The following is a 72,089-nucleotide window of genomic DNA, read 5'->3' as shown; positions in this document are numbered from 1 at the left end:
GAGCGCCCACAAAGGTCTTGTTCGTGAGGATGACGATCCAATCCCAGTGTTTCTACGTGAGGAAAATGTCAGCGACTGATGACTTCTGGGAACTTGGGAAGTGTGCGATGTTGGCCGGTGCCTTGTTCGACCAGCTAGGACTTCCGTCAGACTCACTTCCTCGCGTAATCACCTCATGTTTCATCAGAGCTTTCTACTGGGGACAAACGATCACTATAAAATACAAGGAAACAAATTAACCAGCGGTGTCAAGACTTTAATGGTTCCAATTAGTCAAAACTTCGGGGAATGCACATTATGAAGAACAACAGCGCGTCCCTTCCAATCTGCAGATTCGGCCTCGCTCTGCCGCAGTCCAAACAAACGTGTCTGACGGTCTTTACATTGGTCCATAGGGACACCATTACTGTAAATGGTGTTGATTAATCACACTGTGCCTGATGGGAGAGCTGGGTATTCAGTGGGACTGACAACGCGGCCCTAATGAACGAGCACACAGACACACACCATCAGCAACGTCACGAAGAAGTATCCTGTGTGCCTGCTGAAAGGGATAAAAGTTCACCGCCTTGCTGTCGAGTTTCTGTTTGTTGTTGAGTTGCAGTCAAACATTCCACATCAGGAAATAGGAATAAGGGATTTGTGCCCCTTAATCTGGTGCAACCGGTCACACAAGTCTCCAAGGAAGATCAAAACAATAACTGTGACTTGTTAACTAGCGTGTAAAGTAGGGTTTGGGGTTCTGATGCCAGTAGGTCCACTCCCGATCCAAATAACAGGAACACAGAGATCACCAGTGTTGTGCTGAGTTCGGGCTTCCTGCTGAGAAGTGCATCGTTATCACAGAAATGCCGAAACAACACAATGGAAACAACTGGAGTCAGACTGCCTGTTGGTGACGGTACTGGATAATGGATTGCCCATCAGGCCATCAACGCAGTGGGAACTCTCCCCGTGCACTTGATGGCCATTCTGAGCAGGACAATTGTTCCGACAGTGGGGCCAGTTGAAAGAGGCTGAGCAAATCAATGTGCTTAGTGCAGCTTCACAATGAAGCTACAGCAGACAAAAACCCTTGGGATCTCTGAGGTTATGAGTATTGTACTTCTTCCACTTATCTGAGCTTGGGTTGCAGAGGTACTGTAGCCGGCTACCTGGGGTATCCCGGACATCACTTTCCCCAGTCTGACCTTCTAGCCCTTCCGAGGGGACCCAAAGGCATTCCCAGACCAGATGGGATATGCAATCCCTCCAGTGAGGTCTAGGTCTCCTCCCAATTTGACGTGCCTCGTAAAAAAAACCCAATGGAAGGCTTGATTAGATGCTGGAACTCCCTCAACTATCCCCTTTGGACATGAAGGAGCAGCGGTTCAACTCGGAGCTCCACCCTCGGGTGTTTGAACTCCTCACCCTATCTCTTTAGCTTATCCTCTGTTCTGCACATGAATTTAATGGAATTCATCTTCTGAAGTCCGTGGATTTTAGTTTCATGGCAGTCCATCTGATAGTTACTGAGGTATCAAAATACATGAATGTCATCCTCTGTGAAGCAGGAATGCTAGAATCAAATAAAAGAAAACATAGTTCCACAACCAATGCAGGCATCTTTTGAGCCTTTTTTTTTTACAGAAAATTTAAGTGATATGTAAAAACAAGGGGAAAAATGGGCAAAAACAAATGAGTATGTTTGTAACAGTGAGGTAAACATTACTGATATCATGGTCTTACAAGAAATAACTGTAAATAGAGACAGAAGAAAGACGGAGACAAACTAAATGAGCCGCCAGAGCTAAACGACAACAAGCTTGCAACAAGGGGGAAATAAGTCATGATATGCATAAAGGAAAGGTGGGAGAGGGACATCCAATTAATTTATTGCGTTTGCCAAACTCGATTGATTAAAAAATATCTTTTGGGACCCGACTGCATGACATCGACTGAGCCTGCTAATTTAAATGTTCTGTGTTCTGTTGGATCTGCAGGAAATATGGTCACAATCTCTCCTGCTCCTGAGTTGTGGTGTTAAATAAAGACCAGTTTCTGGAGAACAGCGTCATGTCATAGTAAATTTGACCTTTATATATCAACATCATCACTATTATTTTATTCTGTTAGACAATGGTGTGAAAATGTTATAATAAGGAATGAGTTGTGGCCAAAGTGTGATTTCATGAAGTGACTTTGACATGTGACCTTCCCATCAGCTCATCTTTGAGTCCGAGTGAACATGTGTCACCAAATCAGCTTCCAACCAAACGTCAAATAGGTTCACAATGTTGAATAATGGTCAGGAGAGGGTTTTGCAGAATGTTAATAAGTCAGTGAAGTCGACCTTTTGACTTTTTGAGAATAAAATGTCATCATTTTATCATATCAGGCACTTTTAGGAATTTTCTGTCATCATTAGCATATAAATTCTTGATTCATGGCCAAAAAATGTGTCGTGAACGTCACTGTGTCCTCAACCTTGACGGATCAAAGTCTAATCAAGTCATCCTTATGTCTGTCAGTGGATGTTTGTGGCGGTTGTAATGAAATTCCCTTTGGGCATTACCGATAAATCTCATTCACCAAACATGAGGTCGCTGTGACCTTAACTTGTGAGATTAGGTCCCTAAAATCGAATAAATTCAGTTTTGAGTCTAGATGAAGGTTTGTGTGGAACTTGAAGAAACTCCCTAAAAGCAATCTTGAGATGAAAATTCACAATACTGTGAATACAAAATCTAATCAGTTAATCTAATTGAAATCTGAACCAAGGTTTATGTCTTTGTTACATTCTTTAAATTTGATCTGGGTAGTCTTGATTTCACATTGAAAGTCAGTGTTTGGACTAATTTGAAAGGTAAGAAGGTCCTGACTAAATAAGATCTTTGTGAATGCATCCTAATTGTACAAGTGAACTTTTGTACCAGAGTTAAAGGGCGGCCCTCAAGTTTGTGAGATATCACGTCATTAGGGACAAACATGTGCTTTGTGATTGACCTTTAACGACCTAAATCAATGGCGTTCATCCTTATGTCCCAGTGAACCTTTACACAAAACTTGAAGAGCTTCCCTCAGAGCATTCTTTAGATATCCTGATAACAAGCTCGGGACAAAAAGATGAATGGATGGACGACACGAAAACATAATACCTCTGCCCACAGCGGTCGCTGGCCCAGTGGCATAGAAATCAACACACATTCATCACACACACTTGGCCTGTGTTTGCACAAAGTAAGAAGCAGCAGCTGCTGTTTGGAGCAGATGCTACACACCACAGGCCCATTAGCCAAACGGCACCAGAGTGAAGTCCTTTGCTCCACAAAGCGTCAGCTGGACTCAAACGCCCCGAACATGACTGGACCTAGGAGAATCGGACTGAGCAGGCCCATTGGTTGTTGAAGAGATGTGCTCTTCCACATCTGGGTCTTAAGGCAAAGCCCCAGCTAAGAGGCCAACCTTGTCCCCCCCCCCCCCCCCGGCACGCCATAGCTTACAGAGCTCTGCGCTTCAGACAGCAGACGGCAGACGAGGGCTCCTCCCGGCCCTCCCTCTGCTCGTATTGATAAACAGCATTACCAACTTGCTGTGTCATACAGGGGATTCTAGAGGGCGGGGTAATACCCATTCACCCTGCCCACACCCCCAGCCCCATCCCAGCACCCCCCCCCCCCCTCCCCCACCCACCTCTGCTGCCTCCTCAGCTAAAATACCTTGAGGAAATCGGTGAAGGGCAGAGGAGACAGGCAGTTAAGCGAGTTTGTGTGTGTGTGTGTGTGTGTGTCTGTGCGGATGATAAGGAGGATGTGGGTCTGCATATTTGTGTGTGTGTGTGTGTGTGTGTGTGTTTGAGACGTATGCACCAGCTGGGAACATGCGTGAGAACTTGTGTTTGCGGCGGCGTGAAGCAGCAGGAGACTGTAAGTAAAAGCTGCAGAGAGACAGAAGCAGAGACTCAGATGCAAAGTGCCGCCGCGGCTGGAGACGCGCGTCCGTGTGTGTGAACGGTGAAAACACTTGTGTCGCTCATCGTCTTTCTGCTCACGGCACTGGTTAATTATTCACCGGGGTTGTGCTGCAGGGATGAACTGAGGGGCTCTGGGATAAAGGCACTGGAGGAGGAAGATGAAATTATAAAATCCTAATGACGGAACTCTGGCTGAATGGTAATTTCTTAAATAGATTTTGAAGAGGTGCCCAGACAGAACGGACAGGGAGAGACATTGAGAAAAGGGGGAGAGGGAGAAGACTCCTCCTTCGCTCTCTATCCTCTCCTCTCCACATTCTCTCCATCTCTCTCTCTCCCTCTCTGGACGTTTTCCAGCCCTTGTCACCTTTGGCCTAATCTTCCTTTTTATCTCACACTTAAGCTTCATTGCCACACATCTGTCCTTTTGTTTCGATCCACTGAACCTCAGCTTCACTCAAGTTATCTCCCCAGGTATCTGCACGATGTGAATATCTTATTAACCGTTCTCTCATTTTACTCCTCGATGATGTTTATTCGGTCTCAATCCTGTTTGAGATGAACTGCACAACTGCAGGTGAAAAACAGACCAAGAACAGAAAACAATGGATTTTTGACTACAAATATTTGCTGTAAAAGGGAAACGTTTTCGTACGAACTTCCAGGAATGGGAGGTTGTGGATCTCTGCAGGAAGACAGTTCCAGAGGGAGGAGTCTGCCACACTGAATACTCTGATGATGCCCACTGTAGCGAGCACACTTGTGTCCCAAGGACCACAGGCTCTGGGATGAACAAGCACGAAGGCATTTCAGACACAGGAAAATGAAAGTTGACGTCTGATGGCCAGCGGATCAAAACCCCAGAGCAACTCGGCTGTCATACTCGAGTTCAGATGTTTCATTAAACATTAACAACTGGTAAAGGACTGCAGACATCCATCATGTGCAGAAATCCAGTAAACTTCAAAACAGTTGTATCTATTCCATTAAGCAAATTATTACGAATATATAAGCCAGTATACACATTTTTAAAAGACAAATATGTTTTCAGTATAAAGCTTTGGCCTTTCTAACGACAATATCAGTCAGTAGAGCACATAACAAATAAATTACAAACACTCTTAGATGTCAGTTTTATTAAATATGCCTGACTTGTTTTTCCATCAAGACCCATGAATTATTCCCTGGGAGAATTTCAAAAAATAAAAATGCCCTATTTTGCAAAGTGTCAAAAACTCCCAAGGCCACATAGTTTTTACATCTTCCAACTGAGAATCAAACAACCAACCAAAATCAATCAAATGGACAGAACACAGGGGTAATTACAGCAATCACTGTCGGACTTGTAGCCAATCATCTTAAACTCTAAGCCAAAGCTAAATATAAAACATTTTATATCACCTGAAGTCCAACAGAACCTTTAAAACTAGCACATTCACTCTGGTTGGTTGCCCTCTCCATGCATGTGTATCTACATATCATACATACATATCGTTTTCATACATTTGTGCTCCAGTTGTCGGGTTTCAAAGTCGGTGAGTCTCAAGTCTTAAGCATCTTTACTCTTTATTATACAGTGGGATTCAGAATCCAGCCGACTTTAAATCACTTCTGAATGGATTTTAAGATTTTACCACTTGAGTTTGAAGTGATCGCCAAGGATATTAACATCATTAGCACGTTAGCCGGAGCTAACTGAGAAGCTTGTGTGCTCTGCCCCCAGTTTTGATCCGTTTACAACGATACACTCCACGTGCCGGGATTCCATCATTTTCTTACCGTGCGCGGCAGAAGCCTCATGGGAGATAAATGGTATTGTGAGTGAGAACCATCAATAGAGCAGCTAGAAAAACGTGGGAGGAAAAAGTGAATGCATAATATGGAGGATATTATGCATTTCTCGAGCTGCTCAATCGCTCTCACTGAATACCCACTGTTGAGATACCTTTGAGCAAAGCACTTAACCTCCAGCTGCTCCAATGGAGTAGCTCTCTTGCGTGTGTGTGGACGAGTCGGTGAATGCTGAGTTGACTCGAAGTGAAGAAGACATTCTCACAGCCTCCCACTTTGAGTCCGCTCTCACAGTTTAACATCGCCGGCTGTTTATTCACGCTTCAGCACACGAGCAGAGACGGACAAACACGCCTCTTTGATGCTCCCTCTCCAAATACCCCTCGCCTTCTGTCAGCTCCCTTCGGCGTTCCCCCCCCCCCCCCGCCCTCTCTCCTCCCCCGTCTATCTTCGCCCTCGTCCTCCGTGACCAACACGCCTCCCTGGCCGGGGCCGTGTTATCCGTGCAGCGGGGCCGCAGAGGACAGCGGGGAAAAAAGGCCCGCTGATTGACAGAGATAAGGCCTCTAATTAGAAGCAGTGATTGGGGGCTCTGGAAAGGGGCTTTGCTTCCTGGCAGGCAGAGACAGAGACGTATCCTGGGCGCCCAACCCCTCTGCAATTAGACACACATCTGCTATCAGCGATATCAGCGGTGTCCCTCAAACGGCGGGGGGGCTCTGCTGCACGTCGCCCGTCAATGTCATTCATTGTACCTTTTCCCCACATCCTTTGTAGAGCCCACCTCCACCTCACCTGATGGTTCGGGGAGATACTGAGAGTGTGCCACGGTGAAACAAATAACACACAGCGAGATAGAGAGAGAGGGAGAGAGAGAGAGAGAGAGAGAGAGAGAGAGAGAGAGAGAGAGAGAGAGAGAGAGAGAGAGAGAGAGATGAATATTCATACAAATGTGGCACACACATGTTCGGGGCCGGGCTGAGAACACTCATGCAGAAAGTTAAGATGCCCAAACGCATCTTGTGTTGGGTCTTGTAAATGGGGCGTGCAAACTCGCCCACACATCACGAGAGGATGCGTTTAAGGACATCGACCCACTAATTCCACAAACGCCTGTCTGTTCGTTCATCTCATTGGCTTCACACTTGGCATGTGTATTATAAATGGCCAGAGAAAGTGCCACACTAACTTATTAAAAGTGTAATAAACCTGTGACCAGTATTCTGCAGTAGCGGTCGACAACTAGGTAGAAATCTAGAAACAGAAATCTTTTTTAGCCTTTTGTTTATCATTTTTAATTACATATATTTTAGCGTATGCTGATCAGCGTCATGGCATCAACATTCAGGGAATCGCTTCCCCTTCAACAAGACATCTTCAAAGCAGACGTACAACATTTGTTTTTGCTGGAATACTTAATACCGAGAGGAACTACAGAGCCTTTATTTTGAAAAGTTTTGAAATTGGAGCAGAATGAAAAACGACACCAGTTAAGTAAATCCACCTGAACTGTATTAAAGCCAATTCAGTTTCATTTCACCAAAGCCATCAACTTCAAATCTTGATTACAGATAAACCAGGTAGGATGAAGTTTACTAAACCACAGAATGTTTATAAAACGCTCTGCACACAGCATCAAGCACAGAAACAATAACAGAGTGACATTATATCGTAGAACTGTTTGAGAAGGACTCACTAATGATAAGGAACAACTCTGAAGTAGCTCAGGAGCATTAAATCAGACCAAGAGAACAGATCCTTCAAAACAGGCAGGTTAAGAACGGGCTCTGCACTAGTGTGATAGATGCACGTTCAAACCAGCATATAGACCAACCTCCTCCTACTGTATATGTGCACAGTTAACATACCATTACCATGCACAAGGCTGACTCAGTGCTCTTACTGCCAGCTTTGAAATTACTGTACAAAAGCACCATCAGCCTGCAGACATTTTACAGTCTGGGCTAAATGTCACATCATCTCATCGCCAAGTTTTACGACTGTAATCTGTGCGGCTGACATGAAAAACAGCTCCCACTAGCATGTTCAAAATGGAATAATAGTACATCACGCCACACAAAAGCACACATCACAGTGGTTCTTTGCACTTGGAGTGTGTTGCCGGATCGAGCCAATTTATGAGGCGATATGTCTACAGCCTAATTCCAAATATGAGGGAGCTGTCATCTGAATAATCTACACCGAGCGAGCGAAAGGCTAAGGGATATTTAACATGACGAATAAGCCGGAGCTGTACAACTTGGTCTATCCACTGAAGTCTTAAATCTAGAGTCCTGGCCCGGGAGGAGAGGGGGTGTAACTGAGGATAAAAAATAAAAAAAAAAGTCCATCGGTCTGAGGTGCCAAGAAAGAGAGGAGGAAGAAGAAAAGAAAAAGAAAGGCCAGACAGTTGAACAGAAATAAACTTCAGGAGTGAGACACAGGGGGCCGGTTACGCATAGTCTCTGACTAAAGAGATTTCTCAACAGAGACTTCCACTGAAAAGGCAAATTAGTGTTAGACCAGGAATAATCCATGTCTGTGAAACTGGCCACGAGTGTTGTCTCTCCGGGGAGCCAGGTCTTCATTATAGCCTCGCTGTATATTCTCAATATGATAACCCAGTCTCCTTAGCAACCAATACATATGCCTTCAACACGCTCCGTTGAACATGCCATGCTATCGGCTTCACACTTCACATGTGTAGTGTTCAGAGTTTTATTTTGAAAAGTTGTGAGCTTGTGTCCAAAGATCGTCTCGCTCGATTAACAGACTTCTCAGCTTGCAATGTACTAAAACAACAACACCAGTTACAATCATTCAAAGTTAATATAACAGAATAATAATGCAAAATCAATCTAATTTTATGAAATACATCAACAACAAAGAAAATCTTCATTGCAGATAAACCAGGTGGGATGAACACACACATTTCTTCCATGCACCACAGATTGTGTAAAACAATTCTCTGCACACAAACGATAAAAAGTGAGAACATATTTGGAGCTGTTTGAGGGTTAGGGTTAGACTCGCTTAATCTGAAAGTAAACAACCCATTCCAAAAAGGCCGGTTTTGGAAAAGGCCACTGCACTAGTTATTAAAAAAACAAACATGTGTGGGCTCAATTCTGATCACAAGCACTTGTTCATCTTGCTCTCCTTGCTTTGTAAACATGAACAGCTCGAGCTTAGCCCTGAATAAGTGACCTTGAGCGAGGTGTGTTCTGCAAACGCTCGGCATAATGGGGAGCAGGAGAAGACTGTTAGCTCTGTGTGGTGGGGGGGGGGGGGCAGAGTCGAATTCCCTCAGCACGGGTCAAACAGGTTCTTCCAGACGAGGGAGAAATCAGGACAGCGAGCGAGAAGCTGCAGGGAGGGAGGAGAGCGGGGAGAGATCTGTGAACTCGCTCAAGGAGAGAAATGGGAGAATTGGAGCATTTCCCCCTGGTGGATACTCAACATTTATGACCAGACTATCAAACTGAATACAGAGAAGGGGGGGGGGGGGGGGAGAGAAGAGCAGTATATGTATTCTCTATGCCAGTGTTTGGGAATGTCACTCACACTGATTTCTCTGCAGCTTTGGAGATGAAGGCAAAGTCCCTCTGCGACAGCAAGCTTTGAAGGAGAACTCGGGTCCAGTTCATTACTAGAACTGGTCGAGCTCGTGCCTCCATCAAGTCCCAACAGTCCCTTCAATTCAATCGGGACTCGTAGCTGAGCAAACAAAAAGAATTCAGGTCATAAACTCATGGTCTCCAAAGAGGATGATATCATTTTTTTTATTCAAGATCCTTGAATTATCCTGAGAAATCTGTGAAACAGTCAAAAAACTTCTTGCAATGTTAAAGAAAGTTCAATAAAATCCAAATCCAGGATTTGCCCCTTTGTCCGGATCTGCACCAAAATTCAATAAGTTCTGTTTTGGCCAACGTCCCATCCTTCAACCAACTTTCATAAAACTCCATTCATTAGTTTTTGCGTAATCCTGCTGACAAACCAGAGGACGAACCAACCAATAAACAGAGGGGTGAAAACGTGACCTCCTAGGTGGAGGTAATAGTGTAGAACCAGACAGACCAGTTGGGAACACGCACTGGAAGACGGCAATAAATGCCACCGAACCCAAAACGTGATTCTAAACCTCCTGTGAGACATGAACGCCAATGTTTAATAAATCTGCAAAGTCCTGGAACACAATCAATGACCATATGTATTACTTTATCCTCAATGTCAATTTGGTCCCTATAGTAGATTAAAGTTAGGGCAATATAGGGATATTTAGGGATCTGATTTCCCTGTGCGAGTGAATTTGGTGCAGCTTGATTGAATTTAAGACGACTGTTGGGCCTTGGCGTTGGTATCTGTTCCACTAAGTGTCATTCTATCAGGTGTGTCCTCAAAATCCAGCATGAAATGTTGTTATTCTACATGACTATTCTCCATCTTAGGTCTAAATCCCCACTCTCCAACTGGCTGCATGAAGGGCACGTTATCCCCTGAACTGGCTCTGAGGGCTTGGCGCTGTATATATACGTAAATCACGAGGTGCAGAATCGTCCTTGGATTTCTTGGTTGGTTTATCTCCCCACTGTGCCGGTCCGTCGAATCCACCAGATTTATAAAACAATGTTTATTTTGTCAGCAAAAAAAAATAAAAGTCTTGCTGAATGTCAAAGCCTCATGGGAGCTGTGGTGGCAGAATTATTAAATTAAAAAACATCACAGTTAAATAATTGCAGTGGTAATCTCACAGGACAAACATTTAAATACTATGGATATGTGTTATGACACGATAGAACTTTTTCTCCTCGGAACTGAGACGTCATCAGCAGCCAAACAACGTTATTAGTGACAAACTATCAACTAAAACAAAGTGTTTACATCAGTAATTTCAATTTAACGATGAAAAATAGAGAGAACATATATTCTTTTATCCTCCCTGTCTGGGATAAACCAATTAACTCCATCACATGTAGTGAGAGAGGGTTGTGTATGTCCGTGCAGAAGCTACTTCAATGAAAGCTTCAGCAGGCACAGTCCTCCTGCATCCAAAGTGAACACGGCGGCTCTGTAAATGTCTCATTACACAGCTTCTCCTTCTTCAAGCTCCTGCCCCTCTCCTCTTGTCAAGATGCATTTTTATCTTTCCATCTTTTAGTGTTGTGATAATTTAAAGCGGTGCTTGTGTTGCACGCTGAGGCGGTGGAGCCTCTGTGAATCCGAGTGAAGCCCGGGTATTTATGAATGGCTTTTAACAGCAGGGGAGAGATGAACTGCAGCTTCTTCCCCACTGCTCCTCTTTCCTCTGTCTGCTCTCCCCTTTTCTGCCCATTCTGTCAGCCCCCCCCCCCCCCCACCCAGAGTCAGTGTGCAGCATCCCACTGTACGTGACATTCAACCCCAGCGTGAAAATCAGCAGATGGGTAATTGTGTTTGTACAGTTCGTGGGATGTGGGTCCATATGCATGTGTGTTTCTCTCTGTGTATGTAGAAGGAGAACCGGATGAGGGAGCGCAAAGGAGTGTGGGGGGGGGAGTAATTTATGACCGCTGCACCCTATAATTAGCAAAAACTAAATTGTGTGTCAATGAAGGAGGCAGTTAAATAAGGCTCGGCGTGTGTCAGAGGACATTACAAACCTCGGAGAAGAGATCTACAGCAGCTTTCCACAGAGTCCCGCTCCCAGCTGAGAAATGGGATTGCAAAAATAGAAGCCCGTGGCCTGAATGATTTTTTTTTTTTCAGACCCAGTTTGGTGAGACCGAACCAATAACTTTTTTGATGAATTGCTAATTCTCAATTACTCTTGGGCTTTTAATCTGTTAATAAAGGCAGCAGCACGGCCCAGAGGCAGGATCACACTGGGACACACCGGAGCACGTTCTGGAGAAGGAGGGGAAATTGCTGTTTTTTTTTATCTTTCCTCTAAACACTCTGCAGGGTAGCCTGAAGTCTGAGAGAGATAGTGTGTGTGTCGGTGTGTGTGTGTGTGTGTGATTGTGTGCGTGTGTCTGTGTGTGTGGGGGGAGCACTTCCGCAGAAGGAGGGTTGTTCTCATTTCAAAAGGCGGACAGAGGTTGGCTGATTGATCAGATTGACTTATTCACAACAACGCCCCCGAGCTTCATCTGAGACCTTGACGAGGAACGAGACGAGGTTTGATCCCCTCGCCGTTCAAACTCGTTCCCGATGCAGCTGCTCCCAACACAACTCAGGCACCATAAGAAAATACACAAAAAAACAATCTCAATATTTGACACCAATGCATTTGAAATTTCCAACATATTCAGATTAAATATATAATTTTAAACATTAAATACAGAAACTCCTTCATTAAATTTTCATGTGAAACTTTAAGCAGTTGAGGTAAAACTTTTCCCTCACCTATTTTCCATCGTTGCAGCTATCCGGGGTTGAAGCCAGAGGCTACAGGCGTTATATTTTATTTTGCGAGAAAAATCTGACATTATAGATTTTTCCATATATAAATTATTTACCCACTTTTGTACGGGTTCGAGTCGTCGTCCTTTTGGTACTTAAGTCACCAGAACTTGCGTTATAAGCAGAGGCGAGGAAGAAGCTGACCTCCAGTGAGACGAGCCCACATCAACTCCGACCTCTGCGCCTGCAAAACTTCCCCTGCTAACAACCCCCCCCCCCCCCCCCCCCCCCCCCGGGAAACTGGTTCTGAGTATTAAAGGGCTGCACACTAGCTGTGCATGCTAATACTTCAGCCCCGACCCACTGGCATACCAATAGTCAGTTTAAAAATCTAAGTGGAGCCGAGGAGATTTGTTGAGCAGAGAAGTAGATCTTTGTCGTATCGGAGCTTTTTATTTGGATCTACATCACATTCGACACACTCATGAATATCAGGCCCCTGTGAGAAATCAACTAAAATATAAATAAAAAACATCCTCAATGTTGATCTGCGATCCAGATCTGCACCTAAAGTTCTTCCCTGAAAAATATCGAGATTTGTGCTCATCCGTCCTGTGGTTTTTTGGTTTATCTATCTCACAGTGGCAGGCAAACACACCCTCCTCGAGGGGGGTAACAAATACAAATGTAGGCACTGGTGGACCATTTCTATGGCTGAGGTCAAAGGGTTAAGTTTTACATCACAATATATCATGAGATCAATACTTTTAAGGGCAGGGAACCGCCACAGACCCCTTTGTTCTCCGCACCATCCTGAAATCTCAGCACATTCCTGTTATTATTATTTACATGTAAACAGACATGTAAAATACATCTTATCAACAGCTTGTACAATCCTCTCTCTGCATCTCTTCACGGTTTAATTCTTCACAAAGGCCCAATTAAAGCTTCAGAGGGTAATTGCCTCGATGGCTCGGCAGCGTTGTGGATTTTGTGTAAATAACAGAGGAGCATTGTTGGAATCATACGACAGAACAGAAGTTTATTAGTGTGGCCCACCTGCTTGAGGGCCCCTGCAGGGTGGATTGCATTAGACAAGCTGATGTTCATGTCAGTCTTTGATAGACGGCCTCAGATCTGCTTAATTGACGCCTGTATTAAAACAACAGAATGATCCATTTTCTGTAAGTGAGTGTGGAAGGAGCTTCATGTCGTAGACAAAGACCATAAAAGGGTATTTGAGGCACATTAAGCCTTGTGTACAAAAACTGTTCATTACTTTACCCTTTATATTAATAACTCAAGTCAATTGTGACTAAGAGATCTATGATAATAACCTATTTTAATTTGCATGACATGATGATATCAGGGTTTTGTCTTTTAAATGCACACAGTGAAAGGCCTGACGATTATAGGTGAATATCCTCAAACATCGGCTCTAAAGGTACAGAGCACTATCTTTAAATACTCAACCTTTAGCTTAGATTGTGGGCAATTATATTTAACTACTGAACCTTTAGCTTGGATTGTGGTCCACTATCTTGCAGCAGTGCAGGTGGGAAACCTATTATCAAACCTGGTGTCCCCCTCTTGTCCTCGCTGGGAGAACCACAGATTGTATATAAAGAGTGACAGCGTGACAGCTCCCAAAAAGTGGAGCATAAACATCACCTCCTCCACATGAGCAGATGGGACATGGACAAAAAAATATATACAAAGTACTTGTCAATCGATTCTTCTCAAAGTTTTGTCATTCTAGTCAAGATTCTTCTTCTAGTAAATCCCAAATATTATTATCTAAATGCTGTGTTCTCTGAGCTGACTACCTAGCCAATTGTAAAGAATGGAGGGTGTGTGGAACCTGCACATTCCCAGTGGGGCTCGGACAAATTATCCCATCAACATCAATTACCCATCAAACCCAGCACACTGCCGAGCACATCCACAACACCTTGCCAAAGAGCTGCAGCAGTCTGTTCACAATGACACCGCCGCTAACTGCCAGTAAAACCTTGGTAGACAACACCACTCGTAATAAGGCCTGAAAGAAATTACCACTAGGAGCCTCATCAAAAGCCAGTGGTGAAAAGGATCACAGCTGTACAGTGACACAAATCCTCCGCTCACAGTTGCAAAGAGTCCAACCCCCCCCCCCCCCCCCCCCCGCACCTCGGCAGAAGCCAGTGCCAAAAAATGGAACCGTCCTCGGCGAGTTGTGCGGTAAACATCTGTCTAATCCCGAGTGAAATATTTCATTATCCTAGAAAGCAGGTGTTGCTTTCAGCGAACAATCCGGCCCCCGAGGGACGCGTTCAAAGTTTTAAAATGTTTTGCCAAATACCAGGTGACACAAAGCACGGGTCCTTGTTTGCTGCCAAACATCCTGTGAGGTAAATGCTCTTGTATTGAGTCTTCAAGAGCGATCACCTTCAAAATGGGGAACGTGTCCCACTCCTTTTCTTCACTTGCTTCATGGGAAATAGGTTTTAAAGACTGAACAGAAGACAAAATGACTTGTTATAAAAAGGGGACATCTTCTCTGCTCCTTCCTGCCTGTTTTGCACTCTCTCATCATAAATCCCTGGCGGCTAATACAGTATTTAATCTGTATCCTCTGCAGAGCTATCCATTTTAACTCCCAGCTCATTAGCCGCACTTCAAAAATCCTCCCAGTAGCGCATCTCTTTTGCCTTTTTATCCAATCACGTGGAAAAGCAACCCTTGCTCTTTTGCATCAATCCCTCTCTTCCTGCTCCCTCTGCATTTCTCCGCTCGTTTTTATCCTGTTACTTTTTTCCTCCGAGGATGAAGCTGCATGAAGGTGAGCGGTCTTGCCCTCTTACCCGGCAGCGCACACATGTTTATATGCAAACCAGAGAGAACGGCAGGACGAGTGAATCTTTCATTCAGTTTCATTTCGGAGCGTTGTGATGAAACTCTATCCGGCAGAACTCTTTCTCCGTTCCTATCCACTATTTGCTGCTTTGACATAATGCAGATATGATAAATATTGAATGGGACCTCTGAGGTTTCGATGTCGTGGGGAAGTTATTCTACCCTCAAGTGGGATGCAAAGCAAAGAGAAGTGCAGCGTGACTGGAATGAGGCACCGACGCCGCCTCCCCCGGGGCGGCCAGATTAGAAATGGCGACAGTGAACGCAGGAGGAGGGATTGCAAGGCATGGCAAAACAGCAAGCTTAAGAAGGGAAGGAGAGGCGCTGAAGGGGGAGGGCTGTTATTGACACAAAGATTAAATAGATCTCCCTGTAAAACCGCTGGATAAAAATCACTTCTGTCCCTGGGTGATCACACACACGCGGCCAAGTCCTCATTAGGGAATGAATATGAGGGCTGGCATCACGTGAGCAGATCGATACGCCTGTTAAACGCCTGCATCGTTGCATGGGAGAATTAAAAGCTGGGAGGAGTGTGTAATAGCATGTTAGCATGGTGCCGCTTCATGCCACAGATCTTGTCTTAGTGTGTGTGTGTGTACTTGTTTTTGTTGCCTCTTTAGGACCTTTTCCAGCATACACACTGACCTTGTGGGGACCAGTAGACCTCATGGGAACCTAAGCCTGGTCCTGATAAGGCAGCTCATGGTTAAGGTTAGCGATAAACTGTGGTTAGGTCAAGGTTAGATTTGAGTTGGTCTTGGGATCGGTTAGAGACGAGGTTTTGGTTAGGATGTCCACGGTGAATGTGTCTGTTCTCGTACAGATATCTTTGAGAGGAACGTTTTGAGCCTAGACAAAGTCAGGACATTTTGTGAGGACAGGAGACACGTAAAGTGTTTTTTAGATGTGTATGATGATTATATTATGACCTACAGATGGTATAGGAGGACATCCAGATTAATGGATTCCTGAACTCTGGACCTTTAGGCTGCGATGATAGGCCACAATGCGCGTAGGTAGAGAATCAGCAACCCTGCTCAGAGGACCTTACTGGTTAGATCTCTATGTCCCGTAAAAAGAAAATTTCTAATTTAACACAGGGCTAGGTGAGGTTAGTTTCGATAGTTAGGGTTAGGTTATGTGGCTGGAGAATGCTTTATGAGTGTCCTTACTAAGATAGAAGTACAAACATGTTTGTGGGTCTATAAAGAAGAAGTATATTGGTACTCACTGCACCCCCCTCAGGCTCTTTTGTGATCCTCATTTTAAAAGCACAACAGAGTAACATTCTGAGCATGAAGGTGTGTTTTCTCAACACAAGCGATTAAAAGAACAAGACGTAAAAAGAAAAAACCTTAATTATTCACTCTTTCCTCATTGTTATTACTTGGGTTTAAGTCTTAAAACTGACAACCAGGGACAAAGCGGCTGGGATTTATATGTAGTTACGCTCCACTGACTCCTATCTGCAAAATTTGGTTTTAAAAAATGAGAGGAAATGAGAGGTGTTTCTCTTTTATAGGATTCGTTTTGCACAGACATCCTGCAACTCTAATGTTTTGAATTCACTCTCAAAACTCATCTGGACCCCGCTCCCAGCAGGTTTATAACAAAACACCTTCCAGGGATGAACCCATCACGGTAACTACCCAGCAACTGACAGAGGTAAAGTTAAGTTAGGTAGAGTTAAAAGGAGGGTGAAAACTCCCAGAAATTAGATATTGTTATTTTGGACGTCATTCCTTTAATTTGTCATAGATAAATTTTGTTGTTGCCTTGGATTTGATTTAAATCTACTGTATTTATTTATCTTTTATCGACCACTCAAAGAGATTTGGAGTAATAGTTGCATTCATCCATTCACACAGCACTTCTATACGTTGCACTTTTTCCTATCACAAAGCTCTCAGGGAAAAATTCAGGGCTCAGGATCTTACTCAACAACGAGAGCAGGCCAGAGGAGTCAGGGATCGATCGACTGATCTTCTAGTTAGTGGACGACCCTCTATACCTCCTGAGCCACAGGCAATCACAACCGGTTCCTGAGCTATATAGAAAGCTAAAAGTGAAATGAGAACTAAAAAGTGAATCAAAGCTAAAAGTGAAATCAGAACTTTCTGAGTTGTTGTTTTTAATGTCACAATGACCCGAATGCAAAATACTAACAATCGCAGCCCCACATGACTTTGCACAACAACATGCCTGCTAGATAGCCTGAGTCTTGAAAGAAGAAAAGCATGCAAATATGCCTCCTTCACAATTTCTTCACTATTTCCCAGAAGCCAAATGTCACCAGATTGACAGACTGAGGACAGTTGAGTGACGAGTTACTGGAGAATGACGCAGACAAAAGAACAGGCTGACGTTTTTCAGACTGCAGAGGTTACAGCGTGGGTGGGAAAAAGAATACGAAATAGGGTCCATATTGTGAATGCTACACAAACTAATCATTGTTCCAGTCTCATAAAAAACATAAATGGTAGAAATCCAATAGCAAGTGCTGTAGCAGGCGCTCAGTGATAGTGGAGTATGGATGTTAAACCCCAGGATACACTTTTTCAGAGAGGCAGATGAAAGAAACCCTCGATGAGCGTCTGCACTGACTTTAATGGAATAGAAGCACGGGCTCTCAGGACAGGACTCTCTGTGCAGACGAGGAACTCTCTCAACATCTTGGATATCAGCCTTGTGCAGGCTGCACATTAGCAAAAGAGAAATTACAAGCTGCTCAGACAAAAGGTTAAACTTTTCAGTTACGTTTAAGGGGCTGTCGTGCTTTTAAAAGTCGTCCTTTCTGGACGGTAGCTCAAGGATGTGTCGTGTCTCATGCCTCGTATACATCAGGGAGACCAGTCATCCTGGCCCCGTGTGCCGGTGATTAACTGCCGGGTGGGATGTCAGAGGGCTGCTCCTCACTTTGATGATGACTCACTGTGGCACGGCTCTTTTGATCCTCTCCCTCAGCTTTGTGAATAAAGAATACACTTTGATTGACGCTGTGCACATTATGGCCGTTTGAGGGTTGGCAGGGGAGAAAAAGACGCGTCTGTCATGATGAAAAAAGCCCCGGTCCCTGCTGCTGAGGGCCAAGTTTGGAGGGAAGCACTTTTTTTGAGCTGCTGTACAATGACTATTATGAGTCATACCCTGCCCGGCAGCTATCCGTCCTTTGTCGTGTGCAGCATGTCTGACTTCAGCTGTGTTTGATCGACACCCACGGCTATTTAAAGACACACAGAGAGCCTGAATACAGATTGGGTCGGTTCCAGTTATTTGCTGAGATGAACAAATCGCTGCTCATCACGCACTCGATGTGACATGCAAAAGTAGAGTGAGCATCGGCTTTGATCAAACATAATTGATGATAAAATGAGCTGAGCCACTGCTACAAAACAAGGCCCCCTTCTTAGTTTCAGATCCTCTTCAGTATTCTCACCCAGTGCGACCTCATGAGTAATTACCGGCATATAATGCAGGGATAACAGGAAAACAAGAAAATAGGAATCTAAGAGCAAGTAACACACCTGCCAAAAAAACACAATGACAACAAAATGTAAAAGGGACGTGTGTAGAATTCCAATGCGCCACCCCGGTGATCCATTAGATACAGTAGATATACACTGGAGTAATGCATCACAGCCCAGGCTCAGCCCCGTGAGAGAAGCTGAGGTGGTTTTAATTCAGAAAAAGGAAATTTACTGAGCACCTTAGAGATGCCACGCACACTCGTCGGTGCGGCTGCTGGAACCGAGCAGACATCTGCTTGGTTATTGGCCCCGGCGGGGAACATGAGACAGGTCTTAACATGTATGCAGGGATCTGGGGATATAGTGGCGTCCTGAGTTATAATCAGTTGAGGTTGTATGTGTTCAATGTGCGGTTAGAGGATGTTACCAGGCAGTGAGAGATGGGATAAAGACGTGACCCTCAGACTGGAATCCTGTCAGGCAGGGGGAAATGTAGGCGTGTGCGAAAGAGCTTCCATACGTGCACGGCCAATGCGAGTGCACGCGTGTATGTGTGCATTTCAAACGTGTGTGTTCAGTTTGTGTGTGTGTGTGTGTGCGCAAGGCTTTGTTCGGCTGAGCTGTGCTGAGCTCTTCCCTGTGCATTGGGCAAACTCAAAGCAATCTGCCACCGCTCCCTAAACTAGCCAAGCGCTGACTGTAACACAAAGGACGGCTCAGAACACCTGCTGAGATGATGGAGATGGCCGCCATCCAAGACCACATATGGGCCTCGTTCTGGCTCTAATGAAGACAACCTGACATAAATATCGGACAAAACGGCCCCGCGCGGAGGACCTTCACTGTCCCGCAGCAGTGTTGCTGACATTGACGGAAACATTTGATCATCCTTGGAGTGTCGAGCCGGGAGGAAGAAAGCACAGTCGGGAGAGTTTGATGTAACACAATTCATTTAATGCATAACAATTCGGCTCCGGCAAATCATAAACATCTCGGTCTGCTTTGAAACCCACAGGTGACGGAGCGCGTCATCCACAGTCGAAAGGATGAAATGATTTTTTGCTGCTGTAAACAAGCGATAGCTCAAACCTCACGAGATGCATCAGCTGTCAGGACGCCGCAGTGTTAAAAGAAAAAGCTTCTCGGCGCTTGAAAGACTCAACTATTCCTAAACGGAGAGGTTGTGTCAAAAAAGACAAACATCAATCTAGCGAGAACAGAGGTAATAAACAGTTTGTGCGTGTTCGAAAGCAGCAGCACGCGGCTTAAACAACTTATCAGCTTTTGATTATTTTTATTTTTTCCCCCCTTCACACAGTCAAGTGGAAGGATCCTGTGCAAAAGGAACCAATGCAGTTTTTCCAGTTGCATTGACAAGAGATGATCTGATACTAGTTGTATAGAAGTGATGATTGCTATCATTGTTGTTTGGCCTTGCTCAGGTGAGATCCACTGAATAAGGAACGCAGACAAAGAACGGATGCCATAGAACTCCTTTTACAATCCACTCTGACAGTCATAACTACGGTTCCGAGACGTTAATGGCTGTCATGAATGCGAAAACACAACTTTTCTGCTTTGTTCTGTTGTTCTGTAGTTGTGTTTTCTGCTTGTGTGAGACAAAACTGAAAGAGAAGATGAATTAGACTCAGGAATACACGACAGCGAACTGGACAGGTTTGTCTGTTACCTGTCTCGCTCTGGGACCGTCTCTGTCAAGTCTATAGCGACGTTTTAATGCCGCTTCCCAAGTCGTCTGTAGTTTGTCCTCTTTTCCTCCACATGTTAGCGGCGATACACGAAAACCTCTTCTTCACCGTTCTAAAAAAGTACTTGCCAGTGGTAAAGAAGGAAGTTTTATCTGGATCAGTACGTAGATTAGCGTAGACCAGGCTGTATCGGCAGTATTGGAGTCAGTTCTGATGCTGGTGGTTGGTATAAGAATGTCTCTTGTCCTGACTGGTTTGTCCTTGGGCTCAAACAGACCTTCTCCACTGTGTTCTCTGGTAAAACCTGCAAACTAACAACAACAAAAAAAAGCACAGATGCCCTTTCTTTGTCCAAGCTGTGATCCATATGGAAGCCTGCAGCCAGACAGGGAGGGCTAAGTGTTAATACAAGTGCCCGACAAGGAAGCTCTGGCTATTCAGAGAGATAACGGCCTGGCCCACAGACACAGTAATAGCCTCCCTCTGTGAAGAAATGTTGTGCTGCCAGTTCGCAGCCCTCCGTGTTGCCTATTTATAGCACACTATAATTAATACGCTGTAATTGAAGCATATAAGCACAGCGGAAACGTACAGGCGGCTGTACACTGGGGCCCCCGTGCTCTTGCAGGAGAAGAGCCAGGCATCGATGTGAGATGATCGGTGTCACAGCTGTCAAATTACATATCAACCAGTATTTCTATGACGTCTTTTTTTTTACCCCCCAATTCAGCGGCGCAGCCTAATCTGTAGCCTCGAGTCATATATCGTAAGTGATGAAGAGAATATGCTAAACCGAGCCGTGTGTCATCGTTTCACACAGACAAAGGCACTTTTCTATTGTATATGACAGCGAGGATTAATAATCGTCCATTACTGTCAACGCTCATCAGCTTCCTGTTTCATGTGGTACCCATGTAGGATCTAATCGTGCCTCCAGATCCGTGTTCAGGCCAGAAGTCATAACTCCTGGAGGTCCAATTTCGCACTCGTGTGTTATCACGTCGGCGATAATCCGCTTATTAACAATCTCAAAGTCTTTTCTGATAATTAATGGTGTTTAAATGAAGACGTGATGTACCGTATACATGAGAGCAGTGGTCCTTCCAGAACATTAATGATCCATAGCTCTCTGCTAATCAGTCAATTAATCACCATTTTGTGAATTTAATGTCTTACTTAGGCCTCGTTCTACATAATGGGTTTTAAACATTCAAATCCATGCACGGGCTACAAATGAGACTGGTTGTGGTGGTTTGCTCGTCGTTAACTGGGCCTTAATCAACAGCCTTTGAGTCGAGATGTTATTTGATGTAACAAGTTGTTTTTTTTACCCCCCTCATCAAACGTCTATGATGCAAAGACAGCAAACAACATATCCACTGAAAGTCATGAAAGAAGCTATTTAGTGTAAGTTTTTCCCTTATTTCCTTCCAGGGTGTAAACACAGTTCATGTTCTCAGAGGTTGGAACTTCTCTGATGATAAACAACCTGTCCACGAACTTTTGGATCTCATTCCAAAAACTGCTCAAAAGCTCATTTTGCTCTGTTGATTTCACAAAGCGCGCCGGGAAAAAACCCACAACAACTCATGTTTATTTATTACTTACTTAAATTTGTCATATGAAGAAGTCAATTGGTCAAAATGACTTTGACTCACAGAAGTAGGCAGAGTGACGGAATAAATCACAACACACATTCCTGGATTGGCTTTTTAAAATGAAGTCAATCAATATCACCAAAAGGTTTGAAAGTGTTTGACTAATATGTTCAGTAAATAACCTTCAGCTTTCAGTCTAAAAGTGCTGTTGTTATTGACATCTCGCGTTTTGTTAATGTTGTCTAATTAGACACTCTTCATTTCATTCATTAAGAGTTTGAGTAAAAGACATTAATGAGAACAACGTCTGCGTGACTAGACTGGGAACACTGGTTAAACTGTTTGACCACTAGAAAAGACCTGATCTCAATCGATCCATTCATCAACAGCATACTAACATTTGACTATGAATATGAAGAATTAACAACATTTATAACTGATGAAAGGGATAAATATCAGCTAGTGGGTTATTTTTGCAATTACTCGCTTAATTGTAACAGATTTATAAACTTTAGATGTTAATTAACCATTGATTAACTCATTAGTAGCCTAATCTTTTTTGATAGATACAATTTACTTCTATATAAAATGTTTAGCTATGTTAGCACGTTGGCTTAACGTCCAACATTTTTCCCGGAAAATTAAACCTGTTGTGGTTCTATATGCAATGATGTATGACACATATTCTTGTTCCTGTTCATGATTGACAGCTGAGACTGACTCGTGATTGGTCGAGCCTGTGTATATGACAGGACTGGTTGCAACAGCACAGACTCCGGCTCCCAATGGGCAAGATGTTAATATCAGGAATACTTTTACTTCATTTCTGGATACTGGGGGGAAGTGAGGTAGCATCTTCCAGCTTTATATACAATTTATAGTTAGCATTGTCATTGTTAACTCATAGTATCTTTGTGTTTAAGTACAGAACATCGAGCATGGCCGTGTTTACTTGTTCATTTCAGCCTTATTGAGATATTTTGAAAACTACCTGATTCGCTGTGGAAACCCGAGAGGTTTGAGTGAGTGCATGTTATTGGATTATGTCTGGGTTGTCATGACATGGACTCAAATACAAGTTGTGGACTATTTTCAGGATACCTGCCTGAGAGGTTTCTGGTCATTCACCTGAACCCAGCAGTGTTGGCTGTGCTCTCTAAATAAAACAGTCACATCCGGACCTGGAGTTTACCTCAGCTGACAGAAACACTAATGTGATTTATTCCTGTTCTGCCTGAAGGATCCGGTGACTGGGGGGGAGAACGACAGATAAATTCAAGTTCCCCTTTAATCCCAAACTTAAACCCAGGGAGAGGTTTCTGCTCAATAAACAGATTTCACTTCTTCTTCCTTTCTTTTTTTTCTTTTTTTTATCCACCCTATTTAGACATGCTGTATTATTTATGGATGAGGCCTGTGCACGAGGTGGGCTCCTGCTGGCGAGTCAAGCACTCAGCATCTGTACAGTTTCGTTTTGTTTTTTTAAGGATGTGATGTAAACGTCAGCGTGTTGATGGGAACAGCCCCCCCCCCCCCCCCCCCCCCAGCCCATCCTGTCACTCGCCTCAACGCACACATCAGGCAGATTACTAAAGAGGTCAAAACAGAAACACCTTGAAACGTCGTCCTGTAAAAACAAATCGTAATCGGAGGCTGGAAATGGAGTTTGAGCCGAACATAATTATCAGTCTACTGTTTGAAGACTCTCGTAGAAGAAGAAAGTGAGTAGTGACCTGCAGGAAGGCTTGTGGTCTTTGCCTCAGACGATGTTTGAACAACGAGGGATGTTCATTTTAATAAGGATGTTACAGTGGCAACGACATGTACATTGTGAACAGGTTCATTCAAAGAAAGGAGAGACGGAAAGAAAACCACTAGTCAAAGTGATAACAAGCCGACAGATGCACCACAATAAAACCTAAGCAGCCTCATATAATTTAAACTAGATCTATTGCATACCGGGCACAGAGCAATCGTGATTACCTTGTTGCAGTTTGGACCAAACTGCCTCAAAATATATGCAGCAAGTGAACTCCGCCATCGTCTCTCCCATTTACCCTGACTTTTACAAGAGAGTGTTGTGCCAAGTAATGCAGAGAAAAAGAAAATGAGCCGGCAGCGACTCAGCTCCTATACGAGACTATAAAATTGGGTTCTACAGTTTCTTGTAATAAATCTGCAATTAATTTAACGCCCAAAATGAAAACTAGTGGGTATTACCCCAATATGCTGAATGTAATAATACAATCAACAGGGCATATCGAGGCATGCATCCAGATGTCTCGAGACAATACACAAGAGGGAGGTAATGACACCCTGGAGCAGTTATACTGTAACATGCACTGTGCTCTGTCCTATCTATACTAAAATAGGCCACGTTTGAGCCAAGCTGACACATTACTTGGCTTCTCATATGTGGAGGGCTGTTGGCAATGAAATCCATGTTATATGGCCCAGTAGTGCTGACAGGTTTCTTTTCTCCTTCTCCTCCCCCTCTCTTTATTTCTCCTTCCTCCAGGCTGAGGAGAGGCTGGCACGTGGCAAGAAGAGTTACAGAGAATGGATCTTCAGCCCGGTGTAAGAGCCTCCCCCCGGGGAAGCCGTCGTCGGACGCCAGGCCTCGTGGGCCGCTGACCTGCTGTCTCTGTGATTTATGGCGGCTGGAGGCCTCTGGCCACTGCAGACTCCTCTCCTCCCTCTCCTCTGTTTCCCCCCGCACGAGCTGCACGACCGCGAGGAGCCACACACACTGCGCCACCTTCCACAGGAGGATCCAGAGAGGGATTCCTCGCACATGCAGAGCAGCAGCACGGGCGTACGCACGGATATAGTCTCATGCCGCCCGGTTACTTCCTCCACAGTCTCGTACAAAAATAAACACCTCCATAAACATTTCCCCGCCGCCGCACCGTGTCCCGCGATCCCATCACATGTCCATTAGCTGGAGCCCACTCAGAGTATTCTCTATTTGACTACGTGTGGATTACTATCAGTCATGGTATGTCAGCTGTAGAGCCCTCGGTGTAGCCGCTGCTCAGGGGCAGGGCCGGATCAATGGAAGTGCGCTGAGTAACGAGGTGATGTTCCCGTTTTCCCATGGTCTGAGAGCAATCAGCAGCCAGCAGCTCTCTGCTGACTCCACACACGGCTCTGCTTTTAAGCTGAAATAACCTTCCCCCCCCTCCCCTCCCCCCTGAATGGACTATTAGTTCCAGTGACTTATATTATTTTAATACAAACACACAGTAGGTTGGATGTTTGCACCTGTGCACGCCAGAGCTGTCAGACCACCTTAAATTCCCTTTTTTCCTCAACTCTAAAGGGTTTGGAAGGGGCACAGCGCTGCGTTCACCCTCCGGACTTTCTCTTTTTTCCCTTTGAAAGCTGTGGACAGAGTGAGAGCCAGCCGGTGACCTCGCCATGGTGTTACCGCCCCCAGACAAACGCCACGTGTGCCTGACCACCATCGTCATCATGACCAGCATGGCCTTCATGGACGCCTACCTGGTGGAGCAGAACCAGGGTCCCAGAAAGATCGGCGTGTGCATTATAGTGCTGGTTGGGGACGTATGCTTCCTCATCGTGCTGCGGTATGTGGCGGTGTGGGTCGGCGCCGAGGTGCGCACCGCCCGGCGAGGCTACGCCATGATCCTGTGGTTTCTCTACATCTTTGTTCTGGAGATCAAACTGTACTTCGTCTTCCAGAATTGCAAAGCCGACAGGAAGAGTCTAGAGACCGTGGCACGGAAGGCTTTGACGTTGTTACTATCTGTGTGTGTGCCGGGTTTATACCTGGTTCTCGTGGCTCTGGATAGTATGGAATACGTGAGGACTTTTAGAAAGAAGGAGGACATGAGGAGCCGCCTGTTCTGGGTGGCTCTGGACCTGCTGGACCTGCTGGATATCCAAGCGAACCTGTGGGAGCCTCAGCGGACGGGCTTACCCATCTGGGCCGAGGGCCTGATGTTCTTCTACTGCTACATCCTGCTGCTCATCCTGCCCTGCGTGTCGCTCAGTGAGATCAGCATGCAGGGGGAGCACATGTCGCCCCAGAAGATGATGCTGTACCCGGTCCTGAGCCTGGTCACCATCAACGTGGTCACCATCCTCATACGGGGCGTGAACATGGTGTTGTTTCAGGACAGCCGCGTGTCCACCATCTTTGTCGGCAAGAACGTGGTGGCCATCGCAACCAAGGCGTCCACCTTCCTGGAGTACCGCCGACAGGTGAAGGAGTTCCCCCACCCGCAGAACGCCATGGCGCTAGAGCTGCAGCAGAACTCCGTCAGCCACACGCAGCCGCTGCCCAACACCACCAGTTTGCCACATGAACCTTCGCCAGCGCAGGACGTCATTGACACATGACCGCCAGCGCCGGACACGGTACTGTTAGAGACCGACTGCTTCTTTTTATGAAAAGCTCCAGGAGCAGAGGTAGATACAGAGATCTGATACAGAAGCTCTGGTCACGCCCACTTGGACTGCTGTGAAAACCATCATAGAGATTTTCAGCATCACCTGCCTGTCAGAACAAACTGTAAACCCACACTTCACTCTGAGTGCAGACTTTAAAAAAAAAAAAATTAAAGGTTTTTATCGTGTAACTGTGTTTTTAATTGTTTCACATGTTTTAAAAAGTTCAGACTTTATCAAAAGACAATCTCCACAGTGCTCGGCCCGCTGACATTACGTTGTGTAAAGTGGACGGTTTGTTCCCCCCCGGTGAGTATCTTTTTTTTTTGGTGTGTTTTCTTTAAAGGTCACTTTTTTTCTCCCCCCCTCCGATCGTGCATCTGTGGCATTTCCTTTTTGAGTTCCAGCAGCAGAGGACGCAGCACTCAGCGTGAAGCACTGATGGAGAGGAGGAGCAGAGAGAGAGAGTCAGTGAAGAGGTTCTATCTGAGCCGTGGTCGAGCGAGGCCGGTGGCAGACGAATGCTTTTCCCCCTCTCGTGTTCGGTTCTGCTGAGAATGAAGCCGCCGCCTCGGTCGGGGTGTGATGCTTTACGGCCAAAAGGTCGGATCAGAGCACTGGAGCTCGGCGGCGTGCACGTCCACCGCAGCCATTCAAGCGTGTGTGCGTTTTTACCGTTTGTTTGACTGCACGTGAACCTGAGGGAGTGTGTGCATTCGCCGCTGGAGGGTTGTGTTATTTCCGAACCCCTCTGGAAGACTTCACGAGCGGTTGTGTGCAATGACTTGCAAATGAGACAAAATATGTTGTGGTGTCAGAAGATGAAAAAAAACAAAAACGTGATGATGGGGGGGGGGGGGGAAAGATAATTTTGGATTCCTGTACTATACATTCCTCTAAAACTAGCTCAAGCCTTGAAGTCAGAGAATGCAGAGATCCAGTGAATCGACAAAAAGATAAACAGAAAACACTTTCTTCTGATGTTATTCAGTTTATTATTATTATTATCATTATAATTATTATTGTGTACATTCTTTACTTGTCGGAGGTCAATGATGTTTTAATAAAAGATAATATAAGAATAGTGATGACAGCATGATTTCTTTTTCCACAATGTTGTTTATGATTAAACTCAATTGTATTTTCCAAGTATTAAGTGCTCCTGTTCTGCTTCCGAGGCCACAACTACATGACAGCCAAGTCATTTCCATTATGTTTTGCACGGAGGAATCCACACAGCACATTAATATTTAGGCTGAGCTGCCTCCTCCTGGACTCCGGCATTAATTTCCCACCCCTCAGGCTACATCTGCAGGAAGCCAGCGAAAGATTTATCTTTAAAATGTGATAACAATGTGTGCAGCTTTTCTCAAATTGTTTTTCTCCTTTACGCTACCCAGATCTCATTATCACCTTCCAACGAGTTATGTTTTGGTTTGGTTCACACTTATCTCCTCTGCACCATCAGTCCAGCATTGGTTAGTGACAGACCTTTTACAGCAGGTGACTGGTTCAGGTTCCCCACAGAGAATGTTATTAACTGACCCGAGTGTTTGTTGCAGGGGTGAAGAGGTCAGACGGGAGAGGTGGCCTCACTTTCCTGAGGTCAACCAAAGGTTAACTGATCCTGACACAGTCACACCCTGAACGGCCCCACTTCTGATAATTGTCAGCTTCACACTGATAAAGAGACGAGACACTTTCCCTTCACTTCAAATGAGCAGAACATGGGAAATTTTTTTCTCGTATAGATTTCATTTATGCTTCTGGAATCAGTGTCAAACAGAGGTTTTATTATTTGAACCACCAGAACCGAATCAGATTCACCGGACTGTAGCAAATATGTGAAGCCAAAGTGTCTTGATTGCCCCCTGGTGGCTGGCTGCAGCATAGCTCACAAATTCTACACAATCGGTTTACGAATGCAGCTGCAGTGAAAGTTTGGATGCAGGCTGTTATTAATGGAAAATGACATCTGCTGCAGTGGTAAAGCTACAATAAGGTGAAACATCTGTTTGTCTGCTCTACAATTATCTTCAGCGAAGCAAAGGCACACGAGGCAAAAACATATTTATGTCTCCAATTATATTCAGATAAAAGGTGTGCACGCTGTTTCAGTGCGTTTACCCTCTAACCAAGGAGGTTATTTTGAAAGATAGAAGAAGTACAAGGGCTGATTTCATTCCCCATTTCCACTATATATATATATTTTACCCTTACACCTCATCAAACCACCGATCTCTGAACCGAGCACCAGGATGAGTTTGGGACTCACAGATTCTGTACAAGCTGCCAGTCTCTTCTCCCGGATTCTCCTCTGTAGAAACATATTGATTGTTCTTGCTGGTGGATTATTAAATATTTCTCAGGCGTATCTCTCGAGGTCCAGGTTCATTGTGTTGTGTGTTTTCAGTGCAGCTCCTGTCTCGGCGTGGCTCTCCACCACCAGCTCCCATAACCAACATGAAATGAAAGGAATAAAGTAACCCTGACAGTAACAGGGAAAGGTTCTCCTACAATTTACTTTTGTGGAATTCTTCGCCGAGCTCTGCAGAGAACTTCAGAGCTGGGGCTAACCGCAGTCTTTCTTATGGCACGTTATACATATTTAATACGAGTTTTATTTATTTATTAATACACTGCTGTTACTGGAAACTCAACTGTCAAAACTCACAGAAGATACTGCAGAGACAGAGAGAGATGGATTTAAGGACAGATTTGATAAATGAGTAAATCGAGGTTTGTTTTTGAATCAATTATACATATATAAGTTTATTTTATTCATCGAACAAACCCAAACAATTTAAATAGAGAAGCAAAATCTCTGATCTTTTAATAAAAAGGAGCAGAACAAAGAGTACTCCCATATATTCTGCCCTCTTTCACAATTAACAAAGCAAATATATCAATCAGATTTTTAATAAAAAATGTAAATAGCTGCAGGCCGACACAGCCCCTCACTTCATTAATTTCATACCAGTCATAGAAGAAAAACGATTTATCTGTCACAACAAAACAGGAAAAAACGTAATTAACCCATTTCATTGTATTTCTTCCACATACCGGCTTAAATAGTGTTTTTGAATATAGTGTTTGTGTTGGTTTCTCTGTTGAGATTGTTCCACAAATTGATTCCTGTCACTGTAATTCAACGTTCCATCAATATGGTTCTGAATCTCGGTTATAAGTAATTCTCTTTTTTCAAATCTTTACTGGATGTGAGCAGGCAAAGTTTTTCTTCTGAGTTCTACTAGTTCCTGGAATTTCAAAAACTTTAACTGAATCAATATTGGATCTGTTTATCGACTTCTGATGATGATTCTGAAGGCTCTCTTTTGTCAAATGAAAACGGAATGTGTTCATGTTTTGCCCAAACTTCTACACAATAGGTCAGATATTACTTGATCTCTGCAGCCAACATGGTTTTACATATACGCCTCAACAAGAAAACCGCAACAATGCTTTTATGTTACATCACAAAAAACAGATGATACTGATAGGAAACGCAGAACATACAAATTTACCATATTTCACTTTGTTAATCATCATCATTATTAATATAATCAAGACTATTTTATTTATCAGCCCCGCCCTATACCCCCGGGACAGTCCAGCTCATTTTGAAGAGAAAATAAAGAATACTGTGATGCAATTATTTATAATTCTGGCCCATGGTGGCACACACTCACACACCCACACACACACACACACTCAACACCAAGGTCAGTGACAAAAAGTGATTCAAAGAAGTGCATTTTTAATCAGACCTTCTCACCTCCACAGCATGTCCAGCGGATCCAGGCCTTGACAAGAGGTTCAAGTTGTGACAGCATCACGTTCACTGATGAGTAGAATGAGGTTAAAGTTAACATAGGACATCTCACGGTTATGCAACTTTATTCTACAACCCCACTAGAAGTACATTGAGCATTCGTTCAGGTTTGTAGTAGCATGCGCTCTCTGCACTGCCTCGTGCAAACTGTACCGTGTTGCCAGCTTGACCCAAACATCCACCGAGGTAAACATCCATCACAGTTCACAGACTGTCCAGGATCAATTTGGACCTGCTGCACTCTCCACATAGAGCACACACTCTTCCTCTGCAGTGAGAGATTAGGTCACTACCAACACTGTGGTCACACTCACTTTTAGCTTTACCTCCAGGGCCTTGTGCTATGGAGCAGGATTTGGGTTTAAAAACTTCAGGGAAGGATAACCCAGGGTTAACTGAGTCAGCTTCGGAGAATAGGTTATGAGGACAGACAATGTTAGGTTTAGGGAAGAGAGATAAAGAAAAACCCTCCTGGGTTTGTTGGCCTTGCTTCACAGTGCAGCCCTGAGGTGGTTTAGGTCATTTGAAACTCCATGCTTAGAATCGGGGCGTGTTAGGTTTGTAGAACGCAGGAGCACCACCACACACGCAGAGTGAGAAAGTGAAGAAATGAAGTGAAATAATTCAAACTCAAAACTCAGGAACGTGAACCAGAGCAGAAAGTTGAGTAAACTCCAGGTACTGAGGCTGAGGAGCAGAGTGTGGACACACAGGCAGCTGGTTAAGATTTAACAGAGTGAGGACAAACAATCACAGAGGAGGGAAACCAGACAAACACAGAGAGCAAAGCAGGTGACACAAGGTGAGGAACTTCAAAATAAAACAGGAAATAACAAGGCCAAAAATCCAAAGAACTGAAATGACACTATCAAAAACAAATCCAAACCATAAACTGTGTGTGACTGTATGCTCAGACTTACATAGAGATATTTTAATTTGTTCTGATATTGTGTAATTTCCTGTAGATAATATTTACACAATCTCTTGCTCTTGTTTCTGGTATTTAATAGACGGTATTGTGGAAATACATCTTTATATTTTTAGCTATAGCATCATGGCTCTATAGAAGTCATAACATACACTGGATGCATTAAGGGATTTATAAATCGTCCACAAAATCAATGAAAAGTTCAGATCAGTTGCAGATCGTGACACTAGAAGAACTCAGAGATGCTTCTGCATTTTCCAGATTTTCTGCTTTTAGTTTGGATAAAAGTATTAAAAAGATAAAAGACCAAAGCTGGGATAAAACAGAATCACTCTTAGAATGTGACAAACATAGTCCTCAATGTCCTCGAACCAAGGACGCCGTGCATCATTACATAATATGCTCCTGGGTTCTATTTCTGCTCTGCCTGACTTTACTACTTATGCAAAAAAAGAGCATTACACTGTTTACTGTAAATCAACCATCAACAGAAAGTCACATAAATCTCCTCTGATGAACTCTCCCTCAAAATATTGTCACTTCGCATATTTTACTGTCACATGCAGGTCTCTCATATTTAGAGCATCCTTATTAGCGATTAATCTGGGTTTGACAACGCGCGACATAAAAGAGTAGATTACAAAAATATCTAATTACACACCTCGTGCCCCGCAAACTGATTTGTTAAATCTAGACGAGCAGTAACTCTGAATGGTGGAGTGACACCGGTTTTATCTTCAGACTCTTACCGGGGCCCGGAGACGCAGCAACGTGAGGCGGCAGCAGGTCTGAGGAATCTGGCAGCGAGTGCGTGATGCCCTCGTTGGCTCCGTGCTGCAACTCACATTATTAAATCCCTCTCATGCAGCACAAAGAGTCGACTCAGCAAAATGCTATTTATAACAACAAAAAAAACAGGAATCAAATCCAGGTCGTACATCTAATTGAAAAACGTCCTCATGTATGAATAAGTCATCTTGGCTACTTAGAACTTTTTTCCGTCTGCGACTGAGACCAAATCTTTGCTCTGGTTTGGATCACATCTCGTTTTTTGAGGACTTGCAGCCTTATCACACCACTGTTTGAATAATTCTTGTTAGCGCGAGAGGTTGAAGTGGCAAAAAGTAAATGGCAAACTTGGGAACAGAATACATTACCTGCCGCTGCCTCTGCACCGCCATCACCTTTCCGAGACCCAGCGAGCGAGAGATTCATCCATAAATCACCAGGGCGGCACATCAGCAGCGTAATTCTGCTCTCCGTGTGTAATAAGTCAGGAAAAGCACTTTTTCTCTCTCCGCCTGTGTTTTGCTGTTTATCTCCGACTTGCTAAAACCTCCTAGTCTCAGCAAAATTAAATCAGAACCGGGCCCAAAGCTGTGCTCTTCAAGTATCTCTCTTGACCACCTTTGTATTTGCTGACTTGTAGGAGTTTCTTGCTTCGGCGGTTGCTTCCTACTTGTTAGTAAATGTCTGTGTTCTCTCGCAGTAATCACTCCGCTGACTACCTCATCCTTCCACAGTAATATATATGGAAATGGCCTCTCTGTCTGTGCTGCTCTCATAAACCCGCAGTGTATTTAATGTCCACTGAAGGCTCTGTCAACAAAGGACGACCTTCAGGCTGCACAATGATGCTAAATGTCAATTAGTGGATTCTGACGGGAAACGATCGACTCTAAATAAAGATGGACGACACGTCTCCACCTTCTCTAAATATCTGGAAATAAAGCTAAAATATTCTGGATATGAACGCCACCATTTTGCACATCTGGAGCCAGAGGCCCTGCAGACATATGGGTTAAAATCACAGAAACATTTTGAGAAAAAACGTATTTATTGTGAGTTTTTAGTTTGTTCCACATCCCATCAATTAACCAGGAGGAGGCAGGACTCGTGACAACCACCAGGGGGCGATCAAGATACTTTGACTTCACCGTTGTCTATCCAGAAGACACCCCTCCAGAAAACAGGAAGTACATTTCTTGTGTTAATTTTAGCATCTATCTGTTACATTTTTTGTCAAATAGGTGCCATCAAAAGGAAGCAGATCTGGAGTCTGAGGATATTAACATGTTCACAGTATTAATCTTGTGTCCCTCTTACTTTAAATCGAAGCTAATTAGATGTAAACCAATCCCTCACATTTCATCAAAAATCACAGAATTATCTTTTTTTGTGCGTTCATACTGCAGAATAATAAAAAGGGCAAAAGATTCAGATGACGGTACTGGTACATGAAGTTTGTTCTAAAACTAAACTCCTCAAGTGCCTAAAACTTGTGTGTATATGGTGCAGAGATTAATCACACGTACACAAAGGAATCCTCCCATATTAACCATCAATAATACACTGAATCATCTCTGTGGGCTCGGCTGAAAACCGACAGCAGAAAAAAAACGTCTGAGTCAGCTTCACTGTTTTATTTTGAAATGAGCTTTGATTCTGAGCGTGGATCCATATTGCAGGCGACAATATATGCAAACACTGGACTCCCTCCAATGCTAATGTGTTCCTGTAATGATGGATGTCTGTGGAGCGTCCCGACAAAAGTCCACAGCGGCGCTCGCTGATCTATGAGACGCATCCTCACTCTAACTTTGATTAAAAGGCTGCCTGCATGACTCAACATTAGCGGACTTTCTTCAAATGGTGTTATCGGAACTATCTGTCCCCGCTGCACACTGCTACCTTCACCAGGGCTGACTGCTTAATATTCATACACACATATAGATAAGACGGTATTGTGTTACCCTAGTGAACTGTGCTGCATGTGCAGGATGGATTAATCACTGAGCCACAATGCACTGGGGGAGCAGGCCGCGGAAGCTGTCATAAACAGATAAGCACAGATGAAAGCTGGGCGTGCATGTGTTTGAAAGTCCTGCTGTTCGTGGTGGAAACAGCTGACTGTCCTCCGAGTTTACAGCTTCATTCCTGAGCTTCTATCTTCAAAGTGTCTTCATTACCGTTTGGGATGATAACAAAAATGAAACTCAAAGTAGCCAGTGACCGCAGCCCACGGCTCTGATAACGTCCTCATCACTATTCAGCTTCATTTAAATTTTATCAACTTACAAAGTTTGCAGACGTTTTAAATGCCAGGGGGAAAGGTCACGTGGCGGCCGAGGAGAACAAGAGCAGTGAACCACAGGGGGATTGTGGACTGTGAGCTCAGGGACTTTAAATGGACTGCAGCCAGTGGAGTGTTACAGTGAAGGAAAGGTGAGATTAAAAAAATGAGAGTGTGGGCGAAAAACAACAACGAGAAACAACACGACAAGAAGAGAGTTAAGAGCACAATTCACAAAAAGACCCGTAAAAGATTATGTACTACATCGTTAAGGCATCGTGTGCTTAATTTATGCAATTGAACCAATCAGGAGTCAGTCTCAGTTGTCAGTCATGATGTTTCAACCTGTTTTTATGGGTTAAAATAACTTATTCAAACCAAACTAATCAGAAACATGAAAATAGTTTGGTCCATGTCCCGTCCACTAACATGGAGGCAGGTTTTGTGACTGTCACTGCAGCTAGCCACCCGGAGACAAGTGAGACGCGTTGGCTTCACTTTTGGGGGGTGGTCATGTCGTCCATCTATGGTTGAGCTCTTCAAACGGAGTCTATCAAAGAAACCTAACTGACCTTCTTCTTAAAACCCCTTGAACAACGTGTTTTTGCTGACCCCCAGTGGTTTAAATGATCTTTTAAAGTATTTTTTGCAGCATTTTATTGCCTTTGTTGACGAGTTAGATTGTAAAGTGGGAGGAAGGTGGGTGTAAAAAAAGGTGGAATGAGAGAATCTACAGCTGCTGCAGAGGACTGGAGTTTCTGCAGTGATGTACCGGCTTACCCCAGGACTGTATGACATCACCGCAGGGGGGGGGGGGGGGGGGGGGGGGAGAGAACACCTCTACTACCAGGGCTGACCCAAATGATTTGAATCATCCAAATCATCATGCAAATGCTGCGTTTTTACCAACAACCCAATGAAATAAGTGATTGTTAAACCAACATTACTCATTGTAAATGCAATATTATTAGTTATTGACAGACATGAGTGAAACGTGACGGGCACAGGAGGTTAAACAGCGCTAGCAAGGTTTTTGAAAAGTCAAGCCTCTGGGATAACTTTGTTTGTGAAGTGGCAGGAGCAGACATTATATGCAGCTACTATGCAACCGTCAGGCAGACAGAAAAAAACGGAAGTTTCAGTGAAAGGTGGTCACAGCGACGTCTGCAGGGACAGACAATGTATTTTGTCTAAATCCTATTCACTCCTATCGAATCAGGTCAGAGGCAGAAATCCCCCAAAAACCTGAACCATATTCAAGGAGACTAAATAACATGGAGTCGGTGCGACAGAGGCAGCCGAACTAATCTGGTAGCCAAAGACACGGGGCCAGGCCTGTGAATCGTGATGCCCTTATGAGGGACTGCAGCAAACAGCAGCAGCCCAGTTTGTCCAGCATCCATCACTGCAGCACAACAATTTACCCACGCAGCGGAGTCGTGTCAACCAAACACTGGGAAGGCACAACCCAAGGAAAGAAAATGTCCCCAAACTGCGGCTGTGGGGGCGGCGAGTGAACAGATAAACAACTTCTCAAAGCAGAGCTGGTGCTGCCGTATATAATCGAGGCCGTGATGTGTGGGCCCTGTCTCTCGATGTGACACAGGAAATGGCGGAGGGGAGTTAAGCCGGGCGCTCAGGGGGGAGACAAGCCGCGGCTGCCCAAACGGCCTTGTTAGGGGGCAGGGAGGGAGCTCATCAGTGAACTGGGATCAGCGCTGACAGGGACGCTTGTTATCGGCGGCACTGTGGCCAAGAGAGCGGCTCATTAGGGAGAAGCTCCAGTGGCCTGCACGCGCCACGCTGCTCCCACCAGATGGCCGGCTGTCTGATGACGGCGATGGACGTCCCATCATTTTTAACTATCAGGCAATTTTTTGCTGTTTGAAGACATTCACTGCAGTCACGTTTTGACTTTGCAAAAGTTGAAGTTTGCAGAAGTCTTATTCCTTTAGGTAAAGAACGTCCATTTTCAATCCAAACTGAATCGTCTGTGATGCAGTGTGACACAACAGCCCTGCTGCAACACTGCCCCCTGCTGGTGCCGCACACTGGAAATCCAGGTTGATGGCAAGATGCAATCAAAACATGAGTTTTCCCATCATCCCTGGGCTCTCGACGGACCCTTCACGAGCTGCCAGCTGTCACGGTAAATAACAAATAGTTTGCAATCACCCCTGCCTGGATAAGTGCAGCACTTTTGAGCTTGATTACTGCACCATGCTTTTTTATTTTTTTTGCTCGCTCTCCCACAGCGAGAGGTCCAATAACTCATCATTCAACATTCACTCAGGGAGAAATAGAAGCTGCCACAGAGCAACATCCAAACCCCAAAGTGGGACTCGTTCATTTAGATTCTCTTTTCAGCCAAAAGGTTTCACATTCACTATCTAATCTCACACATATCGCGGAATTAAAAAGTATTGTTGCATGGTATTACTTTGAGCTGTGAGCCGAGTGTGAATTCATCCACCGCTGATGTGATCGGGACGATCTTTTAACTTTTAATTAAAAATCTGTGAATTCAGTATTGACGAGGAGCAGAAAGGATGCATTCAGGCCAGGGTGGCACGACCAGAGGAGCTTCTGTAAGGGACCCGTGGAGAAGTAGCTTTAATCACAAGGGATAAGTATTAAAACTCATTTCACCCAGAAAGATTGATTACAAGTCTTAAACTTCTCATATTTTGCAAAAGGAAAACAATGTCGACTTTATCTGCCTTGACTCAGCAAATCTGAAGCCTGACCCGGTAGTCTGGTCACTTTCTGTTAATTAAATCTTACATTGATAAATTAGGATGAATTACAGATAAGAAATATCTGCAAATGATATGTTGTTCTCTTTACTTTCAGAAATTAATTAAAGTTTTAAAGTCAGAGCAAGAATTTATACAAAAACTAGAAGATAGATGACAAATAGATAAATAGATAGATTGATGATAGATACCTTACTTAATTGTCATTGCAGAGAAGATTGAAATTAGTGGCAATCCACAGGTGTAATAAAAAATTACAGTTTTAGCAAGAGTTTTGTAGTAGAATATAACAAATATATACATATTTTTAGATAGTCCTGAAAAAGTAGCTTCACTCAAGACTTAGATCATTCACTTAAGAATAAAAAAAACAAAATAAAAAATACTCCATAACAAGAGTCCTGCATTTAAAATCTCACAAAGAGCCACAACAGAGACTTTTCAAGGTGTGTGTACGCATCATATAAATATAAAGATTTGACCGCAAGTCTCAAGTCACAGATCACCTTCAAGTATCAGAAAGTGAAAGAAGTCATTCTGCAGAGAAAAGGCTCTTATGAATGACGTTTTATAGCATTAAATATTGATTAATATTGATGAATAGGTTTTAGTGTTGCTGCTGTTTGAGATGAAGCCAGTTTTTACTACTTTACATATTTTATCCCAGTGATTCATAAACCCTGTTTAAATGATCTCAATGAATCTGCAAGATATTAAGGTGATTAAGAGGAAAGAAAAGAAAATATCCTGCGTTTTTCTTTGCATATTAAATCATTTCAAACCCCCATCAGCACATGCTGTGAAAAAACAAAACGGCACCAGCAAACAGATGCATGTACAAATGGCTTCATTTAATTTCTGTCTTTCACAAACAATCCAAGAACTTCTGAGACAAATGTACAGGAATTATTTTGCCATTTTATTTTTTTTTCTTCACATTATTGCTTTACAGTAAAATGCATTGGTTGGATATGTCCGGTATAGCAAGACAAATACATTCATATAAGTTATACAGATTTCCTCAATAATGTTTTATAGTAACTAACTTTACATTAAATATAATTTTTTTTTTTTTTAATCATTTATAATTCTTGACAAACAACTCCCACGTCACATTGAGCTCACAGTGCATCAGGTCGCATTCAATCAAGAAATACACGCCGGTCCTCTCTCGTGCTCAATTGCCATTTCTAACGCGTGTGTTCTAAAGTGTGCGCTGATTCTCGACACATGATTTCCATACAATCTGAATTTATGCAGAGTTACGACAAGTATGGCATCTTATTTCATTTTTTTTTTTTTTTTGTATTTGAATCCCCCCAACGCTCTGCCAAAGAAAAACTAACAAAAGATCAGAGTCAGACGACCAATGAAAACATATGCTGTCAGGATGAGAGCAAAAAGAGGAGCAGTGGGGGGGGGGTATTTCCCCCCTGCTGTGGTGTTACCGCTCAAACCTGGCAACCCGGGACGTGACCACACAGAGCGACCTTCTAAATAAATAAAACCTCAACCCTGCACATCCTGAATCAACTAAATTACAGTCGAAATACACCTTCCCCAAGAAAAGAGTCACAAACATGGGTCCTGCTCGTACAGAGGGCCCAGCGGGTGAGGAAGGGCGGCGTACAGGTGGGTGTGCGTTGGAGTCTGTGGGCCCTGTGTGGTCACCTCCGTCCAGTTACACAGCTATCTGAACCCAGGCGGGGAGCAGTTTAAGGGGTCCAACTTTTTAAAAATTCCTTAAAGTCTGCCCTCACCCGAGTCCACTGAAAAGTGACAGTCCCGAGGGCGAAAAGAACTCCACCCTCCATCCCTGCTTCCCCCGCTGCTCCTTCAGCTAGTGTTGGCGGAGAGTTAATGCCCTTGTGCGAGAGGGGACGGGGGAAAGAAAGAAAAAAGGAGTGTGTGTGCAGGAGGTGAAATCAGACTTCCCACAATGCCACGGGGTGCAGAGAGGTCCATACTGTTGGCTCGGTTCCACACACGCACACACACACACACACACACACCTGTGAGCTCACACATCAAGTACCACGAGACAAACTGACGTCACATCTCCACGGGGGTCTCCCGTCTTTGTATGGCAACCTCGCAGGGGCCTTCGGTCACATAGATTCTTTACATTGAGATTGCATATACACGAGTGCCTGCTGCCGACGGCGCGGCAGAGGAATATTTTCAAATCAACTAAACACGCCCCCCCCCCACGTGCTTCAGCCTGTAGTCCCTGCACCGCACTGGTGGACTCGTCACAGGCCTGTTTGCATGATGTCAAAATGTCTGGTTTGCAGTGTAGCACGTAGCTGCCGATTTTTGTAAAGTGGGTCGGGCTGGTTCCATGGAGGCGCCCAGAGGCCCTCAGCCTTTTTTCACTGTGCTGTGGAGGAGCTGCATTTTCGGTGTCCCAGCATGCACTGCAGACAGAGGCGGGTGTGCTCATGGTGTCGACGAGGTTCCCAGTCTGCTTCGGAGTCAGGAGCTCGGTGTGAGAAAACACACGCATACACACACACATACATACATACACACACGTTCTCTCAGTCGCACAGACATATACACTGAAAATACACACGCACAGAAGGAAGCACTAGTTGATTCAGAATGAGAGGATGGCTGTTAAAGTGCAATATCTACATGTAACTCAAAATCAAGAGACCGTCACCATCGCCACCTCTTGGAGTTGTGTCCATTTCCAAGTTTCCCTGATAACCGACAGCTGTGGTTTGCACCCCTTGCCCTGGGTAGAGAGGCTGCAGTACCCCCTACTGGCCAAAGGGTGTTATAGCAGACAGTGCTGAGAACTGCCTGGTTTCTTTGCATTTTTTTTGTTGAAAAACGACTTCCTCCATTCTGCTGCTGCTGTCTCAAGACGAGAACCAGTCTCCACATGATGACAGAAATCTGACGCATCCCACGTATTTGGAGACAGTTTTTTTTTTTTCCAGAAGTTGTGCAGAGGGAAAGTGAAACAACCCATCACTGAATGAAACTCACGCTGCGGTGAAGTCGGCGCCACGACCACCAGCCTGAAAGCCCCCCCCCCCCCCCACGGTCCAATCTCCTTACAGCACAAAGCAAGAAAAGCATTTCCATGTGCAATCTGTTTCTGTGAAAAACAGGCAATGTCCTGTATCAGCAACAAGCGCTCCTCCACCTTTCATGACAAGTCAAAACCTTGTTTTGAAAAAAATAAATAAATACAAAAAAACTAAAACAAAAAAAGTGTTTACAAGTTTTACATTGTGCAGTGCTGCATATGCATAACACCCTCACAGTCAACTGATCCGGACTGTGGCTCGTCTCCACACAAACTGTCCTGACAATGTCCTTTTAAGAGAGAAAGAAAGCCGGTTTGACCGAGCAGGTGAGGGGTCGAGAAGAAATACGCCGGGTGAGTGAAGCACGAACAGTATCTGCTCCCTGATGCCAAAGGCCATGCCGGGGGAGTCAGGTCCAGGCTGGAGGAAGGGGAGCTGCCGGGGACAGGACCCTCCTCCAGGGGGGGGGCAGGGAGATAAAGAGGAGGGGGCTTTTTTTCTTTGGGTGCTGGGGTAACTTGGTTCATCTTTTAGGAATCACTTCAGGGAGGCTTCACTCCACACGGGGGTTTTGGTTGTTTTCTTTTTCCTTCACAGACTCGGGTTTGGTTTGTGGAAAGGCTTTGAAAAAGGGTGTGTGTGGAAATCTACAATGTGAACAATGAAAACACACGCCAACAATCAACAGGGGCACTTATGATTCCGGAGGTCCCCGACATCTAAAGGCATGCTAGAGGGTTAGAAAGTTAACAGGTGCACAGAGGAACTAAAGAATATACTGCAGTATCAGGCCGCGCCTGAAATAATGGACATTAAGGAGCTGCACTGAGACCAGAGGGGAAATAAGAAGACACAGAATGGAGTCCTCTGTTACAGTGAACTCCCCCTGGAGGAAATTGGATTCATATTTGGGACTTAAGGATTACAAGTGGAGCACAGGGGAGGAGAGAGACTGCAGATAGGTCCAGTATTATTGGAAAAAAAGACAAGTAGTTTGGGTTTGCTAATGGAGCATTGAGGTTTTGGTGTCCACCACATGCTGCTGTGCTCTAATCCTCTATGCACATGGGCAGGTTGACGAAGGTGAAGACGTTGTACTCGATCAGGATGGAGAAGCAGAGGAAAATGGCGTAAAGGACCAGGACGTAGATTCCCAGCTTCATGTCCAGCCTCCACTTATTGAAATGGATCCCCAGAACCTGCGCGCACACACACACACATCACACACACACACACACACACATACATCAGAGTTGAATTATCACTTTTCTGAGAATCATCTCGGCACCATGACCTGGTCAGCCATTTAGTGGCTGGTCGATAAAAAGAAGCCGATCACAAACATGTTTTTATCTGCGTGTGTGTTTTGGGATCCAGTAAAGATTTGTATTCATTTCACACAAGTTTGACATATTGGATTGTATTTTTGTTTTCTTTTTTATTTAAATATATTCATGATAAAGTTTGATAGTTACATTTTGGGGATGACGCCCTATTCAAACTATATATGGTATCCGAAATTTCCCCAGTGGTATCCCCCCGGTATCGGCCAATAACTGAAATTCCTGCATTAATAAAACACACACATTGTGCTTTTGTGCATTATATTCATTTCATGTTGCACTGAAGGGATAAAATGTGTGCGACTTCCTGAGCAGTACTCTGAATTTCATGAGGGGTCATTCTGGTTTATTTTCCGTGGTGGAAGGTCTCATGAGTAATTTATCATGGAATGCAGCGGAACTGGTTTCTCCCCGAATGTTTTTCCTGTTCAAGAAAACTATATTATTATTACCGGATGATTTCTCACAGGAAAAAACTAAAAGACACAGAGTGCTTACGATACAGATTTCTACATTTTTATGAACCAATTACATAACCTGCCTCGGTCACTGCTGCATTGCGGTGCATGAGTTAGTGATGACAGCGGGCAAACAGGGCCGTTAATAATTCATATAAAAATACTGTGGGTTATTACTTTTAAAAAAGGTACACTACAGGTCGCTTTCCTGCAAACGGTCGACATGTGGCCCCAGTGAAACGTAAACATCATCAACTCTTGCTCACCGTGAGGCCCACGGAGCCCAGCAGCAGCACCACCGAGTACAGCAGCCCCCGACTGTTAATCATCACCTGCAACACACAGACGGGACAAAAGATCAGCAAGTCATCCGCAGACGGGTTTTTTTTTAATCTCATTTCTCAACGTGAGATATCAGGACCCTCTGGATTCTGTTGTTCCTAATAAAAAAATAAAAAAGGGGGGTGGGGGGGGGGTTGTGAGGCTGCTGCAGAGCAAATTGGCTCCTTACCACTGATCCGTAGCTGACACACATGGTCTGAATCGCCCAGGGAACCCCCAGTCCCACCAGAATATCAAACACGTTGCTGCCGATGGTGTTGGACACGGCCATGTCTCCCAGACCTGCAAGAAAAACCAGCAAATCCAGTTAAATGTGAAGCTCGGACTGAAGTTTTCCCTCATTAGGAAACGCTACACAATGTTTCCACCAGTTCCTTACAGACCCACACAATACTCGGGTGTTTGTCTCTACTAGCTGTGAAAACAACTGATTGAGTTTGACTAGGCTGGTCCCCGCTGACAGTTGCCATAGCAACCAAGGACAGATGTCTACACTTCAGACTAGTGAGGGTCTAGACGCCCCCCCCCCCCCCCCCAGCTCAGGGACAGACTTATAAACCACTGTGGATGAATCCCAAAGAATCTTCACACGTGTGGAGAGGTGTTTAAATTCTGCCTTGGAGGGAGGAGGTCCCTCAGACCTGGGAGACTTGACACAGGTACCTTGTCCCCGTCCGTCTCCCCCGTCTCCTCCTCGATGCCTCAAGCGTCAATAAACGTTTCTGCTGAAGCCGCTTCATTCCCATCACGTCTTCTTGGATCTCAGGTCAAATAAAGCACCTTATCTTCCGACTGATGTTTTACATTCTGCTGTTCTGCACTTTCAGGTATTCACGAGGGTCCTAACCTTATTCAGGTGGGAAGGTGGAGACGCTGTAAAGTCTATAAACATCTCCGCACTACTTTGTGTTACTTTGCACTCTCTTACGATTTATTCCTATGCACACAGGGGGATAAAATACTTCTGGCTGCATCTCTGTAACTTACATTATGTTATGATGCACTAGATCTGAAGAAATACACCTTATCAGGATGTCTGCAAGTTTCACCGATTATAGCAAAAGTGCACAAACACACGTAAACTCCATCTCTATGTAAACAGCTTAGAATACATACTTTTCCAGACAGACATATTTCACTTGTGAATCCACAAGGAGAAAGGAAGACCTCAGAAAACCCCTCTCAACTCAAACTACCACAAATAGGATGCTTTTGTTATGTTTTCTTACTTTGATAATTCCCCCAACTAGACACCAGGGATCACAAACACAGAATTATAAAGAAATGAGAAGAAATCCCCGGTTGACTAGTCCCATTAAATTCAACTTTCTCCTCTGGCTCTCTGCTGCATAATAAACCCTAATAAAACAACAGTCCATATATCTTTCAGCAGGGGGGGGGGGAGCCGCACCTTGCCGGGCCACGATGAGACTGGCTATGCAGTCCGGGACGCTGGTGCCTGCTGCCAGGAACGTGATGCCCATGATGACATCAGGGATTCCCAGAGTGTAGCCGATTACAGTGACCTGAGAGAAACACACAGAGTCAGGGCTCAGGAACATCATCATCTGTCTGTATGAGGAAAAGCTCATTCAGACACTAATGTTTAACCATCCCTTAAACAGAACATTACTTAATTGATATAGAACTGGTTTGTGATTTGTTAATTTAATAATCAGGATAGCCATTGTGCTAGCTCAGGCTTTGCACTTGGACTGTATTTATATACATAAGCACATACATGGAATTGAGTTGTACTTATGTACCTTCTTAAGTTGTACCAATTCATTTTCATTGTACTTCTGTTGGTAGTGCTTTTGTCAGGATTTCCTGATTTCTCACTTTAAATAGAAAGGTAATTTCAATCATTAAATAATATTCCAATTATTGACTTTTATTCATTTTCTTATTTATAGATCCTTTATCTCTAGAATTAGTAAGAAGTGTCATCAAATTGCCCGTTTTCTTCAACCAACGAAGATATAAGACTAAGAGAAGATCATTTCCTCTCAGGGCAAACTGGAAATCATTTTGTTGACATTTTCCCACTAATTTTTCAAGCAAAAATAATAAAATGAATACACTTTGTTGACCGATTGTTCATTTTCACTAATGGTTTCACATCTAACAACCTTACATCAAACATGAATATGTCCCTGTGGATGCCTCATTCTGAAATGTTCTGAGTTCACTCACCATCCAGACCATGAAGTAGGAGAAGACTGCGATCCAGACAGTGGACAGGATGAAGGAGAGCATGAAGAATCTCTCCCAGCGCGGCTTGGCACAGTTTGGCACGGTTAGGTACAGCATCAGGAGCAGGGGCCACGAGATCAGCCACTTGCACCTGCTGCCGAAATTCCCTGCGGCAGAAACACACACCGGCAGAAGACATTAGCTCCTGTTCTCTCAGATGATAAGTTTAGAAGAAACGATAACCAAGAGTCACCGTCACATTCATTATGACTTTAATCACTGTCAACAAAACAGTTTAATGTTACTGCTTCTGTTCAGACCACTTTTATCAGTTGATTTTTCACTTTAAATTATGTGGAGAAAACTTCATGTCAAGCAACAGATTGCTCGAAGCATTTCTATATTACATGTCCATTGAAAAGCAGCATGAGGACTGAAGAGAGCTCAGCCCAGTGGCACCTTGAAAACAAGAACTGAAAGATTTTCATTCAAACAAACGTGTTCATGCACGACTATCGTGACATTGTCTTCACAGGTCGTAGTAAAACAATCCCCCAAACAGCTGCTACTCGAGTCCTCACTAAGACAACCACATTTTTACCACTGCACTGGCTTCCTGTGTGTCAAAGGGTGGACTTTAAAAATATATATACACTCATCTACAAAGCAACAAAAGGTCTCAGTCTCAGTACGCTACAAAGAAATCCAGACTACAAAGAACATTTGGCCCAGATTCAACTCAGCGTCCTCCTCAAATCGAAAACCAAGCAGGATGAAGCAGATTTGAGTTTCTTTGCTGCACCCATCAAATCGGTTACTGTCTGCTGCAGATTTACAAATAATTCAATTTAAAAAACTTTAATATTTAATCTCTTTTCAGGTGTTTTATTGTGAAATTGTTTTGGTAGATGCTTGTCAGTGCATATGTGTGTCTGGTTTTTTATCGTCTAAAAACCAAATTGCCTTTGGGATTAAAACAGTTGTATGGTAACCTTTTGTGTGTCTCTGGTTTTTATTGTTTTTTAAGTTAAATTGAGGACTCGTTAATGTTTTCTATGAGTCTGTGAAGCTCTTTGAATCGACTCGTCTTGCCTGAGTCAAAAAGCTTCCTTCAATTTGCTTGCTAATCTTGTCCGTTCTATTTTTGCAGTGCACTCCTACAACATCGCTCTGTCACTGCTGTCAGTTCTGATTAAGTGGATTGAAATGGGAAAGATGAATAAATAGTGCTCCAAAAAAAAAAAATTGGTGCAAATGTTCAGATGCAGAGGAACATGTTATCCTTCTCACTGAAGTCAAAGCTTTTACTTTGAAGGCCCTCTTCCTGTTTTGTGGCTCGAGCAGCACCTGAGCCTCCTCTAGTCCAACAACAACAACACCCCCCTCCCACTTTGATGGATTGGTCCGATTGAGCAGAGCTGTCCAACTAAAAACTACAATAGTAAAACCTCAAGTTCTTAAAATCAAATAAAAGAGGTGAAACAGAATTATAAATATGTCAAATATGTCTAATATACAGTATCCATCCATGTGCAGCAAATCACACACAGTCATCAAGTAGATACATGGATCACATACTTGGAAGATGAAATGGTGAGATGGTTACATTTTCCTCCGTCTCCGTGGGTTTGTCCTCGGGCACGTTTCCGTTCTCGATCTCGACCTTGCCGTCGATCACCTGTGTCTCCACGCCGTTGGCAGCTTGGACCAACTTCTGACGCTTTCAGAAAAAAGAAACTAAGTCAAAGAGCACAGGAGCAGAGGCGCTGCTCATTTCACTGCTGATCCGATGACATTACGTTCAAGTGCAATTGTGTCGGGGGGGTGTAATCAAAACATCTCAAAGCTGAAAATACAACAAAGAAAAAAGAAACGCAACATTCCACGTCAGCCACTCAGTGGAGCAGCAACGCGCTGCTGTACCTCTGTGATGATGAGGCGACTGGCCATGCGCAGACGGGTCTTGGGTCCAAAATGGCTGGTGACCATGACACGGAGCCCGGCCTCTGGGAACCTGTACTTTGAAGGGCTGGCGTTCAGGATCTCGTCCACGTTCACCACCGAGCCCTGGCTGTAAGGCTTGGTGGGCTTCACTGAGGGGCGGAGGGACACATGTTTAAAATATAAAAAGGTAACAAATGGCCGCGCTGTGAATCAGTCGAGCAAAAAAATCACAATCACAATCAAGCTGCGTTTTTTTTATTCATTTCAATTCTGTTTTGTGTCATTCAAGTGATTTAATTGATACCTTCCAGCTGAAGTGCTTTGTCACGCTGGTTAAAAAGTAATATAAAACAAGTTTAATCATGAGTCAATTATGTCCCATTTGCAAAAGTGCCAATTAAAACTTTATGAGACTAAACAGAGCTAATTTTTATAAGGGGAATAACCATCAAGAGAGGAACACCACACTATGAACACTTGTCGTGTCATTTTTTTCTTTATCCTGTAGTGCTACAGCTTCCTGCGCCAAGTCATTACGGGATATTAATGGCTGCTGAATCAGAGACATTCTGTCACTATATCAGAGTTAAAGCTGCAATACGCAATGTTCTTTCATGTCAAGATATATTCCTATTACCCTAAATCACGGAGAGTCGTGGATGTGGACGGTTCAATATCCACACAAATCACAACCTGGGAGTAAAAACGTCTCCTAAACAACCGCTGGGATGTCGGGTCGGGACGAGTTGGAGGTTTTTCCAAAGCTCTGGAAATAACTGCTTGTGTCCGGAGGAGGGGATTCTGGGTAATAAGGTGTGATTGAGGGTTGAGGTTTATTTTATGAAATTGAGATTACTTCAAACCTGCATATATATGAAGAATGTGGCACGACCATATAAAGTTATATGGAAGGTGACTTGCAGATCTGAAGAAAGGCCTTCATCTTTTTTAGATTTGAACAAATTCAGTCATAACAGGACCAGTTAAAAAACCTATCTGGTCTTGATGGAGCTGCAGATTAAGAGTCCTGCTTTCCTCCACTTCCCTCCAGATTCAGAAGGACGAGTGTAAACTCTGTCACCTCAGGACTCAGCAGCGTTGAATCTTTGGCCCGCTCAGTTCACAAGATTTATTTATTTTTTACTACCGAACTTCAAATAACTTTCTCAAATTGCCTGGTGCAGCTTTGAAGTCTCTCTGCCTGTTGTGAATATGTATGGACCGACTTGGAGATTGAGTTCGGAATCTGTGACCTCTTGCATCCTTGACCTCACAACCTCTGACTATTATTCAAACCTTCACTTCAGATAATCTCTGTTCTGACAATAATACATACTGTGAAAATATTTTATTGGCATCACATAACTCCTCATTTCCTCTTTGCAATAAGATACAGCATATGGGGAATAATAACTTCTACAGTGTGCTTATTATTTTCGCCTTAATTGGATTTATTATGCAAGAATGCACATAAATTAACGGTGTAAACAGAGCTGGCATCAACACTTCCTCTTGTGAAATTCATTACCACTTCAGGAGTGAGTGGGTCTGCGCCCCAGAGACCGGCAGAGATAAAGAAGTGTGCGAGCAGAGAGAATTGGCGCACACAGCAACACAACACTGTTGACAACAAAGCAAGACAAGTTTTAGTAAGGCTAAACAGACAGGCATGTTAGAACTAAAGCAGCCAAAAGTGGGAAGAGTTAAACGTCTCAGGTTAAATGTCAGAGAAGAAAAGTTTTTGAGAAGTCAAAGGGCTGGAGGAGAAGAAGAGGCGACGAGGAGGTTAAAGCCCAACATGACATTAGAGACGGCAAATCCCTCTCAAGTTCATGAATCTGGTTAATAAATTCATACAAGATCCTTAATGTACTAGTATGAATCAAAAGTGATCAGTGTCAATCGTCTCCTCTGTCAGCAAGGAAAGCAAATTAGCTTATCTCCCAGTATGAGCTGAAGGAATTCCAGTTAGTTCAGCAGAAAGAGGCAGAGGGTGAAGCCACGATCTTGCAGAAAGGAAACAGACTTCCAGGGAAGCAAAGCCAAATCATCCCATTGATTTCAACACAGTCTTGGGTTCCCCGGCCTGTCTGGTTAACCTTACCTTTCGAGAGTAAAGGCAATGACGGGTTGTCATCCCAAACATTGTCATAACTAGTATTACCATCCTCCATCTCACTGCTGGCCGCGGCGTTACCATTCGCCACGTTCTTCTTCTTCTTCGTCCCCATGAAAAACCTCTGCATGCTGGAGTTGAATCTGGTAAACAGATGGAGCATAATCCCGACATTAGAGACGCTGAAGCAGTTCAGACGAGAGTCCCAGAAAGACACAAACAAGATTAAAGAAAAAGTGTCAGGATTCAAATTGGTAAAATAAGGTTTAAAGGATGAGCTGCAGATGAAAAGGCTCCCGCTGGTTTGAAATATAGCACGTGTGAATTAGTTAGAGTAAAGTGTTTACACGCCATACTGCTGTTATAATGAACGTACAGCTAAGGTGGCCTACTTTCTGGAAACCAGCATCAGCATTAAAGAGAAAAACGGATGAAATGCGCTTTTTCTGCAGAAATCTGAAATGCTCACAGAACCAATCAGAAGACTTTCATCAGCGGCGTCCATGAGACCATTAGAGAGCCTCGCAGGAAAAACACAGAGCTGCTGCCTTTCAACATAATGTGCTGAGCGGAACTCGGGTTCCAGCATCAGGAGCAAGCATTTGAACTGAATGTGGTTCAGTGCACATATAGAAAGATTCACTTCTATCGTTTGAATTCCACACTTTACTTGATATTCACTTTCTGTGTGTGAACTGCGAGTCTAAGCATGGAAGTTGTTGTTTTTGTACAAATTGTTAAGTACAGAGGCCAAAATACAACACAAAATAAATAAAGTTTAATAATCTTACCTCACATGAAAAGAGAAACGTTTTTTTTTGGTTCCAGTAGCTAAAGCATGTTGTTAGCTGGGTCATGCTACTTAAAAGGTTTGTTTTGCTTGTGAAAAATGACACTGAGTCTAATTATTCACAAAAAATTTAAAGTCACGAAAAACAGACACTTGCATTTGAAGTTGGAGCTAAAGAAACTGCTGCTTTAAGGAGCACATCTATCAATTTTGGGCCCAATTAAACTTAACTGAACTTATTCTCCACTGTATAAGCCGATCTTTGTAATTAGGTTGCCGTTTCGTGTCCTCACATTTTGCCGCATGTGAGCCTTATGCTCAGAAAAACAGCCGAGCCCTGGAAGGTCACCTCGGAGCAGAGCTTGTGTTGTATTGAACCCACTCTGCTCCGTTTTGAACGGCACCAAAGTGTCGGTGGGTATTTTGGGACAGGGGAGACATAACAGCGTTTCCTACAGCGGGCACTTTTTATTTTTGCTCTCCTCCAAATGAGAAAGGAGAGGGGTGATCCGGTTAAGCCTGTGCTCTTAGCCACTGCAGAGGGAGAAAGATTAAACTCTTATGGCAGCGAGAGAGCAGACTGCTGCTGAGTGTAACACAGATTACCAGCTGGGCAGTCTGGACTGGAAAGACACAACGTGATGTAAGAGGAGGCTGCAGACGCCCCAACAAGCTCCATGTTGACAGATACAGTAAAAGACAGGGGAGCAGAGTGTTACCGCAAAAATGATTCAGGTAACAATCATCACAATTCGCTTCTCATCCCTTTAATCATGATTCAAATAAAGAAAGACCCTCATACCTAACTATGACAAATCATGTTTTATGAAACTAAAGTATTGTGGCCTCCACCAAGAAGTTCAGGCTTTCACACGTGTCGATTTGTTTTAACAGAGTCCACAGTTATTGAAACAACATTTTCACCAAGTTCCCTGGTTCATGGATCTTGGCAAGAAGCAAATCTGTCATATTAAAAAGGTTCAGTGTATAAGATCTTTGTGACAGGGATCTATTGGCAGAAAATGTATACATCATAATACTGGTGATGTTTTCGCTTGTGCGTTTCATCTAAATTGCACAAATTATTATTTTCTTTACCCTTGAATGGAGCTTTTATATTGAAATACTTAAGATTTACAACAGGAGCAGGTCCTCTCACTTTCATGTTTGGAAGTTGAGGGTGAGTTGAGGGGTATTCAGCTGTAACATGAAGCTTCACCACTAGATGTCACTAAACTCTCCACACTTAACCTTTAAGAGACTGACACCAATGTGTATGTGCAGCTTGATTTAATTCAAGGGGACTGTTAGGGCTTGGCGGAGTTATGCCCTCTACTGACGACCATTAGTTACACATGACTTTTAAAGTTCATTATTAGGTGAAGTGAACTGTAATTTGTCGAAGTTGAACCAAACGCTTTGTAGAAATCATACTTCTCTGCAGCCTGATTCCGTGGAGCAGCAACATGTTTCACCAGAAGTGCTCCCGAGTGGAATCTGCTGCAAACATCTGGACGGGGGACGTGACAGAGACACCCCCCCCCCCCCTCCAGCTGGATGCCCACCCTCCTCTAGGTGGCCATCCTCAGAGGCTCTCAGGTGTTAGTGTGTGTGAGCATTTCCCCCCCGACGCACACACTCAGCTTCTTATGGCCACGGCGTTACTCGACGAGAACCAATTTAAGAATATGAATGTGCAGAACTCACTTCATGACGAGGATGTACCCAGCGTACATGAGCACCAGCACCAAACTCTCCCACCTGATGAAAACAAAAGTAAAAAGGTGGAGGAATGAATACACAAAAAACCGCAAATTAATACGAATATATCCTAAATATTTTAGATCATGCAAATGTTAGAAATTAGGGCTGAAGAGCTAAACTTACCAAACTATCTTCCCGTCGTAGATGAACTGAAAAATGGGAAACACTTCTCTTAGATTAAATGGAACGACATTGAAAGAAGAAAGTGCCAGTGGGTGCCCACTGTAAATAATGCACGTGTTGATCTTACTGCAATCAAAGCCAAGACGGACAGGGTGTAGTAGAAGGAATCCCTGAAAACAGCCCACCAGGTCAGAATCACCACCTGAGGTTTCACAAGGAAAAGTGCAGACATCTATGATTACAAGTTTGACAGAGTACTCTGACAATTACACTACACACAGCATATGTTACATATATTGGATTGACTGAAAGAGAAGGGGGCAAATCTGAACTATTATCAGTTTATGTCTCCAGAGTTTCATTCTCCACTTCCACCAGGGCTGAGAAAACTAACTGAGGCAGATGGCTTTGTTTCCCCTCAGCGAAAAGGAACTTCTGCTACACATGTGCTATAAATAAACAGGATGATGCAGCCACAGCGGTAAGTCACTGCCTCACACACAAACTTACACAAACACACAAACACACACACACCTGTCCAGCGAAGATCCCGCAGACACCAATGATGCAGAGGATGTTGAAGACTGCTGAGCCAACGATGGTGCCCACCCCCACGTCTCCATGGGTGATGAAGACACCTGCACACAGGGAGTCGGCCAATCAGAATCAGCAGTGACACCAACCATCTGGGAATGTCGTGCAATCGTGCACGCACACCCGGTATAGATGTGTATGTAGGAATGTGTGTGTGTGTGTGTGTGTGTGTGTGTGTCTTTACCAATGACGGATGCAAAGAGCTCTGGTGCAGAACTGCCAGCTGCCATGAAGGTGGCTCCGGCAACATCTTCACTCAGATCGAGTTTCTGCGGAAAACAACACAAAGACGGGCGTCTCATGCAGACAGGCCAGCGTTGTGTTCCTCAAACACTGAAAGATTAAAGACTACAAAACAACCCTGTACCTCACAGATCTTCTCCAGCGCGGTCACAAAGTATTCGTCGCACACGATAGCGAGGGCCAGGAACATGTAGAGGGTCTGCGGACAGAGTTAAGTTTGAGTGTGAGAGAGAGAGAGAGAAGGGCAGAACAGAACGTGTGTGTGCATGTTAATAAATCAGTGACAGAGACTTGGCAGAGCAGAGATGTTTTTGGGCTAAAGGACGAGTGAAGGGGAATTTTAAGCACAGCATCCACTTAAATTTAAAACGGCATTAAATTAAACCGTCAGTTCAGTTCAGAGACGTTTTCCCTTACGATGGGTAAAACCTACGGGACCTGCACACCACTGCTGCGTGTGTGTGTGTGTGTGGGGGGGGGGGCTGCTATTTCAGTAGCTGAGGAGAAAAATCTATAAATTATAGATCAGCTGTGACATCATCAAGGCCAGGCAGCTGTGGCAGGCGTGCTCTGCTCTATGCTATCCACAGGGGGCAGTGCAGGACCGCAGTGCAAACACACATACACACACACACACACTTTGTCCTCGGCTCTGTATTGAAGCCAGGACAGTAAGTCATGTTTGTATTGAGTCATATATTCGAGGGTGTGCAGAATAAAGTCTGGGCCAAGGTTCAGGTGGGAGAACAGGATCTTTAAAATCTCAGCTACTTGCATTTAAAAGATAAACGAACCTGACCAGACTACGAGAGGCTGTAGGGATCATAATATTTACTTTGTGGTGATTTTATGAGCAGTTTCTCATTAGAAATTATTTCAATAAAACTCCAGCATATCCAAGTGCTAAAGTACAATTTAAGGTCATTATAATTTCTATATATTTTTCCGTTTTTGTTTGTAAGGGGCCATGATGAGACTTTTTGCTCCTTGTTATATGAAAGAGTCTTTTCAGTATGAAATTCTCTTTACATGTCCCTGTTCAATGTTTCCTTTGCTGAGCAGCAGCAGCAGCAAAGGGGTCGTAAGAGAATTTTTACTAAAAAGTCAAACTATCCTTTACTTCAACAATAATAACACATTACAAATCTTCAGCACCTCTCCAGCAGTAATATGAAAGCTTTGGAGGTTGTGTTCCTCTGCGTTTGTGTGTCAGTTAACAACGTTACTGAAGTCGTTATGTCAAAGTCAGAAGAGCTTAACATGAAGCAATATAAACAAGGGTTTTCAGCACCTCAAACTCCTTTTGCTTAATCTTCACCTTATCTGCACTGTTCTTATGAGTCAGGCGACCATTTCAAACAATACTCCGTACACCAAGAGAAGCTGCATCATATTTATGAAGCTTTCCAATTCACTCAGAGAGTTCAAGCTCTCCTTTTAGAGACAATCATCTTTTTATGACACTCCAAGTGATAAAATGAAACGAACGGCTGCTCGCGGTGCCTCTGTTGTGATAATGTGCGTTCAGACCCTGAGGCTGAGCTACAGTATAAATGCACTTACACAAATGATTTACATCAGCTGTGCCGTTAGGTCAGTAAACCTGTTGTTGTTGAGGATATTATCTTAAATGCTTTATTCGCTTTTTATTCTTTCCCTATTTACCTTTACGAGTCAATACGCCGCTGACCTCCAGCAAGGAGGTCTTCATTGTTGTGGATTGGTTTCTCGGTTTGGTTTTTGCAGATTACCACCAAACATGGCAGGATGGTACAGAGACCAAAACATAGGAAAACTGAATTTGGCGTAGATCTGGACAAGGGGTCAAATATGGGAATTTATTTGAATTACTTTCTTAAACATTGCAAAATTTGGGCTTATTTTCCCCCAAAATTCTTGCAGATTTCCTAGAGACTAATTTATACATATATACATATATATATATACTTTTAAGGGAGTGATATCTATGAGTGTACGGCCTTGAATAAGGTTTATGCTGTTCCAGTATAGGATATTGTTTTCACAAAAAGCATGGGTGCATGCTGGTTTTAATAGGATCATAACTTTCCCACGAGTTCTCTTTCAAATCTGGCTTGGCAGAAACAACTCTCAAAACCCCAATTTACCTTCCGGGCTTTAAAAGCCAGTAAAGCGGTTACTAGCTACTTGAAAAGCTTCTAAATCCAACCAAGTATTCTTACCGCCACAATGTGCAGCATAATGGCCCCGCTCTTTCTTTCTGGATTGGTGAAAAGGTCACCGGGGAACTCGTGTATTGCTGCGGAGAGAAGGAAACGTCAGGGTCAGCACACATCAGCAGCATGACAGTACATGTTCCAGAGAGGACAGTGTGAATTCATAGCGGATGTCGGGCTCAAGGGAACAGGCCTGGGCTGCCCCGAGGCTCAGCTGGCTTAGACTCACTTCATTTTGTGGTGGCACCCAAGGCACAGTTACTCCTCCTCTAATATCGCTTTCCACTGGATTATGTATTACAGCAAAAGTGTCTTGTTTACCGAAAAAAAGAAAGAAACTGGGCATAACAGCCACAAAGGGTCAAATGCAAATCAAATCGCTGCCTGTGATCGTCGTCCCAAAAAAAAAAATGTCTGGAAACGCAGACATCAAAGGTTTTGAATTATCAAAAGAACTGAGATGGTTTAAAATATTCACTTCAAATCCCGATTCTCTGTGTGGTATGTCACACCCCCTGACGACCGATGACTTCATATCTATTCATGGAAAAGAGAGAATCAAGCATCTAAAAAAAAAAAAACAGTTGTAAAAAGCTTGAGCTATATTTGGAGCCTGAAGTCATAGTGAATTAAAGCAGGGGGCAGAAAAACGTCCCATGCCGAGGACTCGTCATCCATCATCCAGAGCTCCAGCTGGAACACAGTGGGATAGTGGTACCACCAGACGGCTCAGATCTCTGGGAGCACGGCCACACCGCAGTGCACCTGGCTGGGGAGCAGAGCTGGCCTTCTCCCCACCACCCCCAACCGGCCTCTGCCCGGCCGACCTGTCCCCGTTGGACCCGATCTGCAGCCTCTCATCTCGTCTTGTAACAAGCCGGCAACATTACCGGTATGCTGCTTACACAAGCCACGTCTATCTAAGCTACAGTTAGCCTTACACAGCAGCCAGCTACTCTCTCTGAGGCGGTTCTCAGGCACGGCGGAGCTTTGAGCTAAATGCCAAGATCAGCATGCTAACGTGCTCACACTGACAAACATGTTAGTTCAGTGTATTAGCATGCTAACATGTACCAATTAGCTAAAGGCTACTGGGAATGTGTTTAGTTTTACAGACATTTGGTCACAAACCCAAAGTATTTGACGAATTCACCCGCTGAAGGCCCAAGAGGAAAAAGACCAGAAGATAGAGAAAAGGTAAGTGGCTCTACATCTCAGAGGATCCTCAAGGTCACTGGGATTCCTCCTCTGGGAACCATGAATGTGTAGAAAACCTCATCGTAATCCAGCCAAGAATGACCAGTTCAGAATGGATACCAGTCCCTAGAGACAAACACAAACATGCTAATTTCTTAGAAGGACAAACACGATGTGACCAATCAAATCTCTTCATTTCATCCGACATGGAGATGCATGGTTGTTCCCTTAAAAGGACTCTCCCCTGGATTTTGCTTAATCAGATTAACAATGGAACAAAAAAAGAAAAGATGACTTCATGGCAGGGATGATTCAATCAGTCAAACATCTGAGTGTGAACGGCGCCTCGTCACAATTGCAATTTGACTCTCAGTTGATCGTCAGCTGACTCCTTCACAACATAACCTCACCATCAATAGATCTATTTCAAAATCTACAAAGTTCATTTTCCACAGTTGCTAGAATGCAAATAGATTTAAAAACAATTATTTTCTCTTCCATTAATGCGCTGGAAAAACAGCAAACACACAATGCTGTTTACAAGGTTTGGGCCCTTGTCACATATGGACCCATGAAGTGGAACAGTGCTCACCTGAGACCTCTCACTGCATCTGTCCCGACCTCACAACGCCTGATCATGACACTCCATGATCACACACACATGACTGAGTCGGCGCAGCGTTTGGAACACTGCACAGGCAAATCAAATACTCCACAGGATGCGAGTCCGGGTCCACTTCATCAACGTGCACGCCTCCTGGATTTCATTCAATTGCATCACGTGGATGGGAATGTGGCACACGGTGCATCTCCATATGTCATCACACACATTATCTCTGCCGCATAACAAAAGAGCCGTGAACACAATGCCATTTGCAGGCGGTGGGAGACAAATTAATCCGACCTTGATTTGGAGGAGATTCGGTATCTTGCAGGCATCGTGACAGCAAATGCATCGGTTTTCATTACGGGAGCGAATAACACAAAGTTTAGCATACAAGTAATGTGGATGATGACCTTAATACACAAGGGTAATGAGAAGCTGCAGAACACCTGGATGACATTGAAAACGCAGAGTGTGGCAGGCGGCTTTAGCTCATTTCATCTCCGACGGCTTTATGGGGGCTGTATTAAACGTGTCAGGGAGCCGGCGGCCTCGGGCAAAGGCACAATCAATTACAGGATTTGTCAGCTGTGCCCTCAGAGGTGACTGAAAACAAACTGATGCCAATACAGAAAGCTAAACTCCCACTGATACCTCGTCCACAAACACCACGGCTGTATATCATTCGCGCTCCAACGGCCGACTGTTAAACGGGGAAATATCCTTTCCACGTCTGTTCGCCTCCTGCTCTCCGGCCTTGTGGTGCTTTCAATTCAACCATTGAATGCCGCGGCCACCCATGTTCTTTAGTTACCGTTTAGCTCCCATGCTGATGTACACAATCAGCTCCGGCTGAGTGGGGCGTTAAAAATAGGTGTTCACAAAAGGTGTTTAAAGGGCGCCGGTCGCTGAGGCAGCCGAGAACCGCCGGGCAAGCAGGGGGTCACCTCCCAGTCCCGGTAAACACTCCACTCCACAGCGTCTGCAGGGTTTTGTCTGTGTCTCCTCAGCGTTAGAGGTCAAACCGGACATGCACATGCTTCCACAGCCATTTCACACACAAGGACGGGACAGGACGTGCACACGGGAGCAGGGGGACAGACGGAGCGCTTCAGTGAGGCCCATAAATAGAATCGTATGTAATATGTAGCTCTGTGGGGTCAAACGCCATTTTTACAGACGTCAAATAAAATAAATGAAGACACACTATAGACATTTGGCAGATGTGTGCAATGTGGTGCAGAGTAGTGAATTGAAATGTGGTTTCATAAGGGGGCACTTCACTGAGTTAATCCTTTGTTCAGTAAAACGCCCAAAAGATACATTTGTCATTTAAAACCTATCAGGCAATACAGCACTGAGATCTACAGAAATCTAAACATCAGGCACCTTGAACCAAAGGACAGCTTCAGGTAAATGTGTCGAAGGAATCGTGCCGAGTTAACAGCCTTCAGAATAAGCTGCAGTGTGCTGAACAAAGGTTTTGTGATCGTACACTTCTGAAAATACAACTAAAGCCTTTATCCTGCTGTTGTCCTGTTTGTGTAGCTCTGCTGTCTATGTCGGAGCCAGCGAGGGAGGAAGGGAGCGAGCGAGAGGACGTCGGGCCTGGCAGGGCATGCAGGAACTAAAACAAATAAAATAATAAAAAAAGTCCCTTTCAGAAGCTAAGCCACAAATCTATAAATAAACCCTGGATTCTCTGTTTGGACACCTGACTGGGCCGCTTATGCAAGAAATTACTGGCAACAATTTGTGTTCATCCACCCCCCCACCTCCCAACCCTCTGCTCCTCATCTTATCAACTCCAGAAGTAATTACAAGGCCACGCGGAGACCTCACGAGAAGTGTTGGGAGGATTTTACGAGACTCAGCGCTGCCACAATCCACATTAATACTTTTAACAGCATCACCGGCTGCACTGGGGTCAGTTAGGTACAGCACAAGAATTACTGGATGGGTGGTTTAGTGTGCACAGTCGGCCATTAAGGAGCACAGCCATTTGCATGTTGGGTCGTCTGGTCGAGATCAGTAATGCCCGTCGTTCTCCGCTTCATTAACAGTCGTCAGTTCTTTAAGTGAGAATAAATCACATTAAACATTATTTCACAAAAAGTAGTAATTTAAAAGTTAGCCGATGACATGTCAGAATGTAAATAAAGATGGCCGACACATCTCCACTTCCTCCCATTGAACGAAAATGAAGCCAAAATAGCCCGGATACGAGAACTGCGGATGTTAAGACCTAGTTCTCTAACTTTGTTTAAATAACTCAAATAATTCTGGCAAGACTCTTTCCCGTTATTAAAAAGGCGACACCTAATTGCCCCCCCCCCCACCAGTATAATTTTGCACAGCCGGTTCCTGCATTCAACTCATATAAAAAAGTATTTTCTATGTTTTGCATCACTGCTGCAGGAAGTGTGATTTAAAATGAATAAATAAATAATCTTTTTTTAAATCTCATGTCTCATACATATTCTACACAGGCTACTTTCCACAGCTTTAGGTCTTAGTTAATATATTGAAATCCCCTCCGATAACCTGAGTATATTGACGTGTTAAAGTCAGAGCATGCGAGCCATTCTTTACATTTGCACAATTATTATTCCATAATCTGGTAATATTTCAGATATTATGGTGCTGTTACATAATGGAGCTCAGTATCTGGTGCCGTCTGTTGTCCCAGACGAGGCCTGACAGAGCCGTGCACAGCGGAGGCCGCTCTCTAACACATCGCTCACACAAACCCCAGTTACAGATGAAGTCCTGCAAACGCCACACTTCTCAGAACGCTGTCGTCTACTGAATATTAAAATCATTCTGATGCAGAAAATCACAATAACATCATCGATTAAAAACAGCCACATCAAAACATAACGACACGAGCGGGTTGTTGTGGCTGGATGCCTGGCGCTACCTTCTGTCACGGCCTGCACTCACACACCAGTCGGGTCATTAGCACCACGCGGGCGACACTTCAGTACAGTAATGAAGAGACTCTCCAGAGGAGAGCGGCTCCTTTGGGTCATTATTAGCCTATTAGATAATTAACTTGCTCCAGCAGACATGAGTGGGCATCATGACATCGGCCCGGCTTGTCAACACGATGACGCCGGTGCAGGTCGCCTGGTGGGAAAGTCTGAGGGGTCAAACTGAAGCAAGTCACGAAGTGCTCAGCGGCTCGGTCGACACACACGATTATCCCTTTGTCGTTGGGTCAATACTTTCCCGTGCTCACACGTCACATGTACAGCTGTTCCCACACGGCCGGGTGAGCACTTAAACACATGTGATTTCACCTGCATGAGCACACTCGCCTACCTATCGCACATGTATGCATTTAGCATGAATTCCCATCAGCCCCCTATGCGACGTGTGTGTGCATCGCGGTGGACCAGAAGACTCCCTGGTTCAATAACCTTGAGGGGACACCACTGTCAAACGTAAGCATTCAACTGTGCACAGGAGAAATAGGTGAGCAACTCCCTCAGGGGTGGTGGGGGGGGGGGAGGAGGAAGTATGAATCTGCAATAACAAAGAGAACAGAGAGGCTACTGTTTGAAACCCATCACGATGCGCTGCCTCTCCGCGGATCTAATGAAAAGCACTTCTTGCTTTACGAGCAGCTAAAAAGGCAGCGGATCTCAGGATGGACAGAATGGAGGAGTGTTTACATAAAGGGGTCAGGCCTGTGTGACGTGCACGGCCTGGAGAGTGCAGGTGCTCGTGCCTGCGCTCGCCTCGCCGCATTGTTCCACTGTTGGCATGCGAGCGAGAAGCAGAGCGAGGTCAGTTCCCATTATGCGCAGCAGCATAATAATCCCCCCCCCCCGCTTGTGTAATTCCCTTTTAAAAAGCCTCCTTCTGGTGTTTCCCTGGAGTGGACGAACCTGCAGCACGGCTCCCCTGCTGGCGGCTTTACTCCTCGTGCTCCCGCCAATTCTTTTTAGCCCGTTGCTACCCCCCCCCCCCACCCGTCCCAGAAATAACTCAGCATTATCAAATCCTGCCTTTTCTTTGAGACTCGCACACACAGTCGTCCTTACAAAAAAAACTACACTGTGAAATGGGACAAGAGTAAAAAGTCTTGCGGTGGAATTAATTCAATTTAAAAATGTTACTTAATGCTCATATATCTCCAGTGTGCACAATTCTATTTTATCTCACTTTGTGAATGGGGGAGTCGTACTGTATCTGCTTTGTGGTATTAACATTTTTATTTACAAAATACCTTCAAGCCTTAATGTACAGTAAAAACTAAGGGTTACAAAAACAAATGCATACATTCAGCAATATGTGTACTTTCACATAGAAATTAAAAGACGATGAAGCAATTGAAGAATTTGTGTAATTTCCTGTTTTATTCATCCACGAATTATTATTATAATCTATTCTAGGTTAAATAAATTATTTAATTAGAGGAATTTGATCGTAAAAAAAAAAAAAAAAAAAAGGTATTTACACTTAATTTACAAAAAAATACCATTAATAATAATAATACTCTGTGTGCAGTATGGGCTTAACCACAGCTCCTCCCATTTCCTTGCTCTTGCCTAACATGCAACATGTGCATGCACCCCCCCCCCCCCCCCCCCCATGAGCAGATTAGTGCCACAGTTATATATCTAAAAACCACCATTATCAAATCACATCAGATGAATTCATAGCAACCTCTGCTTTGTTGTGCATGGCCCTCAACTTCATCCGGGACAGTTATACCACCCGAGTGGGAGTTTTCAGTACATAGCGTTAGCACTGTCTTTATTAAAGGTAAATTACGCCTCCTGCAGAACATTAGCCACGGTGCTCTGCCCTCTCACCGGTTCCCTGTGCTCTTCCATCTGTATCGGTGGGTCCCACATGGGAGGGGAGACATCGGCTATAAGAGGGTATAATACAACATTCTCCATCCCCGTGTAAACCTCAGAGTTGTTCTCAGCAAACACACAACTGATCACGCCCCTGGAAGCGCTCATAATGAATTAATTTAACTGCTACTTGTCAAATATTCGTGAAGGAAAAGCAACAAAAAAAACACATCTATTCCATTTGTCGTGGAAATGGAACCATGGGCGGTGTGACTCAAGGTCTGCATGTGACAGCTCATAAAAGTATTCAGAGGTCGCGTCACACAACGAGCACTGTTACCCACTAGGAGCACAACAAACAGCACATTTTGTTTTCCAGGAATTAATACTGAACGGCCGATAAAACTATGTGCTTATGATGAATGGCCGCCTGAGCTGCACAAGTCTCAGGACACAGTAGAACAACATTAGCACCCCACGACCTCGGAGAAGGGCTCCCCCGCCGATCAGAGAAATAATAATGAGGGTAAGAAGGCGTATTGACCAAAGCTGGCCGAGCGTAATCCACGCAGCCCACAAACAGCGGCCTAATTAAAACCGGAGTGCCGTCAGATGCTGCACCCGCTCAGCAGAAAACCAAAAAACAGCCTCCGGTAGTAACTGTCATCCGAACCAGCCCGGGTCCATCCACTGTTACTGCTTCACCAGCCCCCGGAGGAGGTGTAGAGCGGAGGCGTCACTAGTGCAGTGCTGGATCCTCAACTCCGGACAAACAGCTGCACAGGGAATCAAACGCACGGACATGTGGCACAAACACGTGTCTCACTCGGCCTTTACCTCAGAAGATACATTTCATTCTGGAAGCCATCTGGAAATCAACTTTGGCCACTATGGGGGGGGTTTTCTTCCCACATCTTCATGCCAGAGTGGCGTCCATCAGTTTGAGAGCAGGACTTATTGATTTCCCGTGCAGATGTTTTTGCTGCAGATGTTTCCCGTGTGCACAGAAGCAGCGTGAGGGCGAGGAGGAGAGCAGGAGCTTGATCGGGGGAAATCGAAGCACAAGCGGCGCTGCCACACAGTGTGGAGAGTGACACCATAACAAAATCTTTACGCAAGATCAATAAGTTCTGCCCTGCAACTGAGGGACCACGCTCTTTAATTAAGATGGGGGGGGGGGGGGGGGGGGACCAGGGGTAACCACTGGATGATTATAATCCATGATCAACTATTTTACCTTGTATTTTTTGTACCGCTGTAATCAATAAGTAATTTCAAACTGCATCAACGTCATCCTGAATCAAGGCAGACCCTCTGAAGTTTATATAAACCTAATATCTCTGCTATGTTAACAAATGTCTGTGGTGGATGTATCTGAAACGTTAGCTCCCTCACCATGAACCAAGACGTCTTATCACTTCCTTATGAAATAAGAAATCAGGCAGGGAGCATGACACTTTTTTCCAAAAACCACATAAACATCCAGTCGGAGTCATTCCTCTTTTCATTCATGATAATTCCTCCTGACAACAAGTTAATTGCGTTCAATCAGACCTCACGCCTTGTCCGACGGCTGGAAGCAGATTCACAGAGTGTTAGATAACATTATGATCTTATTAGTCACCAGGGCAGGAGCAGTGCAAGGCCAGTTAAATAAGTCACACCAAGAGTTTTCTGCGAGTAGAAAGCCAGCGTGACCCATGACAGCTACAATCTGAGAGTCAGACGGGGAAACTGAGAGATGCAAGAATCTTTTTCCAGGATCATAATATGAAAAAAAAACAGTTAACAGAATATTTGTTCTCGGAAGATCCCATTAAATGTTCTTGCGGATTTCGGATAAGGGGCGTATCCAATTTTTTTTACAGCACTAATCGATTTCTCACCAAATTAGTCCTGGATCTTTACGGAAATAAAAAGAAATCACACGTTTAGGAGACTGAGTGTTTGAAACTAAGTGCAGATCGAGATAAAACCTGGTGATGTGATTTCATAAGTGAACCGTGTAGTTCCAGTTAAGTTCTACACCATCAACTTCAAAACAAACTTCCAACAGAACCTATTACTTTAAACTGCCTAACAAGCAAAATATATTGTAACGGCTAAAGCAAACAAAAATCTATATATTAGCCTTACCAAACATTCAGAACAAGCACATGCCACCAGAACAACCTGTCAGCTGATGGGCCTGCAGTAGGACAGGATTATTCACGAGACCAAGCCCCGAGAACAAAGAGTCATATGATCAGGTCACATTGATGAGGCCGGGCGGTGGGGGGGGGGGGGAATGGAACCCATGAGAAATGTTTGGAATGTGAAGACTGCTGCCTCCGCTGCAGCAGACATTTGAATGGGGGGGAGAAAAAAAAAAAAAAAAAAAAAAGGTAATCCTGGAGGATTAGGAGGAAAACTTCCAGCACATAATCTTGTCAGTTGGCGCTCGTGTCAACAGAACCCCCCCCCCCCGTGACTCTGGAATACAGAAAGTTCACATTTAAATGGTCACAGTTTGTTTGTCTTGTTTATATGTGAAGCAGCAGATTCACTGTCCTCCAGTCCTCAGCCCCAGTGGGTCACTCATGATGCTGCAAAATGAGACATTAGATTTTACTCTTCACAACTACTGATCTACAGCCCGACCCATGTGATGGACACTTGGTGGCTGGTGTGATACAGATATAAGGGAATAGAAAAGGTCACATGTTTTCTGCATTGTTTAAATGTGTAAAATCCTTTTTCATATGAGCACATAGACAAACACAAGAACAGCTACCGATTTCTGTGAAAGGTTCATTTTCGCAGATTGTTATCGACCAACCAACAAATCGCTGACTCTCCAATCTGATGTGTGACCAGTGCCTCAGACCAAAGAACCAAACTTAAGTCTGATCCCAAGAGCTGGAACCAGTGGTTTCAAGTGAAAAACACTTTTTAGTGTTTGTTAAACTTTTCAGAGCAATTACAGGAAGCGGAGGTGGCTCGTCATCAATCAACCAGGAGGAGATAAAAATAACCGGTAGAGAAGTAAAGATGATGTAGCACACGCACGGGAGAGGAGGCGATTAAATATTTAGCTGTAATGTGCTACAGTGATAAAAAATAAAAAAGCCATCGTGACAATGGTGCAGCGGCAACACAACGGATCAAATCATTATTCCCCATGAAGGCAAAAAGCTGCAGTGAAAACACTAACAGTGTTTGTTAAAGAAATGATTTAAACTGAGGCACAGACATGAAATAACAACAACAAGGTCATTTCTCCTCATCACCTCAGTTTCAAATAATAATAATAACTTCATGACATGCAGACTATGAATGTTTTGTGTATAGTGCAGATGTCAGCAGCTGTCAACACACAGTCCAGTGGAACTAATTACAGAGAATGCTGCTTCCTTTAAATGTGCCAAAGATGCAGTGAGACAATCAATGGCCGACTCTTTTAATAGAGCCTAGTACAGAGCGACTGATCCAACCTGAGGCAGTGAAACACGGACTCGGTGAGGAGGTGAAGTCAAGCAGCAGATCAACTCAAACTACACGACCACAACTCGTTGCCATCTTCAAACCGATAGTGTTTACGACACAGTACTGGATCCTGAGCTGCTGTTTTCAGACATGGATTCTGGAAAACGGCATTTTCTAGCCTTTGCCTTTCACGTATGGAAAACGCAGCAGGAGTTTGTGTGAGTCAGACATGTTCTTGACGAGAGGAGCATTCGGGTGAGGAGTTGCACCTTGGTGGAGAGAGCAGGGGTCTGTCGAAATATTGTTTTTGTTTGCAGCACAACAGCGTCTGCTCTCATCAACAAAATCTCTTGAATCCTGCGTCTGTCCAGCTTCTCATCTTCCTCCACTTCATTCATGTGTAATATTGACATCACCACATCATAATGCACTTGTGGTTACATTAGTATGTACATTTAATTATGAGCTGGGAGAAAGAGAAGAAAAATGTGCCAAAACATACTACAAGTGGTTCATCCCCACATTACACCACTGTTATCAGAAGCAGTGGATTGTACGTACCTGGCTCTGAACAGTTCTTCGGCTCCGTCTCATTGTCTGGAACCGAAGCCATTAGTCGTCTTCCCCAGTATTCCGCGTGTGGCTGTCCTTCCACGAGCATCCCGTGACCTGCCACAGAAAAACAGATTTCATTACCAGATTATCACAAAATCTGCATCTGCTCCGGCAGCCAGGTCCACGGCACACAACGTGTAGGAGGTCAAATGATTTAAAATCCTGCAGGGAAACATAGAAACTCCCGTTTTACACATTTGCATCGGAAAAGGTGGTTATGTTTTCACCCCTGACGGTTTGTTGGTGGATTGGTGCTGATTTGGACAAAGAGGATAAAAAAAAAAAATCACTTTAACACTGATTTACCATAAGAAGATATGCCCTCTAATGACTGATATTGTATTTTGAAACCTACAGAATATGTTTCCCGACCTAAAAGATCTATGATCACAATCCTTTATCAAAATGAAGTTGCTTTTCCTGGAGTTTTTTTGTTTGTGTCTACATGACACTTTCCTCCTGCAGCAGCAATAACATCAAAATGCAGATGCTGTGTCATTATGTTTTGGGACGGCAGAGTGGGAGGTGCAGTGTACGACTTTCATTTTTCATTAAACTGCTCTTAAGCTTCCGTAATGAGGACATAAAAAACCCAGCGGTCCCAAACCTATTAGGTAAAATCGAGCCAATAAGCTGAGCAGCATTTTTCATGATGATTGAACTGTGTTGTTGTGGACACACACTTATGAGCTGCTCTGTGGGGAAAACCCAGGACTGATGTGTGATGCGGATCACCTCTGTCTGGCTCTTTGCTGTCGGTTTCACAGTGGCTGTGAAAAACTTTCTAGATTCACATGATCCCAGTGTCTCCAGGAATCATGGGAGTGTCTGCGTGTGATCGCTCAGTCTCGCCTCCGTCTCAGTCTATGACCGAGGAACAGTGGAGACAAAGGAGACAACTAACACTTCAAAGGGAAAGAACAGAGAGTTGTTCTATAAAGCAGATTTATTAAACAATGGGTTGACACGTAGGAACATTTGCTCCTTGAAACGCACATTATCTCATTATATGGAAAAACTAAACCAGTCAAAAGAGATTTATCTTACAGCACATGTTACAGGATCAGTGATCAGCTGATAGGTAGTGTGTTGATCCTGTGTTATTCTGAATCTAATCAGGGAAAAAGAGTATTTAGTGTGATTGTGGCAGCAACACACTAATAAAGACAACGTTTACTAAAGGCCCAATTTGATGCTGCCATGAAATAGACAAAAGATATTAATTCTGATAAACTGTCCGAGATATGAAAACCACCATCTTTTGGCAGGTTTTTTTAGAGCATTGAATAACTAAATAAGCCAAACTTAAAGATACAACTAACATGTGAACAAATAATAGTTTGATAACCAAGAAAAACGGCAGAATTCATGTTTAAGAATAATGTATTAGACCATTAGATGGATGGGCTCTGTCCCATCCATCAACATGAGACAGGGTTTATGGCCTATACTGCAGTCAGCCACCAGGTGGCGATCTAGACGCTTTCGTCTTTTCGTCAGAATGAGAGAAGACGACCAGAAAATAATCAAATTTGGGAAGTTTAAACAAATTAATGTGGGAATTTTGTTTCCTAAACGACGAATGATTCATAAATAAATAAAAAAGACCCTACACATGTGCTCTGCCCTTCCAGCATCGTTTTGCTCTCTGCTGAGAGGTCGGGGGAAATCCGTGGTTCTTTAGCGGCTAAATGCTCTGCTGTGTTCACCAGCAAGTCGCTAACTGTGTCAGATTGCCATTTGGTTGCTAAAGAGGTCAGTCTGCAGAAGGTTTGTCAGAGCGCTTTGCTCAGAACAGCTGCCTCCTGCAAATTGAAACAAAGCTGATGGGAGTGGAGACTTAAAAACACGATGGCTCCAGACTGGAAAACCAAAACAACTCGAAGGTCACTAAGTAGAGCTCACACCTCCGCCAAGGCCCGACAGTTCCCTTAAATTCTATCAAGCCACGGTGTTCCCCTAAATGTGCCTCATTGCTCAAGGTCCATAAACTTCTCTGCGAAATAAATGAAAAAGTTGAAAAAATGCATCATCTAGAAATGTTTAAAAGGGATAAAAAGACTCTGAATCCGAATCCTGATCCGGAACCGCACATTTAATGGGTTCTTCCCTGACTCATACCAGATCCTTCCAGAGTTTTATGATAATCCATACAGTAGTTCTAACGTAATCCTGCTAACAAACAGACAAACGCAAACCCAACCTCCTTGGAGGAGGTAGATATTACAAGTAGTCCTTTATTTCATTGAGGATATAAAAGACGACCCGATTGTATTTTCAGAGGAACAGAAATGACTTCATTAAAATGTGGGTTTTAATCCAGCATAGTTGGGACAGCCTGGAGATCAGCAGGCGCTGGACAAACAGATTGTACACAAGGCGGCTGCAGCTGCTTCCCACAGTCGTCCGATCCAAAAGACCAAACCCTCCAGTCATCGCTCCAACCTGTTCCTCCTCACTAACCAGCTCAGCCGCCTCTGGTCTCCCCTCTTCTGTTTAATCCTGTTCAAGCAATGCTCACAATAACAGCTCTGTCCCAAGTGATGTCAGGGGGAAGGACGTGGATAGGTGGAATGTATTGTGCTCGACAAGAAATCAATTGTTAAAGGAACTAAGGCGACTGTCGAGTCATCTCGCTGATTTAAAAAAGGACATTTGGCGAATCACGACAAAGCATTTAGTCATTGAACGCCATTTAGTCGCCATTATGACGAGACGTTCAGTGGTGGAGGAGGTTTTCAGATCCTCCGCTACAAGTAACGACAGACAAAACTTAAATTATTGATTGATTATTTACTTATTTAGGGCCTCGGAAAACACATTGAGGAATAAGACTCATTTACAATGGTGCCGAGGGTACAATGAATTAACGTATGTATCAGCAAAATGTACTTTAGGTATGAAGAGTAAAAGTTCTTGTGGTGCAGTAAAATGTTTGACTTTTCTATCCGATATTGTTGGATCATTACTGCTGCTGTATGTTGAAGGTTGACCTCATTCAAACTACTTTATATCCTTTTATTTATATACATATATTCCTTAAGATCATTATCTTTCCGTGAGAACCTTGTATTTCCTAAACCTTTCATGAGCTCAGAATACAGCTGGATTTGTGAGGATGCATTTTCCAGCTAATCAAAGAGGCTTTTTAACGAGTTGATTCAGAATCTTGTACAAGTACCTCCAATGTGTATTTATCACTGTCCACTGCTGGAGACTTGACAGACAAATTAAACATCTTGGTAATGTTTAATTTGTATGGTATGGTTAGTTAACTTCAGGGGTGTCGCTTGTGGATTTTTTCACGTTATAGATAATTGTGCACAATAGTTCATTTGAATTTAATATCTCCAGCCAGTCATGTGTAAAATCATTTGAACACAAGGAAATCGTATGGGTATAAAACCGAGGATCTACGAAATCAATTTTTCACCCAGACAAAGCAGGACAACAGTGTGTGTGTGTGTGTGTGTGAGAGAGAGTGTGCATGCAGGGGACGTTCTGTAACTGTGCTCTCTCTGCCAAGCATTTGAGAGGGAAAACAAAGGGGACGTGATTCTGTCTGTACTTCTACGCAGGCTGGACGTGGAATCAGGGCTGCAGTCTGTTGTTCTCCATGTTGACTCACTGACTACTGGTCCTACTCACTGTGTTCAGTGACCAGAGTTCTGCCGTCATAAAGGAACTCCATGGTTCGGTAAAACAGGAAATCTCAAAAGACGCCTTGAGCCAAGATCTCATCAGATCCTAAAATAAATCGATTCGTCTAGTGGTTAAATAATCATTGGATATTTTGAAATTCATATGTATTCATTTATTTACATAGAGCCAAAATGGACCAGTTCACTTTCTGCTGCTTTCCTGTTTTGAAACTTTTAATAACCCTAACCCGTTAATCACTTTAGGCATATTAAATGTTATGAGTTGAAAATGAATAATATGATTATAATTCATAATTAGTTGCCCTATCAAATTTAGAATTTCATTCATTCCAAACAGTATTGAGGAGACTGATTAGGACAATGTTTAAGTAATTGAAAGAAGTCCCCTCCTCTCTGTAGGCTGATGAGCTGTAATAGCAACATTTAAGTTTGCTCATTTGGTGAGTTGTTGGTTGTTTGCAATCTCTACAGGTTCAAGTTACTACATCCGCCATGTTTTGTTAGAAAGCAGTATTACACTACTGCAGGACGGATTGCTACGAATCGTGATGGAAGGGTGGGATGAGATGAGATATGGGTCAGGGAAGAAGCCATTGAAATTTGGTTTGGATCCAGGATTTTGTTTTTCCCCCCCTTTACCATTTTCGGACTTTTCACAAATTTTCTCTGGAATAATGAATGGCACGTTTAGGTGATTGACATCTATGAGTGTGTTCAAGTTGGCTTGATTGAATACAAGGAGACGGTTGGGCCATGGCAGACGTATGTGCACGTAATAGATTGCTTGGTTTATATACATAGATTTGGTTTTAATATAGGAGAGAGACCGAGCTGATATCTTGGAAACTACAGGGAAAATAGGGTTATATTAAAAAGAGGTACCGCATCTGCTGGGCTATTTTGGAGAAGAAACCAATGAGCTCTGGTTGGATTTGAAATAAAAGCTTGTGACTCCACCTCCATCAGACTGCACCGAGCAGCAGAGGGACACAGAACGGGCCACGACAGCACAGTCGTAATATCCTCCCTGCAGCTCTGCTCAATCAGCTCCGGGAGGAGACGGACCAAGGACAGCCATCCATCAATCTCCCCGAGCTGCGAACACGCTCCCTTACACGAGTGTTCACCCTCCCGTCGACAGAATCCTCACCAGCAGTCTGCCGCCCCCCCCCCCCCCCCCCCCCTCGGCCATCCCCTCCAGCCCCGCTGCAGCTACCTGTCAGAGCTGGGCCCTGCCCTGCCGCTCGGAAACACCTGTTTTACCGTCTCCCATGACCAGCTCCATCACACATGAAGCCCGATCGACATGCACGACAGCATGTTGGGCCCCACCCCTCTTTATGGAGATGTAACCCAGGAGTAGTACATCAAATCCCATCCATCTGGACCATTCGGCACATCAACGCGGCCCCCACCTCCCGTTACACTGCCATCCATCACACATGAGGCAAACACACGGCTCAGGGTTTGTGACTGACGTGAAGAACGCCCGCTCCGTGTTGTGATGGCTGGAAGATGAGAAGGCTGCAGCTTTTCACACGCTAAGGTCGGGCTTTGTGGTCTCTTGGGTTCATGGGGGGGATTTTCTGCTTCTCCTTCATCAAACACTTCTCCTGCATGTCACCTTGAAACCACCACCACCACTAGATCTGCTGCTGCTGGGCCTGAGATTCACGAGAAAGGCCTTCTATCAAATACCCACACATGACAATCACTGTGTGGGTCAGGCGAACTTGATTAAATGTAAAAAAAAAAAAAAAAAAGGGCGAGCCATTAGAGACGGACTTACTTTGGCTCCCACAGCCTGCCTTTGGAGATAAGAGATTTGCACTCGCCTGTATGATATCATTCCAGAATAAGCTTTTAAGCCTCTTGTTGTTTTTAATGTAATTAATAAAACTCCCGATACATCCGTTAGAGATCTACAGTCAGGCGAATAGCTGCGGCGAGTTTTAGAGCCGTGTGTCCAGCCTTCAGGCCTAAGTGGTTGCAGATGGACGGACACCACCACAGGGTCTGGGGGGGCTGAGCATTTGGGGGCTAGGGTAAGAAGAAGCACTTGCTCTTTAAAACACACAAAAAAATCCTGATTTTAAAATGCGGCTGGAATAGAAATTATATAAATTCATGTTGACACTGACAAACCTGGGTATATGTGTGTGTGTGTTGTAGTTGCCCCCTGATCCCAGTGGTGTGTCAGATATCATTCTTCACCAGCAAAATGTCAAGGTTGCTGGTTGGATTACATAAGCGTGTGGGAGGCTGTGTGGGATGCTCCGAGTGCCAGTGTGTCCACGGGCCTAAGAGTAAGAGTTTTGACACGTGTGTAGTGTGCATGTGTGTGTGTGTTTGCAAAGAGGCATCACACGCGTCACGCATGATCAGCGGGATCTATCGTTTGCACCGCGCACACCTCGGACACGACCTATGAATATTGCAACACGGAGCGAGCAGAGAGCATCCCACCCTCCCTGCTTTTGCCCAAATGGCCTCTGCGTAAAAATCGGCATCCCCCTCCGATCACCCTACGGCGCCTGGCAGCAGCGTGATGATGGTGCACGAGTGTGATCGAGGTGAACCACTGTGTGCGTGTGTATGTGTGTGCGTGTGTGTGCCTGATGCCAGACACGACGATAACCACAGCTCCAGTGTTGTGTGACCGAGGATGTCTGCGCCTGGCACTGGAGAGAAAAGCGCCACAATTTGGATTAAAAACGCGTAAACATGCCAAAACCGGGGTTCGTTGCGGGGTCGGTTACTTTTGATCGGTGCGTGTGCGCATGTGGAGCAGGAGGAGGTGTGCGTGTGAGCGCCGTGACCATGAGCCTGCCTCTCAAATTAAAAAACGTGCCGCTGCCACGGCGCGCACACTGCGGCATATACACACCGACTAACAGGCGCGTTTATTCTCCTAATAAAAAATAAACCCTGCGAGCTGAAAACATGTGGATTAGACTTTTTGTCTGCTGAGGGAGGAAGCAGCGGGGTTAACGCATCCTGTGATGCTCTAACGCAAACTACACATGCGTCCTAAATGGGGCAAAAATCACTATCAAAGGCGTCTCATGCGCATTTCGGACAAGTCGGAGACGTCTCCTGCTCCAAAATGCGCACGGATGCAATGTCTGCCCGGCGTGCCCTTGACACCACCGGGCTGCGCTGATGGAGGGCAGGTGTAGCTCCGTGGTTGCGTTCGATTCCCCCCCCGATGCATGTGTGTGCATGACTCCACCGCAGTCTTCCCCTCGTGCACTCACCTGTCTTGGTCAGCAGCGCCGACATGCCCCACGCCACGAAGAGGACACTGCAGATGAAGCACACCTGCACGAACAGCATCTCCCTCCGCTTGCGAACTTTAAAGATCCTCGCCATCATGGTCTTTTTGGACGAGCTCACGGTGTCGGTGTCGTCCCGCTCCATGCTTCGCAGTTCGGGCCGGCGGGCACTTCTTTCCCCTTTCCCGTTTCCTCTTTCCTCCTTCCTCCTCCCCTCCTTCCCCCTGTTTCACCCCCCCCGTGCGTCCTTGAGAGCCGTTGAAGCAGCCGCCCCTGTCGCCTCAGAGCCGGGATGTGCTCCTCATTTCACGCCGTCCAGGACAGTCTCTTTCCCCCGGCGTCCTCCCGGAGCTTGACTCTGTCCCCGCTGCTGCTGGGACCGGGCGAACCGGGGCAATGACACGGAGCGGTCAAATTCCGACGCTCCCGGATTCGGATCGTGCGAGCGGCAGAGGAGCTCCCGCTCCAGCGTGCATCCTGTCCCGTTGAAGAAAGAGGCGAGAGAGATTT

General features: G+C 44.3%; 2 protein-coding genes across 3 annotated transcripts; one reads left to right on the top strand and one right to left on the bottom strand.

The window, feature by feature from the left end:
• Window positions 1–25,219: 25,219 nt before the first annotated feature.
• Window positions 25,220–26,164, top strand: tmem121ab (transmembrane protein 121Ab). Its single transcript, XM_053445700.1, has one exon. The coding sequence runs from the start codon at window positions 25,220–25,222 to the stop codon at window positions 26,162–26,164; it is 945 nt and encodes a 314-aa protein (XP_053301675.1).
• Window positions 26,165–37,699: 11,535 nt separating this feature from the next.
• slc24a4b (solute carrier family 24 member 4b) lies at window positions 37,700–71,787 on the bottom strand. Of its 2 annotated transcripts, none has more exons than XM_053445818.1 (17): window positions 71,562–71,787; window positions 64,589–64,696; window positions 53,957–54,033; window positions 51,880–51,954; window positions 51,697–51,781; window positions 51,453–51,556; window positions 51,046–51,120; window positions 50,919–50,944; window positions 50,739–50,792; window positions 48,230–48,384; window positions 46,105–46,274; window positions 45,760–45,901; window positions 44,182–44,348; window positions 43,397–43,511; window positions 42,155–42,267; window positions 41,910–41,975; window positions 37,700–41,041 (listed from the first exon to the last, which is right to left on the bottom strand). In XM_053445818.1, the coding sequence occupies exons 1-17, from the start codon at window positions 71,722–71,724 to the stop codon at window positions 40,892–40,894; spliced, it is 1,845 nt and encodes a 614-aa protein (XP_053301793.1). In that variant the 5' UTR covers window positions 71,725–71,787; the 3' UTR covers window positions 37,700–40,891. The 2 variants fall into 2 exon arrangements, with proteins under 2 accessions (XP_053301793.1, XP_053301794.1); XM_053445819.1 differs by having other exon boundaries at window positions 45,760–45,895.
• Between the last annotated feature and the right edge of the window lie 302 nt (window positions 71,788–72,089).

The sequence above is a fragment of the Pleuronectes platessa genome, chromosome 17, assembly GCF_947347685.1.
Source record: "Pleuronectes platessa chromosome 17, fPlePla1.1, whole genome shotgun sequence".
Classification (NCBI taxonomy): Eukaryota; Metazoa; Chordata; class Actinopteri; order Pleuronectiformes; family Pleuronectidae; genus Pleuronectes; species Pleuronectes platessa.
Note: the sequence above shows the minus strand (reverse complement) of the source record. Positions and strands in the feature narration are given on the sequence as shown.

Excerpts from the sequence above, each read along its gene's own strand:
- tmem121ab (XM_053445700.1), top strand. The coding sequence starts at position 25,220 with ATGGTGTTACCGCCCCCAGACAAACGCCACGTGTGCCTGACCACCATC.
- slc24a4b (XM_053445818.1), bottom strand. The coding sequence starts at position 71,724 with ATGGAGCGGGACGACACCGACACCGTGAGCTCGTCCAAAAAGACCATG. Across the intron at positions 54,034-64,588 it reads GAAGAACTGTTCAGAGCCAG|CAATACACGAGTTCCCCGGT; the intron begins GTACGTACAATC and ends TTCTCTCCGCAG. Across the intron at positions 46,275-48,229 it reads ATTGCCTTTACTCTCGAAAG|TGAAGCCCACCAAGCCTTAC; the intron begins GTAAGGTTAACC and ends TCCGCCCCTCAG.